Raw genomic sequence first — 72,089 nt, 5'->3', positions numbered from 1 at the left:
GAAGACGTGAGTAGCTGCATTGTCTCTGACAGCTAAGAGTCGCCAGCCATGAGGAGAGCCAAAAAGCAAGTAAATGGGAGTGAAAAAACTCTTCCCTCATGCTCACCCCCCCCCACACACACTAAGGCTGTGTCTCCCAGGGGAGAGGAACACTGAAGGACACTGAAAGCCAGAGGAGACCCCTGGCTTGTCACCTCTTCACAAGGATAGAAATACTTCAATAAATAAAATAATTTCCAAAGTGTGACTTTGCAGCACACTTGTGTGCGAGATGATTGGTAGCATGCTGTGGTAAGTTATTTTATTCGTTTATTTATTAAATTTTCCAGATTTTATTTTTAACTTGCTCGCTGTGAGTCTAACTTAATTCACTGCAGTGGCCTTCTCTCCTAATCAGGTTCTCTAAAGGTGGGTGATTCACATATGAGTGGCGTGAGGAATGGTCATTAAATCCTACTCCATCGTATTTCACAATCTAATCAGGGTCCATCCACTCCTCTGGACTCTAAGACATGATAAAAGTATATCATATTGGAGAGTCAACTATCTGTGACTCCAATATATCAAAACGATATCGAATTAGAGAATCACCAGTTTCACATTAGAGTTTCAGTAAATCCCTTGAGTATTTTAGAAACGTCTGAATCATAGAAAAACATTTTTTAAAAGTAGAACAACTACAGAGTTTGATAGTAGATAAGAGCAAGAGTTCAGTAGCACCTATAAGACTAACAAAATTTTTGGTAGGGTAGGAGCTTTTGTGAGCCGCAGTTCACTTCTTCAGATACCATCAGAGTTCGATAGACTCATCTTCCACTGACTGTTTCTCTCTGACTTTCCGCTTGGCGATGGGAGATGACTTTGGTTGTTCTAGTGGACAATATTCATGTACAAATGGATAAAAGGAATCCTTCTTTTCTGTTTTCTTTGATTTCTTAGTAGCTTTGACACAATTGACTGTAAGATATTGTTGAGCACTTGGAAAAGTGAGTGAGGATTAGAGAGATGGCATTTAAGTGGGTGCAGAAGGTCATCACAGAAGATTCTGCTGCTTTGGATGTGCCCTGTGGAATCTACTACAGAGGATGTGTGGCTCCATAGGGTGCTGTATTATCATCCATGCTATTCAATATTTATATGAGCCCACCTAAGCATTTCATCACCCCCAGGAACAGCATGATGGAGTTGGAAGTCTGCCATGAGAGGGAGAATTTGGTAGAAATGCCCCTTCTTCTATGTGGACATGATTAGAGAGATCCAAACCTTGGAGCTGCATTTCATCAACAGAGAATGCACATGTACAGGCAGCTGTTGATTTCGCCCAAGCGTGGACTTGCAGGAGACAGTAAGTTATTGCCCATGTGGCACCTGCAGGAGACAGTAAGTTACCCAACACCAACCCTGTAAAGACATGTACATATGAGCATCCACACATGTGGAAGACTTGAACCCAGATCCCCAAGGATCTTTTAATACTATTGCATACACATCTCCAGGCTCTGTCTTTGGTACTCCTCCAGAGAAGAATAAAGGGGAAAGAGATAGATGCCTGAACAGAGAATAAATGTATTGTCCTGACCAAGATACACACTATCAAACACAAGTAAAACAACCATATAAGACAAGAAAACTGTTCCTTTATAAAATATTAAAAGTAGCAATTTACTAGTGGCAAAACAATAAACCATTTACTTTGCAAAATGCTTGTGTCTAATGGTAGTTACTTTAAACTAGTGTCTGATCAGTTATTTTAACCCAAAATGTGCTGTTCTCTTGTGTCTGTTTCAAAGAAACAACTCTCTCAAGGAGAAAAGTGGCTGTTTCTTCATTGCCTTATTTTCGCGCTTGTATCGCACTATTTCAGATGCTGCTTTTTAGCGACCGTGTTCACATACGGGTCCACCATCATGAACCACCTGCTTCTGTTGCGCTTTCCTCTGTTTTTATGCTGCTCAAAAGAACGCCATTTTCTCTGAAGAGTTAACTGACACCAGCACTAACGAAATTGAAGTGATACCCCTTTTTTGTTTTCTAAAAGGTAGAAGAGAAGAGAAGAGAAGAGAGAAGAGAAGAGAAGAGAAGAGAAGAGAAGAGAAGAGAAGAGAAGAGAAGAGAAGAGAAGAGAAGAGAAGAGAAGAGAAGAGAAGAGAAGAGAAGAGAAGAGAAGAGAAGAGAAGAGAAGAGAAGAGAAGAGAAGAGAAGAGAAGAGAATATCGATCTTTCAATAAACTCAAATTACTTCTGCCCCTGGAAATCGTATGATAGGCTGACACTGTGCCTGCCACTTTTCTACAACAACCATCGGTTCATTTCTGTGTTGGCCAGTTTTGAACTGCTTAAAAGGTTTTTTGAACTTGGAAGAGCCTTTGTCTTTGGAGATCCACAGCTCCTAAGACTCTCAACTATGGCTCCACATGCGGCAAAATTGCAAGTGGTTGCCTGTTTGGTTCTACACATAATCCAGAGCTCGCTGAACATATAGCTAGAGATGGGCACGAACAGCAATACGAACAAAAAAAAAAAGCCACAAACAGCCCAATCTGCTGTTCGATAACAAGCTGTTCGTGAGGCCCCATTCTAAACAAACAGGTGGTCGTTGCAAGCCTCGTTCATTGCTGTTCGTCAAGCCAGACAGTCCAGCACCTACAATCAATTCTCTTGGCAATTTAGGAAGGGATTGTCTGAACTCTGTCTGAACTCCTGCTGTTGCCCTGGAAACCCCAATCTAAGCCCAATTTACCTTGATAGGCAGGTCTTCCATTCAAGTGTGGAGATCCAAATTTGTTACAAGGGAACAAAGACCAGGGGGGAGGGGGGTTTCCAGCTCTGGCTTAGTTTGCAGACAGTGGAGAGAGACAGTTGCTGTTGGTATTTTGATAGAGAGTGCATTGGAGCTTGAATTTTCTTTGTGTGTGATGCGGTAGGGATCTACCCCTTCAAGTTCCAGGGCTGCTGCCAGGCTGTGGGCCAAGCTATTATTTATTATTGGTACTGTTCCTGGTGCCTGCTCAGGTCAGGTTTCTGGGAGTGGTGCAGTAGGGATCTTGACCAAACTTGGATGATGGCTGGAGGAGAGCCTGCTGGCCCCCAAGAACAGCCAACCACGAACATTTTCGTGAACAGGGCCATGTTCATGGTTGTTCGTGAGTCCCTGTTCGTGGATGACAATGAACAATGAACATCATGTTCAGGTTTTTTTTTCTGTTCGTGCCCATCTCTATATTTCTGACATATCACCTGAAAGCACAGTACGTATGTCCAATTCCAAGTTGCCCAGCACTGTCAGCAGAAGTTGAGAGATAGGCGTGGAACAGCCAGGAGACTAAGGCTTAGAACAAGATGGTATGCCCTGGTGGAGCTACATGAACCCAGCTACATTCACTCACTGAATGTGGTGGGTAGAGCAAAGACTTGGTAACAGTGGGGCAGAGGATGGGTTAATGGCCCTGATCATACATTTGATTAGGTTTCCAGAGAATTCTGCATTGTCCTAAGTGGTCTGGGAGGGTAGCTAAGTGCCCTGCAAACATGGGTCATTGTTTGCTACCTGAGCAAGGGGCTTTTTGTAGAGTCACAGAAAAAAACCTTGTCCTGGATAGCCCAGGAGAGCCTGATCTCATCAGATCTCAGAAGCTAAGCAGAGTTGGCCTTTGTTGGCAATTGGATGGGAGACCTCCAAGGAAGACCAGGTTTGCAAAGGCAGGCAATGGCAAATCCCCTCTGTTAGTCTCTTGCCATGAAAAGCCCACCTGGAGTCACCATAAGTCAGTTCTCATGGTGTGGCAGAGTTCTCATGGCAGCCAGACTGGCAAGTAGCTAAGACAGTTCATACCATGACTGAGGGTCCATCTACATATAACAAAGTCCTTGTGGGGAACAACATGAGGGCTTTGTATCAGATGTGCATTGGGAGTTTTGTGCCTCCACACACATATCAGGTATTTACTAGGGTATACTCTGGATCGTACTCAAGTCTATTCAATGGTGCTTACTCCAAGAAAAGTGTTATCAGGTTTGCTCTGTTGGAGTCCTTATGAGGAGAAAAGCAGGACAACCATGTTTTGAAAGAAATAATTGCATGTGTCAGTTAAAAATTTGATTTTGTTTGGTACAGCATTTAATTATCCGCGGGGATGCTATTTAGAGAAGGGACAGAGGTGTTTCCCCCTTCTGTAGTTTTTAACCACGTAAGGTTTCTCCTCAGAAATTTCTGTATTTCGGGTTAAATCACTGGTTCTACTTGCTGCGTATTGATACAATGAATGATGTAGGGGGGTGTATCTGGAGAATTTTGAGCTGCACTGATAACATTACTAAAGTTATGATGAGAGAAATTCCCACAAAGGATCAGTGTTCCAAAGTGGCCCCTGGAATCTTTTCTCCTCCCAACTCCCACAAAACTGTGCTGACTCTGCGCCTTTCAAAATGTCAACAACAACATTCAATTTATTAAGTTGGCCCTTCAGGATAACTTAATGCCCACTCAGAGCGGTTTACAGAGTATGTTATTATTATCCCCACAACAAAACACCCTGTGAGGTGGGTAGGGCTGAGAGAGCTCCAGAGAGCCGTGACTAGCCCAAGGTCACCCAGCTGGCTTCAAGGGGAGGAGTGGGGAATCAAACCCGGTTCTCCAGATTAGACTCCCACACTCTTAACCACTACACCAAACTGTCTCTCTGTCAAGGGGTGAGTGCTGCCATCAACATAGCTTTGTACTTGCCTAAGCACATTGCCTTTTGGCCTCCATGAAATACAACTCATGCCAACAGATTTTTTTTTGGTCCCTTTTCTTTTTCCTTGTCAATTCAATGAATATTAGCTGGAGAGGGGCCTAATTTTCTCTGTCATAAAGCATTAAATAGACATAGCTCTGGATGTGTTGTATGCCCAGATAGGAAAGGCCTCCCCCCACTCCCCCCCTCAAATCCATAAATTATAAAACATTTAGGGGCACTGAGAGATGAGAGGATGATGAAATATTCATCGACATCTGTGTCATATTATTGACACAGTGTGTCCAAGAAAATCTAGAACGCACGCCGCAGTGCTGTCTCTTTTAATTTGAGCCATACGCCGGGAGACAGTGCAGTGGCCGATAAGGCCCCAGATTCTGTGCCTCTCTTCGCCTGCCTGAGCCCACCGACTTATCATTCCAAAAGCAAGGCTGACTCATTAAGAGAGGTTACCCATGTTAATATCCATTTCATAACAACTTGTTTGTCATGGTTAACATGAATTTTGCATGAGCCTGATATTTTTAGAGCTGCCAGAAGATGTTTTTTGCTTCTCAAATGAGCTATGGCCAGGATTCTCAGTTTTTTCCTCTTCTATTTCACCCTGTCTAAAGAAAATTCACCATACAGAAGTCCAGACAGAAGAAGTTCCTTTTTTTAAAAGCTTGTCTTCCAAATGAAGAGAAAACTTCTTGAAAACTCAGTACTTGATGGTATGTGACACTTCATAGTCTTAATGTATTTATAATAAGCAATGACAGCTGTTGGAAGTGTGGAATTCCACACACTGATTTTATTTTTACTTATATTTTTGAATAGTGTTACATTTTTAAAAATCTCAAGTTCGATACTGTGAAATATGTAGAAGAAATGACAATTACTCAGAACCTAGTACCTCCATTAACTGAAGAAACTACTGGAACTCAGATTAACTTTTTGGTTTCAGCCAGCTATATCTTTGGAAGAAGGAAGTTGTATTATAGTGGTAGTATCAAATATGGAACTTGGCATTGATGACTAAGTGGTTTCCTACATGTTATATGTTGAGCTGTCACATGTTTTGCATCCAACATAATAACAACAACAAAATTCGATTTATATACTGCCCTTCAGGACAACTTAACAGCCACTCAGAACAGTTTACAAAGTATGTTATTATTATCCCCACAACAATCACCCTGTGAGGTGGGTGGGGCTGAGACAGCTCTGAGAATGCTGGGACTGACCCAAGGTCACCCAGCTGGCTTCAAGTGGAGGAGGGGGGAATCAAACTCGGTTCTCCAAACTGGAGTCCTGCCACTCTTAACCAATACACCAAACTGGTGTATAATACGTGACTAATGTATCTGTCTAGTTAAACATTGTGAGGACAGAGGGAAGTAGATCTTAATCAGACTGTGTGGGAACGTACATGCACAAAAGGGGGATTGCACAGTCTGTGCTAGGAGAAGTTTCAGAAATAACTTGTTGATATCCCTCAACTGTTTTATGTTTTGTTATTTTTTTCTCTATACCATCCTGTTTTCTTTGTTATAAACCAATAAAGGCTGATCGAATCAATTGCACAGTAGTGCAATGTAAGGAAGGAATACAGTGAAGTACCTTGCCGAACTGTCACAAACTGGTCAACGAACAGATGAATAGTTCATCGAAAAATTGGGCCCTAGTTCACCCTTGGTGAAGAGGAATCCAGATTTTTTTAAATGGATTGTTCGTGCGTCATGAATTGAACTGGGGGGTGTTTAAATATCCCTACTTTTGTGCAAATTTAAGTAATGGAAAGCAGCTTGGGAAGTGGATTTTATGATGAGAAATAGCAAGGAGAGAGACTGCTCGTTGCTTTCTCTACCTGTCATTCCTCTAGTCCACATCCTCTCCTCCAAAGGCTTTTCCCCATTCAGGGTTCCAAATGCAGGTAACCTCATAGGAAGCAAAGTTGCCCCAGAAGTTATTTGGACTGGAGAGGTGGTGGTTGGAGAGTGGTTTATGTGTCCTCTTCATTTCTCCATGCAAAATTCTCTCCCGATTGTGTTTCTCCTTAAAAATGACATTGCAGCTGTATTACTGTATTATATTTGGTTGTGTGCAATATGTATTTGGCTTAGGGGTTCAGCTACTATTTAGCCAAAAGGGTTATTCAGATCAAAACAATTACAAGCCTAAAGTAAGTTCCATGACACACAAGCTTCTTTTTTCGCCTCTGCTAACCAACTGTTACACTCTAGACCAGGGTAAGTAATCAAAACCAAACATCTATTGATAACTGAACTCTGTAGAGCTCTTTGCAGAGAATTAATGGACTGAAATAGAATCTTCCCTCTGCTTCTGCGTCTTCTTTTCTCTGCTGCTTCTTGCATAAAGGTGCAATTGCATCTCAGCATCAGACACCGATGCACACAGCTGGTCAAGCAGGAGAGACGGCTCTCAAGGCAAGCCAGGAGACAGGTACCCAGAAAGCTGGAGCTCAGCAACAGGTCTGCAGGACCAGGGACAGCACAAGGGTTTGTGGTGCTCGTGGCCAGTCGGCTGGGCATCCCCCTCGTGCGCACAAGCGTGCACGCACCGGCTTGTGTGACGATGTCACACGTGATGTCATCATGGGAGTGCGTGCGCTGCTGCCGGCCCAATCACTGCAGTGGGTGGCCTCCGAGCTCTCCTGCTCGGTTGCCTGCGCCGCTGCAGATGCCTGCCTGTGGTGGCTGTGCCCAGCCAGGGGCTTGTGCTGGCAGCTACGGCGGCACGGGCTGGGAGGGATAGGCGGCTGCTGCTTTGTGGCTCGCGCTCCTGCCCCCTGCGCCTCCTCCGGCACTCCCTCCGGCACCCTGCACCTGAGGCCACTGTCTACCTGGCCTCAATGGGCGGTCCCCCCCCTAAAATGGCAGCAAAAAAGCTGAGTCCCACTTTGGGCAAGTCAATTTCGGCTGCCCTGCAGGGGAAAGGAGAGTTGCTCGAGGAATTGGTGAAGAGGTCAGTTATCGAAGCCATAAAACCCTTTGTTGACAAGCTGAATGAAACAGATCAAAGGGTGAGCTTAATTGAGAGCAAAGTGAAAACCATTAAGGAAGTAGCGGGGGGGGGCAGAGAAGTCTGCTCGGGAAAATGCGTCACTCATGAGGGCAACGAATAAAGAGTTAAAGCTGGTGGAGAACCAGCTGATCGGGCTACAAGTGCAACGAACACAGACAATTTTGCGCCTCCAGAACGTGAAAGAGGAGGAAAATGAGGATTTATGGGGTCTGGTCTCGGAACTATTGGCGACACCCGCGAAGGCAACTAAAGAAGAGGTAAAAAGCGCCATTTTGGAAGTCCGTTGGGCTTCTTCAAAATATGCAATGAAGCGTCAGCTGCCTCGCGAGATCATCATCGATCTTTCATCTAAAAGGATCCGAGACACTATCCTATACAACTCATATAATGCGGATCTGGACTTTTTGGGCAATAAAGTCAAGATACTGAAAGACATCCCATTTTTAGTTCGGAAAAGAAGATTTAAGTATAAAAAGCTCGCAGCTCTTTTGAGGGAACGTGGAATAAAGTACAAATGGCTATTTCCGGAAGGTATCTGGTTCAGTTACAAAGATCAAGCTTACAAGATAATATCAGAAGATCAACTAAGGGATTTTGAGGGAAAAAATCCGGAATTTCAGCAAGACACCAAGCAAGAAGGAAAGGCGAAGTCTGAAGGGGGGGGGGAGGAAACGAGCACTGCGGCTGCAGTTGCTCAGAGAGAATTGCGTCCGGGGCCCAGGAGGGGGAGGAAGACTTAATTTGAATTGTAATTTGTATTTCGCAAGGTCAACCACTCCATCAATATCATACAAAGCTTTAATTTTTTTAATAATGGCAGTATGAAGGGAAAGCATTATGTGTAGTGTAGTGTTGTTATATGTTGCTGTTTTTTTTTCTTTCCTTTCCCTGCCCCCTTCTTTTCCTCTGTATCATTAGTCAATGTAGTTAATAAAGAAAATAAAATATCTTAAAAAAAAAACTACCTGGCCTCAATGGGCGTGCCAGCCCTGTGCAGGACTCAAGGTCAGATCAGATCAGATGTCAGGACCTGCAACGGGCATCACATCCCAAGGCTTGGTAGAAGAAGAGCTAAGGTCAAGCAGGAGATCTGAATGCGCAAGGCAGTCCAGAGCAGAGGAGAGCTCGAGAGCTAGGATTAAGAAAGTTAGCATAGTCTTCATACTATGGACGAGTAGCAAGCACGCATGGTGTAATGGGATCCTATCAAACATACTGAATTAAGACTGTAATGTGTTTAAGTGCTTTGTGAGATCACAGATAATACCCTCACTCTCATGTAGGATCAAGCCTCTCTAATTCAATTTCCTGTCTATAAAATGGGGACAAAGCAACCTCTAACAGCTTTACAAAAGCATAGAGAAGATAGATATATTAGCTACTTGTCATGTTACACTATCCTGAAAATTACTGAAAGTAAGGAAAGTCCCTTCTCTCTGTGTGCTTTGGGAGCAAGAACGAGTTAATTTGGTATACATACAATTAAGGACGTAATTAGAGTTCTTAGGTTGCCTCTAGGATTGCCAGGCCTGGCCTGGCAACCAACTGGAAATTGAGGGGGACAGGGGGATTGTGTGGGGTGGCCTTCAGCAATCGCTATAGACTTAATAGAATTTCTCATTTCATTTCAGTTATAGGACATTTAGCCAACCCTCCTCGCAAGCAGGCTCAGGATGGGTCACAACTAGATATGGGCATGAATTGAAATATGAATCAAATTTCATGACGAACCAGGCCGATTCATGTATTGCGAATACGCATTTTGTGGGGCTGTGTTTTTTGTGACATCCATGACTTTTTGGGCTGATTCGTTCAATTCATGAATGCTTCATGATGCCAGACAGGCTGGTGCCGATCCATTGATTCCCTAGGCAACACAGGCCCAGAATATCTACAGACCTTTTTTTGCCACGAAAACCCCAATCTTAGCCCACCTAACCGTGACAGGCAGCTCTCCCTGACAACCTGAGAGCTGAGCAATGCGGGTTTGCACAAGTTTACCTGGGAACTGTAGTCCCCCTCTCTGTTTCCCTTCTCTGTTTTTATGAACAGGATGGTAGAGTAGCAGTGGTGGTGGCAGCATCAGCAGTTCCGTCTGCCACTGCTCACTGCTTGCCAGCTTCAGGAACCCTTCCCTGACACTCTACCTCTCATCCTCCTGCTGCTCTGACATGCTTTCCCCCCACCCAAGCTCCCCGGAGCGAATCCTGGGCAGATCAACTCCAATTGGTTTTTCTTTTGAGAACTTGGAGGTGAGGGGAAGGGCATATCAGAGCAGCAGGAGGATGGGAAGGAAAAGTCAGCAAAGAGAACCTGAAGAGAGGAAAACCCAAGCAGATCCTCTTTGCTTGACTTTTCTTCCAGCAGTGGCAGAAAGCAGGCCAAGAGGATGGGAGGGAAAAGTCAGCAAAGAGAGCCTGAAGAGAGCTACTTGGTGGCTGGGGGAGAGCCTGCTGAAGTCTCCCTGAGAGTCTGACATCTCTGGGTATGAAAGGGGCCTTTATAGCACCCAGTGATCTGATGAATCATGAACCTACCGAATCATTTCACGAAATGGGACAATTTCATGAAAGTTCATGGTTCGTGTTCCGTGGAATGTGACGAACCATGAAACTCAGGGTTCGTTTTTTCCCCATTTCATGCCCATCACTAGTCACAACAGGGTATAAATATATTTAAAACATAATAAGACTAGATCATCATAAAATACAGTCAAAAATATGATAAAATTCCCAAGATAGCAGTCCCTACAAACCACCCCTGCCAATAGTACATAGAGGAGGGAACTCCTAAAGGGAGGGGAAGGAAGGAGGAAGCAGCCATTCTGGTTCTGTTATGACTCCAGTGAGGGGGCGAGGACTGTACACCCCCTCCTCTGACAGGAGACTGGTAGGAAGGCTCTCTAGATAGATACAAGACCAGTCTCAACCATATGCCTGGTGGAGCATCTCTGTCTTATAGGCCTGCCGAAGGGATAAAAGATCCCGGTGGGTCTGAGTATCTACAGACAGAGAGTTCCACCAAGTTGGAGCCAGGACCGAATTTCTGGCAATTACTAGACAGGACTGATGTCACTTTTGGGTTTTCCCTGGAAGTGATGTTAAGCTGATGGTCCCTGTTTAAAAAATTTCTACCACCACTGCTCTGAGTGGCAGCTGTGGGGCTGGCAAGCCTTTGTTGCAACCCAGAGATTTATATTCATTCTTCCCATTTCTCAAAGAAGCCGATGTGGCTAGCTTTTCCTTCTTTATCTCTGTCGCCAGCCTTGTACCTCCAGAGTCACCAGCTTTCAACCAGCCCTTGTACCAATGCCTTTAGTAGCAGTCTGCTCTGCTGGAATGAACAAGTCATACGGCTTGGCTCCATGCCAGGAGGAGCTTCATCTGATGATTGGGAGTCAGCATGGTACATTGGTTTGAGTGCTGGACTAGGATCTAGGAGAACTAGATTTGAACCCCTGCTTAGCTATGCAAGTTCACGGGGTGACCGTGGGCCCATCACAGTGTCTCATCCTACCGTACCATACAGGTTTTGTTGATGTGCGGATAACGTGGAGGAGAGGAATGATGCTGTAAGCTGCTTTGGATAGAAGTGGGGATTGGGGAATGAATAAATAAACATTCTCAACTTGAAACCTAATTGCTAGTCTTACTGAACCCTTCAGTCTGCTGATTCTGGCCATTCTCATTGGATCCCTCCCGGTAAAATGTGCTCCCTTTGCTGGCCATCTTGAGAGGGAAGGGTGCTGTGGTTCAGAGGGGATTAGGCCAGCAGCTTTCCCTTACAGTTGCCAATTCTGGGTTGGGAAATTCCTGGAGATTTGTGGGTGAAGCCTGGGATGGATAGGGCTTGGGGAGGGCAAGGACCTCTGCAGGTTTTAATACCATAAGGTTCTCCCCCCCAGAGCAGACATTTTCTTCAAATGAACCGATGTCTGTGGTCTGGAGATTAGTTGTAGTTCCAGGAGATCTCCAGCCCCCACCTGGAGGATGGCAAGCCTACTTTCCCAGGATGCAGGAGGCTTAGGTAGCACACAGAGGAAGGCAGTAGCTCCTGGCTCAGGTTCTTGGTCTAAGTCCCTATGATTCCAAACATCCAGTATGAATTGCAAAATAATGCCCATTCTCAAAATGCAGAAAAAACTCCAAATAGTAGTCTTACAAATGGTGGCATAAATATTAAGAGCTTGTCGCAGGGACTGTTTCTCTAGAATCCATACTATGTCTCCTTTTTTAAAAAGGTAAAGGTAGTCCCTTGTGCAAACACTGAGTCATTACTGACCCATGGGGGGGACATCGCATTACAACATTTTCTTGGCAGACTCGTTATGGGGTGGTTTGCCATTGACTTCCCCAGTCATCTACACTTTACCCCCAGGAAACTGGGTACTCATTTTACGGCAGCTTTTAAGCATGTCTTCCTGCCATCTTTGCCTATGCCTCTTCTTAGAAGAAACAATGTAGTGGTAGTAAGTGCTGTCAAGTCATAGCTGACTTACGAAAATCCTTGTTGAGGTTTTCAAGGCAAGAGACTAACAAAGGTGGTTCTCTTGCCTGCTTCTGCAACCCTGGTCTTCAATGGAGGTTTCTCATCCAATTACTAACCAAGGTTAACCCTACTTAGCTTCTGAGATCTGACGAGATCAGGCTTGCCTGAGCTATCTAGGTCACAGCAGAAGAAACTATGGTGAGATACAAATATATTTATGCAAAGGTGCATCTTGATATATATGAAGGACTTCTCCCTCACCCCCCCAAGCAACTGCAGCCTGTCCCCATACAATTAAAAGGCCTTTTATCCACTATTGTCATATGTGTACATTTAAAAACATGCAGTACAATTGCGACAAACATGAATGTGCAACATTGTACATCATAAAGAGGCACTTATCAGAGCTGGGCTTGGCTATGGCCCAAGTTTTGTCCTGTGAAATGGCTCTTGGAATTAAAAATCAAACCATAGAGCTGAATTCCACTTAGGCCTGAGCCTTGGTGCCTCCCTTTTTAGACACTGCTATTAATATTGCTACTGTTCATTGATATAATCATCATTGTTACATATTGTTGGTTATTCTCATTACTGTTAACCAGGGATGAGACCGAACTTCAAAATGTAGCTGATTTGATCAGAATATTTCTTTTTTACTTAGGGTTCCCAGTCCCTCGATTGGGGACCTGCAGAGGTCCTTGCCCTCCACTTCCAGCCACCGCCCCCCACTGCCTTTTACCTGCATGCTTTGGAACCTTTGTTGTTGAGCTGGGAATGAAGTCCTTCCTGGTGTGACAAAGAAGGGAAGGTCCCCATGTGGGGATAGTTTTGCTTAAAATCAGCCAACTTTGAACAAAAATACTCCCACGTGGGGGCCTTTCTTTCCTAGTCACACCAGGAATGATGTCATTCCTGGTGCAACAATGAAGGCTCCAGAGCATGCACACAAAAAAGCATGGTAAGTTTCTCCTGTGCCCCCCATACCCTGGTTTGGGCCCCGGGGGGACCTACTATTCCTTTGCTTTGTTGACTCAGATTTGGAAACAATAACCATCAGTAAGTGGTCGAAAAGGAATTTCCTCCAGGGCCATGTCACATGAAGGAAAGAACTTCAGAAGAGGAGACGAACTCAGTTAATACTTTAACTCTCCCCCACCTTCCTTCCATGCATAGGCAAAACAAATGGTCTGGGGTCTCCTGCCGGAAGTCCTAACTTTAAAAAATACTCTCCTCACATAATAATAAAGATATGTCTATCATTTTTATCAGAGAATAATTAGTCCCTCATTTTTTTTTATCCTTCAAGCATTTTCTCAAGTGCAAGCCATCAACTAAAGGACCCACATTTTTAAGAAAGTAACTATACAGCATAGAAAAATGGGGCCACAGCTTACGGTATCCCTATCCTGTATCAGTTATGATTCTAATGACTCCTTTTTTAATAACCTCCTAAAGATGTTGGACCAGACCTTTGCATCATATTGTTGGATCTGAATTATTACTTGGTGCTTTGGGACTCTAAAACCAGATGAGGGCTGTCCCTCAAACATGTATTTTCTGACACCAAATAGGCTCTTCCCCGATATGCTTTTGTTTCTCCCCTGAGTACACGTTATCTCAGACTCTGACAAGCTGTCTACATTGCATGGTTCTCCTGGGCACCATTTTCTTTTCCACTGACCTTTTTTGCTTCAAAACCCAGAGCTGCCTGTGGCTCTGCCATATGTTGTTTTCTCCTGAGCATCTCTCCTTTGTATGTAATATTTATATATAACTCTCTTCATGTTTTCACCCTAAAAAGACTGTTGCTCTTCTTATTTCCAGCTATCAAATTCTTATGACATTACCTACATTTTAATGTTTTTTAACTAAACGTGCCATTGGCCAATTTGGACGTTTCTGCTTTGAATTCAGTTCTGGCTAGGTTTACCACCAAATCTGAGGTAAATTTTCAGGTATTTGCTTGGGGCAAACATCCAGTGAGTTTCAAGAGAAATGTTTTAATATTTCTAACAACATTTCTAAGCGCGTCTCCAGCAACATAAAGAGAATATGAGAGCTGCCGTGGGGGATCAAATCAGTAATCCATCTCATCCAACATCCTGTTTAACAAGTAACCAATGAGATGTTCCAGGAGGCCCAAAGCAGATCACAAAGGCCAAAGCCTCTCCATATTGCTGCCTCTAGCAGCAGTATTCAGGGGGTTACAGCTAGACATGGGCACAAACGGGGGGGGGGGACCGAACACCCTGTTCGTCATTCATTGTCAACCATGAACAACGGACAACGAACATGGACGAACATGAACTGTTCCCGAACATGTTCGTTGTTTGTTGTTCATGGGGGCCAGAACCACCCCCAACCCCCCTCCCACTTAGCCCCCCTCCCCTCAAACCCACTTACCTGGCCCTTTAAAGATCCCTTTAGGCAGGCAGCAGGGGGGATTCCGTTTCAGAGAGATTTCACCCCAGGAAAGGCATGATCCAGGGGTCTCCCCATTGGCTGTCATTTTTTCTTCACAGTGGCAGAAACGGGACTCTCTGCTGGAAGCACTTTGAAGGGTTAAAGCCAGAAGGAAAGCCAGAAGGAGTTCAGACAGAGTTCAGTCCCTCCCAGCTTCCGGTTGCCAAGGGGATTGATTGCAGCAGGTGCCAGACTGTCTGGCTTGCTGAATGGCTGCTGAAGGCAACGAAGGAGGCTTGCAATGACCACCTGTTCATTTAGGATGGGGCCTCACGAACAGTTTGTTCAAGAACAGCAGATTGGGCTGTTCATGGTTTTTTTTCCTGTTTGTAATGCTGTTCGTGCCCATGTCTAGTTACAGCTTCTGAATATGATTAATTAGCAACTAATAGATCCATCTTCATGAATTTGTTTAATCCCTTTTATAAGGCCAGCTAAAATAATGGACATTTTTACATCCTATGGCAGTAAATTCTGCAAGTGAATTATTCTTTGAGGGAAGAAGTTATTATTTTTGTCTGTCCTGCATCTACTGCCCATCAACTTCTCTGGTTTCCTCAGAGTTCTGGTATTAGGATAGAAAGGGAAATATTTTCAGCTTCACCTTCTCCACTTATTCTGTCCCATGGTATAGTGGTTAAAGAGCGGCAGGACTCTAATCTACAGAACCAGGTTTGATTCCCCACTCATCCACTTGAAGAGAGCTGGGTGATCTTGGGTCAGTCAAAGCTCTCTCAGGGCTTTCTCAACCCCACAGGGCAATTGTTGTGGGAATAATCAGGGCCGGTGCCAGAGGTTCTGGCGCCCGAGGACTCACGTGATGACATCATCGCAGATGTCATCACGCGCCGTGGGGGGGCTGGGCAGCTTGCGGAGCCCCGAGCACAGAAGCTTTAAGCTGCTGCTGGGGTGGTGCACAGAGGCTGCTCCGTGCGCCGCCCCAGCAACAGCTCATGGCTTCTGCGCCTGGCTGGGGCAGAGGAGCGCGCAGCGGAGCTGGCGCAGCGGAGCCAGCCAGCCCCGTGCCGCCGCCACATGCCCCAGGTGAGCGCAGAAGCTGCGAGCCACTGCTGGGGCAGTGCGTGGAGGCTGCTCCGTGCGCCATCCCAGCAACAGCTCACGGCTTCTGCGACCGGCTGGGGTGGAGGAGCATGCAGCAGAGCTGGCGCGGCTGGCTGCAGCTGCTGCTGCAGCCAGCCAGCCAGCTCCGTGCCACCACCACCACGCACCCCAGCTGGGCACACAAGCCGCGAGCCGCTGCTGAGGCAGCACCCAGAGGCTGCGCCCGGCTGGGGTGTGTGGCAGCAGCGGCGGCAGCGCGGAGCTGGCTGGCTGGCTGCAGCAGTAACTGCAGCCCAGTCGTGCCAGCTTCGCTGCACGCGCCTCCGCCCCCGACACCCCCTCCGGCGCCCCTCCAATGCCCGCGCGCCCGAGGCCACCGCCTACCTGGCCTCCATGGGCGCGCCGGCCCTGGGGATAATAATAACATACTTTGTAAACTGCTCTGAGTGGACATTAAGTTGTCTTGAAGAGCAGTATATAAATTGAATGTTGTTATTATTATTAAATTTGTATCATGTTCCTCCTTGCTTAGTCTTTCCCCCTTAAACCCTCAGATCTCCTTACTCTGTTCATGTAGAGAAGTTGCTCTAATCCCTTTCTGCACTTTTTCAACAGCTATAATTCTTTTCTTTAGATACTTTGACCAAAATGGTACATAGAATTCCATATGCAACAGCGCCATAAATATATACAAGGATGTTTACAATACCTACTGACTGTTCTGTTTTCAATCCCTTTCCTAATAATCTTTAGGGAAGATTTTGTCATCTCAAATCGCTTGTGAGGTGGTGTCAACTTGTTACAGTTAATTTCGGAATGATTTATTGTAAAATCCCAGGGATCAAGAGAATTTCAACAAAATAACCTGAGACAAAGATTATAGCAGCACAAAATAACAAGGAAAAGGACGTATCTCAAAAGGATTTGAAGACTTTGTTACTGAACAGGACACTGCAGGGAGTGTGAGTCAAAACTATATTAATTTGAAAGTTAAGGTGTCCTCACCACACTTTTACCAAACTTAAGGAGGTTTACAGACAACTGCAATGTTTTCAATGAGGTGAGTACTGTTGTTTTTGATCTAGACAAACTCAGACTGTTTGCAAGGCACTAGAGCTGCAGTCGATGGATTTAAAACAAAACTCAGATTCTTTTGAAAGGTTCTAAAGAGGCATAATTGAGAGTGACAAAAATAGCTGCAATGAAGCAAGCATTTTATCCTCTTGAAGCACTGAAAATGACTTTCAGTAAACTGCATGGATGGTGTGCCGTTGCTGTCACAATGCCTCCATCAAGTGCTAGCTGTGAATGAACATTTTTGTTTCTGTAGCAAATTAAGACCTATTTGAAGAGCAACCATGCCATACTAGCAATAAAATGTAAATTTCCCAAATCCCCAACCATGTTCAGTCTGTGGACCTTGGAATTTTGAGAAAGGCTAGCGGCTAATGCAACAACCTGGCTCTTCTAGGGGCATGGTCCTTGGTGGGTCGAGCCAGTAACAATACAGAATATTAGTAAGTTCCAAGCCCTGCATCATCCTATGCCATTGTTCTATGACAAATGCATGCTTCCTGATGACACAAAGACATCCTGGGCTATTTTGGAGCACTTCTTGCTTCAAGGTAGCAGAGAAAAGCTGGGATTGACTCTTTGCTTTTGGGTAGAAATTTGCTATCAGTTCCAAAGAAAGGCAAAGTTTTGTATGATTTTTGCACTTTGATTAGTCAGTCAGTAGGTTGGGGGAAACCTTAACCTCCATTTTTTTTCTACTGCATTTTTTCTGTTTTTTTCTTTTTTCTCCTGTTGCATTCAAGAATGTTTGGATTTTATTCCCAAGGATTAAAAAGTAAGCAGGTGCCAGGAAACACATTGATGAGCATCACAGTAGGGACTGCTGAGATATAGACCACTAGCAACAAAGCCCGTTGTGGGAAAAATACAATGGGATCTAGAAAGGGGACGGTGGGCAGGTGGGCATTTCCTCCTCCTCTGTCACTGATCCAGGCTGGATGAAGGCGGGATGTGGGCGTGGCCACCTCCTCTGCACCTGATCCCAGCTGGGTCAGTGTAGTGGGCGGGCATTGCTACCTGCTCTGCTCCTGATCCCAACTGGGTGAAGGCGGGGAATGGGCATTTCCACCTGCTTGGTCCTGATCCCAGCTGGGTGAAGAGGCATTGTCACCTGCTCCACTCCTGATCCCAGCTGAATGAAGGCGAGGGGCAGGCATTGCCACCTTCTCCGCTCTTGATCTCCGCTGGGTGAAGGTGGAGGGTGGGCACTGTCAACTGCTCTGCTCCTTATCCCAGCTGGGTAAAGGCAGGGGATGGGCATTTCCACCTGCTTGGTCCTGATCCCAGCTGGGTGAAGAGGCATTGCCACCTGCTCCACTCCTGATCCCAGCTGAGTGAAGGCGAGGGGCAGGCATTGCCACCTTCTCCGCTCTTGATCTCAGCTGGGTGAAGGTGGAGGGTGGGCATTGCCAACTGCTCTGCTCCTTATCCCAGCTGGGTAAAGGCAGGGGATGGGCATTTCCACCTGCTTGGTCCTGATCCCAGCTGGGTGAAGAGGCATTGCCACCTGCTCCACTCCTGATCCCAGCTGAGTGAAGGCGAGGGGCAGGCATTGCCACCTTCTCCGCTCTTGATCTCAGCTGGGTGAAGGTGGAGGGTGGGCATTGCCAACTGCTCTGCTCCTTATCCCAGCTGGGTAAAGGCAGGGGATGGGCATTTCCACCTGCTTTGCTCCTGATCCCAGCTGGGTGAAGGGGGCCCGAGCATTGCCACCTGCTCCACTCCTGATCCCAGCTGAGTGAAGCTGGAGAGTGGGCATTGCCACCTGCTCCACGCCTGATCCTGGTCTGGGCTTCCCACTGTGGAGCACTCTGGAGGTTTGGCTACCTCATCTGAGCTTCCCTCCATAGCAGCACCCTCTGGTGGTAGGAAGTGGGTTGTCTTGAATATGCTTAGCCTTTTATATAGTAGGATTAGTCCGATCCAGAAAGGCAATGCTTCCAGGAAACACATCTGTGGGCATCTTGGTCCCCGTGTACATCACAATGGGGATCCCTGACTTAGAGCTTGAGGCTGTCAAGGACCATTTCGCATCACTGAATGAGAAGCAGTTGATTTCCTTTCTATATGTCATTGGCACTTATGCTTTGTCATAGAAAAAACATGTATTTATTTTATTGAATTTATAGTCTGCTCTCCCTGCAAGTCAGCTCAGAGCGGAAAACGACATGTATAAAAATCTAAAACCACATTAATAAGGTAAAATACATTCATATCTCAGTTCCAGTAAGTAACACCGTCAATGCGGCAATTCATACTGTCCAACCCATACAAGCACATTCCTGTGGGGTGGGAAATGGCAAGCTATTTAAAGACGTTTTGGGTAGTGCAATAATATGAATTTTGATGTTAATTGTCTTTCAGAAATGTAACGTGCAGGACAAAGGCCCATTCCACATGATCAGTTCGTGGCGATTTAGATTTCATGCTGCGTTTCTCAATTAGAGTTCCACATGAGAAAAGGAGGCAAGAGATGCAGAACTGATCTTTCCCCAGCTCTTCCCTGATTTTTTTTCCCTGCACACACAGAGCAACTTTTTTTGAAGCTGCTGTTGAGTTGCCACTGATGCATCTTACATGTGTGCAGAATTCTTAGTTCTGTGCTGCTTCTCTCCCCCACCCTTTCCTTTCCCTGGATGCTGATTGGTTAGTAACCCCGTGGAATCTACACCCTCCCTCCCTAGCTCTCCATGCACACACCTTCTTTCTTTTTTTTTAAATGAGAGAAGGGTTGTAACGCCGCTACGTCATTTCTCGTACGGCTGCATTGTGAAATCAAAACTGCACATTCATAATCTTGCAAACTGTTCCTGCAAATTACATTTTTATCATCTGACCAACTCTTTGACATTAGGAGAAGCTTGACAACAAACCCCAAGCAGCAGAGCAGCCAACCCTTCCCCCCTTTTTAAAGCAGGGGAGAGTCACAACGCTGTGACGTTCGTGCATTCTACCCCTTTAAGCACAACGTCCGTCCCATTCCCTGACGGCAATCCACATTCCCCACTGATCCCTTCTTGGGTTTACCTTGTTATTTCCTTTGTTTACAACTGGGGCTCATGTTCATAGTGATTTGGAAATGGGGGTGGGGAACTCATCTCGAGAATCTGCCTTCCCCATCCCAGAGCATGGTGACATGATGTGAGGAACCAATGAGAACACTGTTTTGTTTGGGCGGCAGCAATTTAACATTTTGCTCTGGCAGAGAGGTGCGGTTTTGTGCCAAGCAGGCAATTCAAACCACACCAGGGCCATTTTCTTGTCTTTAAAATAGTGCAAGACTCACCGAATGCTTGCAGCTTTGTAGCACAATTTCTGATGTCACCTGGATGCAGGCAGTTATGAGGACACCACGAAAACAGCATCCTGACAGGGTGATGTCAGAAATTGTGCGACGAAGCCGCCAGCATCCGGTGACTCCTGTGCTATTTTAAAGACGTGTGAAAACAGCCCAGAGCAATCTGCTAGTAGCTGGTGGAACAAGTACATCTGACGAAGAGAGCTGTGGTTCTCAAAAGCTTATGCTACAATAAAGTTGGTTAGTCTTAAAGGTGCTACTAGAGTCTTTACTATTTTGGAACAAGTACAAAAAATACTTGATCTGTTTCCCCCCAGAACTCTGTTGCCAATTGCATCTCAGAATTTTTTTTAAAAAATGGTGGGCACAGGACTGCCCAATCAGCAAATACAGGGACAAGGAGAAGGAGGGGGATGGTGGAAACACTGGATTCCAACATTGCAACATTACAACACATGCACTGATTTTTTTTTTAAAGAAGTGACATCGGCTCCATCCCCCACAAAAGGAAGCTTCAAGCGTCTGGAATAAGAAAGCAGACACCAAATCGTCTCATAATCATGCAGTACAGAATGCCAGGAACCCAAGCCAATTCAATAGAAATCAGCGTGAATACTCAAGCACCAGCTTAAAGTGTGCCATATGGAATAGGCCAAGGCTCCAATGTCATTAGTACCACTAAGAGCCAAGCTACAAGTGACGAATTACACTTGCCTGGCAAGCTAACAGACTCACGTGTATTCCTCCCTGTTCACTTGCCCTCCACTTGCGCTCCACTTGATCACTTGCCAGGCAAGTGTAATTCGTCACTCGTAGCTTGGCTCTGAGTTATTCTCTCTGGATCTGAGCACCTTCCCAAGGAAGTCCTCTTCAATACTCTCTGCAGGCAAACCCTCAGCGTGCAAAAGGGAATGGATCGGCTACTTTCCTGTTTTGAAAGAGTCACCAGATAAAAAATTCTGTTTTAATCAATTACACTGAAGTGCAAGAAGGTACATTAGAAGCCACAATACACAACGACAAAGAACCAAGCTAAAAACACATGCAAAACCACACAGCAGATATGGGTGATTAAGAACAATGCAGGTTCTTAATCATGCATCCGAAAAGATAATCACCTCCCAGATTTGTCTGGCCAAGGAATTCTATTAACAGGGCACCACTTCCAGCCGCTGGAACAGTTGTCTTTCTGCTTGCCAGCTGCTAAATTCAGATGGTGGAAACATTCAGAGATGAGTTGCTGATGCAGACCTGCAATGTCTTGTAGTTGTAAGAGTATATGGGAGTGTCTGGAGCACAGACGTGCAGCTCCACTCCCCAGCTACACATCTAGTATAAGACCTAGTGAAAGATTTCATACAAATATATTTCAAGGAAGGATCATTTAAAAGGAGCAGAGAAAGAGGGCGTGCCTTGTTCTCTTTCTTCTGTAACCTAAAAAGCAAAGTCAGCGGTTTTTAACCCATATTGAGATCTATGAGATCTATGTCATCTAAAAAAAGAGTTATAGAGAAAAGAGTAGAATTTCAGAATTCCCCTTACAAACACATGAAATTGCCTCATACTGATCTAGACCATTAATCCATCAAGGACAATGGAGCTGCAGGGACCTGGGTACATCACATCAGCTACAACCTGATCCTTTTAACTACAAATGCTGGGAATGGAACCTGGGCACTTCTGTATGCAAAGCAGATGCTTAACCAGGCCATTTCCACATGCCCTTAAGAGAGCAGCCCACTCACTGAGCACTGGTGGCTTTCCCACAGGAATCCAGACATCTCCATTTGCAAAATGCCTTCCTTTGCATCAAGTCCCCATTGGAGGGAGGAAGAAACAAAAGAGTGGGGCTGAATTTGTTATTTAACAGGATTTCTTCTCCAGCAAGAAAAAGAGCGTCAGCTACTGTAAATTGCAACTGCTGCCAGGATTGTGCAAATATGTCATCTCACCTGCTCTGGAGGCAACAAAGCTAATGTATTATAATTAGAGGAGATAAAAAGTGTCTGTGTGTGTGTGTGTGTGTGTGTGTTTGTGCCATCCCAAAAACATCTGATGACTTTAGGTTGAGAGTTTATACCCAGCTATTTGCAAATCTCGCTGCATTCAAAATAGCCTGTTTTTTAAAATTAAAAAAATCCAACTAAAAAATTTCATATTGCTCAGCCTTTCCTCCATGCTGGCCAGGTGTGTGGTGGCAAGGAGCAGAGGGTTGGAGCAGGGTACCCCCTGCTCCTACCAGGGGACCTGGGATCCCTAGTATGCAGGTTGATGGAGAACATCAAAATCAAATTTAAATTATTTTGATCTTCACTCAGTCGAACTTTTCCCACTTTAGTAACTCACTAATATTTGCAAAATCCAAGCTTTTAAATGAACTGTTTACTAAATTGGATATTAAAATAAAATATATCAAGCATAGCTGCAAACTTTGGCTTTTATTCAGCTAAGGAGATCAATGCATGCAAGCAGGTTTCTGTGCAACATCAAAATCTGCAGGTGTAGAAATCTAATACGTATCCAAACGCTCATCAGAACGTGCATTGAAATCCAGATGTTATCTGCCTGCATTGCATTGCTTTCAGAGGGATACACACTTTGTCACATACAATAAATAAGCATGACTAGATTGCGGCAAGTGACACAGAAGTCTGGTTTTATTCTCCCCCCATCTCCATTTTTCTTCACTTGTAATTACTGCATAGCATAGTGCGTGCATGATTGCATTAAGCTGTAAGAATGCATCATAACTCTTAGGGGAAAAGAAAACAGAGAGAATAATGCAAGCCAGATGGTAGCGACATTGTTTAAAGCACTTTCAGAAGATCTGTGATAGATACAATAGACACAAAGGCAAAAAATACCTTTTGCCTCTTGCTAATGCAACGCTCAGTACACAGAAGTACTATTATGCTTGGTAGGGCGGCGGGGGAGGGGGGAGGGGGGGAAACTGGTGTTGCAGCAATGCCAGGACATCATTTCTGGGGTGAACCCAGAAGCGACATTGGCATATCACTTAAGGAAGTGACATCATCACAGCTGGTGGGAGTGCACCCAATGTGTGCTGGCCCAGGAGGTTTTTTGCTTCCTGGGCCCGTTCCCCCTATCGGCCAGGTGAGTGATGGTGGCTTGGAGTGGGAGATCCCCCACCTCCACCAGAGGAACTGGCAGCCCTAGGTGCAAAACTGAAACAGCTTTCAAGGACATTTGTCCCTCCCCCCACGTCCCCACCCACTTTCAGTCTCCTGCCAGTTGCCAGATGCTGGCAGGCAAACTCTATACCACAGCTAAAGCCACTGACTTCAGTGCACTTACACGGTAGTGGTAACTCTGCATAGTATTGTACTGTTACAGTGCCATCCTAAATAGAGTTATACCCTTATAAGCTCCTTTACTTCAATGGATTATACTGTTACAGAACAATCCTAAGCAAGAAAACTGCAAAAGCAACAAAATAAACATAGAAGTATGTGGAGAAGCACAAAACAACAAGAGACTATTTAAGTTAGGCTATATTCACTAGAAGTCCCTGAACTTGTTCCAGATGTTATGTTCAAGAATTTTCAGATTCCAAAAGGGAGCTTTAGCTCTTAAGTCCAGAGGTCCCAAAGGCAAAAGGACAAAGGTTGTTAGCGCAGGAATCCACCAATGGCATAGCATTCAAAAACAGGACCGGTCCCCTTCTCTTCCCTCTTCACAAAAGATCAGGGAAACAACTCCTTTCAAGAGCATCCACCTGCAGGTGGCCTAAACTCTTAGCCAATCAGAACAGCCCAAACCTCTGATGACAGGCCTGGACATGACTTGTCGTCACAGGTAAGGAAGGGGGTGGGGACTCATCATCCCACCTCCATACCACAAACCAGGAGGCAGATACCAGCCTCCATCAAGCTTTGACCTTGAAAGCTGTTTCAGGGTTGCACCTGTGGCTCAAAGCCTCTTATCTGGTCAGGACAGTGTTGAGTCCATCCCCAAGCTCCTAAAAGGAAGGATGACAGTGCAATCCTAAACAGAGTTACTCCAGTCTAAGCCCATTTGATTTTAATGGGCTTAGACTGGAGTAACTCTGCTTAGGATTGCACTGTAAGTCTCAAAAACCTAAGCCAAGATATTTTAACTTACAAAGAAATAAATTGAATACGTGAATTTCAATACAAAGATGAGATTTAAATAATTAAATAAAATAAATTTTCTGGACAATTTCACGGAAAGGATTAAAATACAGAATGAACGTATAACTATCTGATAATAAAACAGCATACATTCCAAAGACTGACAAAAGTATTTTCTTCGTGTCTACAATATCCGGCCAGTAAGAATAGAACTGGTCTATTTTAACACCAATAAATTCAGCTAGTCCCATATAACTCTGAAGTTTAGTCTTAAACAAATGTAATGGGCTCAGATGTAGCAGTCGCACCATTGGCCAATCTAGTATAGCACTGTATACTCTGACTGGCAATGGATGAAGAGAAGGGGGAAGAAAAACCAGGCTGAGTAGATAGGTTTGTGAGCTCAGGTTTGAGAACTTCCTGAAGATTTAGGAGGTGGAGCTTGGAGAGCATGGGGTTTGGGAAGGGAGGGGCCTCAGCAGGGTATAATACCATATAGTAAGGGCTGCCAGGTCCCTGATCATGGTGGGAGATTCCCTACTCCCAGCCTCTGCCCCCTACCACTGAACACCTGGCCAGTGGGGGGGGGCAGGCTGAAGCAGGCTCTGCAGGCCTGATGACGAGGGGTGCCAGCCCCCCTTGCTTCAAGAGCAGAGGACAGAGGGCCATGCTGCAGGTGTGGGGGCCTGATCCATTGTTCTTGCACTTGCAGAAAGCATGGATGCTCCAGAGGCTCCAATGGCATCACTTCTGGTTGAAAAATGGAAGTGATGGGGTCTCAGTGGGGGCAAAATTGGCCCCAAATATAGTGTCCCTATTCTTACTTCCCCAAGGGAATGAGGTAGTAGGAGCAGGGATCCCAGGTCCCCCAGTGGGGGTGGGGGTTCCCCTGTTCCCACCCTCCATCACCCACCGCCACTCACTTGTCCGGCAGGGGGGAAAGGCAAGGGAACAGACCTCCCGGTCTCGTTCCCAGGACAGTGTGACAATGTCACTCCCAGAAGTGGCATCATCACACCAAACCAGGAGCACACCCGATGAGGTCCATTCCTGTGCCTTTTCCCCTGCCAGCCATGTGAGTGGTGATGAGAGTCAGAGGCTGGGAGCGGGGGATCCCTCACCCCTGCTGGGGGACAAACAACCCTAAGTAGCAGCCATTTTGGGCAGCCATTTTGTGGCTGAGTCCACCACACTGTCTCTGAATTTCAAATGTGCTTGTAAGTTGAAAAAGGTTGGAGAGCTCTGCTCTATGGTATACCATAGAGTCTGCTCTTTGAAGCTACCATTTCTTCCATGGGAACTGTAGTCTGGAAATCAGTTTTAATTCAGGGAGAACTCCAGCACCACCTTGAAATTGGCCATCCTGACTGTAATACTGTTGACTCACTGGTGCAAGCTTCGTGCTGCCTCCAGTCCTCCTGAAGGCACCACTCTGTGCAACATGCATGCTACATATTTCAAACATCCTGTGGATGGCAACAGTGGGATTTTCTTGTTGCCAAAGCTATACTAACTGCATAATAGCTCTATGTTGCACTAATGGCCTTCGGTGATGTTTCTTTCCCCCATCGGCGGAAGCAGGCCCCCTGCCTTGGAAGCGTTTTGCAGTACAAATCATAGTACCGAAGCCCTGAGATTTGCTTTAATTAAGGATTACAGATAGCGAGTCTTCCTAACTCCTCTGTTTCAAATCGGCAGAAGAGTGCAATGGCCTTAGGGGGTTACTACAATAAGCAGATATTAATTCCATCTAACTGACAATGCAGTATTGGATTTGCATAATTCACATGAATATTAAAAGACCGCATCATGATGATGTTGGTACATGATGCCCAGGGAATTAATGAAGCGGAGCCCTTCCCGGGTGCCCTCCACCTTCAAAGCCTATTCTCAACACTGGTAGATTATTTAATTCCCAGGGGTCCTGGGAGGAAACAAAGCCTCCATTCCCCACTCCCTGTTTTACAGATGGGGAATCAAAGACACTTGGGACTACTTGTTATGCCTTCCTGCATATCAGCACTGAGAGACTGTTTTCAGCTTTGGCCTTTTCGCGACGATCCTCCGCAGTACTCAGGAGTGTGTTAGGCTCGGATCAAACTTGATTAAATGTTCGATTTTACACATTCTGCCTGCATCTTGTACATTATTTCTTCAATTGGGAAATGTTTATAGTTAAGCGTCGTGCAAAAAATGTTATTACTCATGTCTGAGAGGTAGGGGGAGATCGCAGGAGACTTAGCAGCACCGGCAATGAAATGATGTCACTTGCAGAACTGCTCTGGCTTCATTGCTGACATGATGGCATCGCTGTCCAGAGTGCACAGAAGCAGAGGAGTACACTGGGTTTCCCCTATTGCCACTCACTGACCAGGTGTGCAGTGGTGGAGGGCAGTGGTTAGGTGTAGGGCTCACCCCCAGCAACAGGCTGGCAACTCTACTTGTATCAGAGCAGGTGCCCGTGTTAGTCTGCAGAAGCAAAATAAGACTAGTGGCTCCTCAAAGTCTAGTAAAATTTAATCCAGCATGAGCTTTCAGGAGTCAGAGCTCATATGCAAGTTAACAGATTTTACTTCACATGGTTAAGCAAGGAAAGTGCCTTCCGGAATGAAGGATATTTGTTATGGGCATTCACATTACTCTGTAGCAGCCAAATAAAACAGGAGTCCAGCGGCATCTGATGATTCCTTCTGCTGGAATACATTTTGTTAGTCTTTAAAGTTCCAACGTTTTATTTTTAGTCTTATCAGAACTCCTGGCTTCCATTAAAATTCCTCTGACATTCTTTCTGAAAAAGAGTCAGAAAATTCACTTTTAATTTCATGTAGAGTTACCAAGCCAAGCCTGGCAACTGGCATGAGGATGCTGGGAGGGGGGGGGGAGTATGGATAGGCATGATGACTGCATCCCTACAAGAAGGCATAGGTGTGCCTGCCCCAAGCAGCCAGCTCAGTAGAGAAAGCTTGTCAGCCAGCCAAGGAGGAACAGGTGTGACTGCCCAGGGCAGCCTGCAGAGCAAACCCAGGTACAGCTGCCTGAGTCAGCCAAGGCTGTGTCTAGAGTGCAGGAGGGGGGCATGGCTGACAGGTGGAGCAGGGAATTCATAAAGGGATAAAAGGGAAGTCCACCCACAGGGTGTGGTGGGTTGTGTAGGAGTTTAGGAGAGAGAGGGAGAGCATGAGAGAGCAGCGGAGAAGGAAAGACGAGGAAGAGGAAGAGGAAGAGGAAGGCCAGAGGAGGGAAGGGGCCAGCTGTCATGGAAGGCAGCCGGGACTCTGTCAGGTTGAGAGGGCCTGCAAGAGGATTGAGAGAGTATGAGGGTGAGGTATACTCCACTTCTTCCACAGAGTGGGAGCCTGCATAATCCCTGATGGTACCCCTGGTCCAAAGTCAGGCATGCTGGCGCCTCACCAGGCAATGCCCATGGCAGAACCTGACACCAAGCATGCCTTGCATGGGTGGCAGCCCAGTTTAAATGAGAAACCATTGCAAAGTGAGTTCTTTTGCCTCGCTGCATCTCATTGAAATCAAGCCTGAGAGCTGTGGATGCAAATGAGGTAATTTGATTCCATAAGGAAGTAATTGGGCTGATATTTAGTCATTACTATTTATCCGGTGTGTTTATGTTTTAGACTCCTGTTGTGTACATGGATATTAAGGATCTGTGTCGCTCTCCGATTCCGCTCCTGCTGCAGGTACAGAAGCCTGACATGACAGTTTCCTGCTGCAAATGCAGCAGCTGTGCAGAATTTGGCACTATGTTGATGTGAATTAAGTTTACAAAGATGCACCGTTAATGGATAAAATGGGATGCATAATATTTTGAATTAGATCATTGTATTCTGATATATTGTTTTCATATAGTATATTCCAATATAATAGTAGAAGGCCAGAAAATTGGGGAGAAAGTATGGCTCACTGACAGAGCATCTGTTTTGCATGCAGAAGGTCCCAGGTTCGATTCTCAGCATGGCCATTTCCACACAGCTGGCCATTCCTACCTTTTCCTGCTTAAAAAGAAAATACCACGGAAAGTGCGGTCCTAGAAAAAAAAAACGGCTAAAAATGGAAGGAAAACAGTCTGCAAATGTTTAGCAAACTGACATGTGTGGAACCCTGGGGAAAACTCGCCAGAGTTCCAAAGGTGGGCCGTGCCTATAAGGTCTCTTGGAAACGGCCCATCTCAAATTCAAAAGGAACAGGGTGCAGGTGATATGAAAGATCTCTACCTGTGATCCTGGAGAGCTGCGTCCTATCACTGATTTCAACAAACGAATCATCTGACACGGCAGAAGCAGCTTCATATGTTTGTGTGAAATCAATCGTGTGGGGAACATTTAGCCCATTTATGAGGTACTCGGCCTTTTGGAGACATAGCAAGTGTTTATTTACTCCATTTGGAGTGGCGTGCAAGTGAGAAATTAGAACGGCAGAAAATTAAGCCGAGAAATGTAATTATCCAGATCTGGAGTCAAGCCAGGACAGCGGGTTTCAGTCATGCACACATGTTCCCCTCCATCAGTACATTAATATACATATATGGTAAATTCTACGACGGCACTTGCCAAGCAATTAAAAAAAGTCTCGCCCCAAGCAGTTGCGAAAATGGTTCCTAATGCTGTTAAAATATCCAAGTGCCTTTTCAAGCGGCCTGGGTTGTGATGTTTTTAATTTTTACTTCAGTTTAGTTCTGCTGTTTATGCTCGAAGGAAGAAGTGGAACGGTGAAATCCATTTCTCTTTGTTCTGCAGGCTAATTGGTTAATAAATGCAACAATCTGCAAGAATACAGAATTTGCTCTCAAGTGATATTATTCCAAGCAGTGATGAAAACAAAACGGTTGGGGGCATGGGGCACTTGTCAGATAAGCCCCAGCAAATCTGCCATGTATTAAGTGTTTCTTGCTAGAGTAATGTGCCTCTGAGTACAGGCAGAGTTAAACCTGTTTTCTGGCATGTTGCTGCTAACTGCTTATCTCACTAGCAAGGTGTTTTGCTTAGGAGTTCCTGGCAAGCCTGGGAACTTGACCTTGAAGTCAACGCAGAGACTGCATCAAACTAGACAGAGACTGAACTGAGCTCATCTCTCCCCTCCTCCCTGGCTCTGCGTGCCAAAAATCCTAACGGACTTTCTTTCCCACTGGGGGTGGGGACATCCACCTATAATTAACCTTGCTGTACTACCTTTAGGCATTTCAGCCAATTCCACTGTAGTAGTATCTTGAAACTGGTATCTTTCTTTAATAAAAACAACTTTCACTCATACACCTAAGTGATGCAGTGAAGTGGTTGGGGAAGTACCTGGCAAGACCTGACAACACTCCACAATGGCTGGAGGTAACAAATAGACTTTTGCTTCATGTGCTAAGCATGAAATCCAATGCACACTTTTCTTTAGCAGCATGGATGTTACTGCTCAGCAGTTTCTTCCCACAAAACAATATAGAATGATGAACTGAATACCAGTCAATCGTTCAGATAAGGCTGCCATGATATGAGTCAGGAGTAGACATGGGCATGAACAGCATTACAAACAGAAAAAAAACCACGAACAGCCTAATCTGCTGTTCTCGAACAAGCTGTTTGTGAGGCCCCATCCTAAATGAACAGGTGGTCGTTGCAAGCCTTGTTCGTTGTCGTTTGGCAAGCCAGACAGTCTGGCACCTGCAATCAATCCCCTTGGCAACTGGGAGGGACTGAACTCTATCTGAACTCCTTCTGGCTTTCCTTCTGGCTTTAACCCTTCAAAGTGCTTCCAGCAGAGAGTCCCGTTTCTGCCACTGTGAAGAGAAAATGACAGCCAATGGGGAGACCCATGGATCATGCCTTTCCCAGGCTGCAATCTCTCTGAAACTTGGGGGGTCTTCAGAGGACAGTGAAGACTATGTCCCCTGCAAATTTGGTGGGTATTGGACATTAGGAAGGTCAGTTTGTGGGGTGTTTAAAGGGCCCTGCCTCTTGTACATGCAGGACAGGGACCTTTAAACTATCAGCGGGCAGGCAGCAGGGGGGAATCTGCTCCTGCCCTGCCAGTTGATAGTTTAAAGGGATCTTTTAAGGGACAGGTAAGTGGGTTTGAAGGGAGGGGGGCTAAGTGGGGGGGAGTTGGGGGTGGTCCTGGCCCCCACGAACAACGAACATGTCCGGGAACAGTTCATGTTCGTCCATGTTCATTGTTCGTTGTTCATGGATAGCAACAAATGACAAACAGGGTGTTCAGGTTTTTTTCCCCGTTCGTGCCCATGTCTAGTCAGGAGTAGTCATCGAAGTAGTAACTCTCAGCTCAAAAACCTTTTAATTATGTACCTTTTAATAATTGGAGGCCTTGGTAGCGAGTGGGTGCAGCTGCAAAAAAAAATGTAACTGTGTGGTAGAGCAGTCTAAACAAATAAATGGAAAATCAAAGTTCATTTGGATACATCCAAACAGGTTGACAATATTCACCTCTGTGATCGCGACTGGCAAGCATGGCAAGTGATTGAGCATCCTTGATCAAGAGTCTCCAGCATCAGAATAACGAATCCCTGGATCTGTGCTCTGCATGTTCTCCTTTCTGCTGAGCCACCCACTGCAGGGCTGTGGATAATCAATTCTAAGGCTTATAGTCAGGGCTCATTTTGAGGAGGGATGCGCAGGAACGCAGTTCTGGCAGTTCCCCAAAGAGGTCACATGTCAGGTGGCTCCACCCACCTCTCAGTCATTTTGGCCCTGAAGGGCCAGGAGTGGGGCTGAAACGGACCGGATCAGGCCTCTGACGGGTGGTGGATCACTCTCCTGTTCAATAGCGGCCCGATCCTGACCATTTTGGGCCCCTTTTCAGCCATTTTCAGCCCCTTTTTGCCATTTTGGGCCCAATTTCGGCCCTGAATGACCAGGATTGGGTCCAAAACAGTCAGGATAGGTGATGTCAGGGGGTGTGGCATATGCAAATCAGTTATGCCAATGACACACTTCTGGTGATGCCAGGGGGTGTGGCATATGCTAATGAGTTATGCTAATGAGTTCCTGCAGCTCTTTTTCTACGAAATGACCCCTGCTTATAGTGAATGCCCAGGCTCTAGAATGACTCCAGCTCACCTACCCCAGAATGCATTGGATTTCCTCTATGCGCACACTCCCTTGCCCCAACGTGATGATGTCACTTCTGGAACTGACATTGTCACGCTGGCCTCAGGAAGGTTGACCTATAGGCAATGGCAGATAATAAAATCCTGGAGTGCATTGAAGAAGAAGCTCAATTTTGCACACTCCAAGGACGAGAAAGGAATCGATTTTAACTCCAGGAAGTGGCTATGAGCACATAGTGCTGAGATCATTGGGAAGGGGGGAGCCCCTAGATACTGAATCCAAGATCATTAATGATTTCTAAATAAGAATTAGAGAATGGTGTTTGACCAGCTTTTCTTTTATCCTTGCTAAACTTACTGGGTTTGCAGGTGCAGTGTGTGGTTTTTATTTTCTTTTAAAACTTCATTCTATTTTTAATGTGGTCAGTCTGATCTCTGTGACCTGCATTCAGCCCCTTTTCATTCCACACATACTAGGATAGGGTTGCCCTCTGGATGGGAGGGAGGAGACCTGGCACTTACCTTATTGTTGTCCTTGCTTGTGCACAAAGTGCTCCTGACCTGCATGGGAAGTGAAATGGCGCAGGTCACACTCTGCCCCTGGGAGTGCTCCCAAATCAGGCCACTGTGGAGCACGGGAGCACTGCCAGGGCCACGTGATGGGCCTCGGAGTCTTCCTGCACTCTGCAGCAGCCCAAGTCAGGCCGGAGTCGGGCCTCTGCAGTGGCCCAGTTCAGCCTGGATTCAGCCCGATTTGGCCCACATCCAGCCTGATTCAACACTGCTGCCGCCACGTGCAGGAGTGTGCCCTGGGAGGCACGTTCCCCCGCCTTTTCCCCCACTGGCCAGCTAAGTGGGGGCGAGGGGTGGAGGGTGGGAGTGGGGGATCTCCCACTCCCGGCGGGGGACTGGCAACCCTATAATAGGAGCAGAAAGGTGAGGGGCAGCCGTTAAACCTTACTCCCCCCAGAGTGTTCAACTAAGAACGTTGGTCCCCTCAGGGCCAAGCTACAAGTGATGAATGACACTTGAACAGCAAGTGTATTTCTCCCTGCTCACTTGCCCTCCACTCAATCCACTTGCCATTCAAGTGTCATTTGTCACTTGTAGCTTGGCCCTTAGTAGCGAGTATGAAAGGAAAAAGAGATGCCAACACAGCGTCAGGCCTTTAAGTGGCAAAGCAGCAGAAGACCTGAGCTCAAACCCTGAGATGGAGTAAACCCTAAAAAATTGGATTGGTAACAGTGTCCCAGAGTGGTAGACAGAGGAAGTGCAGCCTGGCTTGGCTGGAGACCTGAAATGGATGGATAACTTCCTCACTCTCACGCCAGGCATAAACCAGAAATGCTTATGAGCCTTATTTCTCCACAGGCCAAAGCCACGTTTTTTGTAGTTCCAAGCCAAACATCCTCCTGTGATGGAGGCAGCAGTTTCTGAATGGGTGCTCCCTGCAGACACAACTTCACTGTTTCCTGGGTTCTTCTAAAGCAGCTCTTGCAGCCCCAGCGACATTGGGGAAAGGCATGTGGTGCACAGTGGTGACACTCCAGGTGCTCTTGGAGAAAGGGTGTGCAAAGAGTGCAAGCGGCTGAGCATGAGCAGGGCTTTTTTTTTCAGCGGGAACGCGGTGGAACAGAGTTCCGGAACCTCTTAAAAATGGTCACATGGTTGGTGGCACCGCCCCCTGATCTCCAGGGGGCGGGAGATCAGGGGGCGGGGCCACCAGCCATGTGACCATTTTCGCCGAGGGCGATTTAAACTTTAAAAAACTCCCCCCTTGTTCCAGCTGACTCAAAGTGACATCATTGTGCGGTCCTGAGTTCCACCACTGAGTTCCACCACCTCTTTTCCCAGAAAAAAAGTCATGAGCATTAGAGGGGTTTATAAGTAAGAGGAGGCCCAAACAGGTGGGGGTAGAAAGGTTTGACAGGGGCCTAGAGGTGAGTAAATGGGGGGCCCTGGACATTGTCTGCCCAGGGCATCTCAAAACCTGCAACTTGCCCTGGATTCCACTTTCACCTTGTTGATCTAGACTTCTCCTCTCACTGGACAAAATTCCCTAGCGCATGGCAACTAGAAAGATAGAGAACTCAAACAAGAATCCACACAAACACTTGCAAAATTAAAAGAATGTGGAGTTAAAAATTTTTTTTTGCAAGCTTTTCATAGTTTAACAGGGAGCCAGAAAAGAGTTACTTATTTTTATTTATTTTTATTGTATTTATATTCCGCCCTCCCCGCAAGCAGGCTCAGGGCAGATATATATTTTCTGCCTCTGCTATCCATTTTATCCTGTCATTTTCTGCAAGCTGTCCATTTGCTTTCTTTCTTCTACATTTCCTCCTTCGATGGATAAATTATTTCCAAGGGGAAAACAGAACGTTTATTAAGCATCTAAATCTCCAGTGATGATTCAGTGTGTTTCTTGGATTATCTTTCTTATTGATTTCCTGTATAGCAAGCGTTTTAATTTTGTCACCTCTAGACAGTGTCGTAAGCAGGGGGAGGAAGAGGAAAAACTAAATTGGATAATTATGCTTGTAGTAATTGTTTCATTGTCACTGTTTGGTCTGGGAATAGTTTGAAATAACAGATTTACAGCTCTGTTCTCAACACACTTACACCCATCCAAATTTATTGAAGTCATTTGGCTCAGAAGAAAATAGCCTTGCTTAGGAGAACACTGTGAGTACAATAGAAGGTATTGGTATATCTTAGTGATAGCCACTCTGCTCAGTCACTCTGTTAAGTCACGTTCAACATATGAGCATGATAGTGTTATTCTGGTATGTGTTGTGATGGTGGTGGTGGTGGTGGTGGTGGTGGTGGTGTTGGTGGTGGTGTTGGTGTTGGTGTTGTGAATTGGGATCCCACAAGACATAACTCTTGGGGAAATCTAGCTACCTAGTTATACATTTTTATAACAGTCTCAAGGAAAAGGGCATTCCATAGATGAGGTACCACTACTGAAAAATCCATACCATCTCAGATGACCTGTTATGGGTCTCAGCCAAAAACCTCCCACTTTAGGAGTGGATCTATAAGTCAGATGCAGTGATGGATCGGCTATCAATAACAAAATCTAAGGCAGTTCCTTGGTATAAACTAATCAAATTTGACCATTCAAGATCTCCCTACCTAGCCAGTATTTCTCATCACAACCTCAGAGTGTCTTTCACTGCTCTGCGCTTCCAGATGATGCAGACAGCTCTTTTGGCAGGGCGTTATTCTCAGACCCCTATGGAACATCGCACCTGCATTTGTGGATTACCTACAGTGGAGAACCTGTCCCACTACCTACTTTATTGTCCATTATATAGTGTACCCAGAGCTACATTTTTGGCTAGAATCCTATCAGTGTCAAACACATACTCTGAAATTGAGAAGATTGTGTTTTATCTGACACTGATAATCATGTGTCCTATAGAGTCTCTCAGTTTGCAATCGCAGCCAAAAAGATAAGATCTAAGGTGGTATTGAATGAGGCTGTTTCGTGACTCCTGGGATAGTTTGGCATACTGTATTGTTTTAAATTAATTTTAGTAACCTATACACACTGTGATAAGGGATTTAATTGTTTATTACTCAATGTTTGGTGAATTGTGACAGCCTACAGCTATAGACAATAAACTCTTTTGGTTTGATTACTTACTGAAAAATCCCTGTCTTGAGTGGGCACCCACTTCACCTTGATGTTGGAGACACAGGGTAGAAATAAATTCTACTATGTACCTAGGGATGCTCAAGTGAGCATCATTTCCTTTGTTCCCCCTCCAACTTCCCATGCACTCTCTTGGGCAGCCACACTTCAGTTTGCTCTGCATGAGTACATTCACATGTTCAATATCATTGACAAGGAAATTCTGTTTACAACTGCCCAATTCCCAGTTTCCCCCACCTCCTAGGAACATCCATTCATTGGAATGCAGATCTTGACACTTTCTCACACCTTAAAGAAATGCAAACTGGCAGGTCCAAGGATCCATCCATCTCCAAGAGTTCTCTCTGTGAAAACATAGCTGAAATGGCGCTCTGCCCTCCGTACTCTTTTGCAAATGCAATCACACGAAGGGAGCTCCCATGAAAGCGGCATGCACGTGTGCCGAGCAAGAGGCAGCCTGCATGTGAAATGAAGACCACATATACAATCCTGCGCTTGAGCATGCCCAGGTACAGTGTATATCCACTCACCGAGAGCAGGGCTTGTCCAGCCTGCCAGCTAAAAACTTTCACAACATTGGAAGAGGTGGTCCTACAGCTACCCTGACCCAACTCATTTAGGGCTTCAAAGATAAGACCCAGCACTTTGAATTGTGCCTGTAAACAAATGTGCAACCACTGTAGATCTTTCGGCACTGAGGTGGTATGATCCCTGTACCCCATGCCAGACAATTGCCTGGCTGCTGCTGCTTTGTGGATGAACTGAAATTTGCAAATCACTTTCAAAGGCAGCCCCACATAAAAGGCATTAAAGTAATCGAAGCCAGATTGATTCAGAGCGTGGATCACTGTGGCCTGATAACTGCGGGTGGGGTTTTGTTCTGATTTACAGAGTGACATTTTTTTCCATGTCCTTGGAAAGTCCCCTGATCACCATGTTTCTTTTTCTACCTTCTTGATAGGTACTCAGAACGGTTAAAGTGTCATTTTAAGGACTGATGACCATTTAACCGACCTAAAGAGTTCCAAAATCCAGAACACTTTGTGACACCATAAGAAAACAATATGTTAAATCTGTCAGTGCATTAAGAGCACTTTATCAGAATACACCGTACTTGCCTAGAATTAAGTTACATATTTTTGCATTTGCCAGTTTGGTGTAGTGGTTAAGAGCGGCAGGACTCTAATCTGGAGAGCCAGGTTTAATTCCCCACTCCTCCACTTGAAGCCAGCTGGGTAACCTTGGGTCAGTCACAGCTTCTTGGAGCTCTCTCAGCCCCACCCACCTCACAGAGTGATTGCCAGGAGGATAATAATAACACACTTTGTAAACCGCTGTGGGGCATTAAGTTGTTCTGAAGGGTGGTATATAAATCAAATGTTGTTGTTGTTGTTGTTGTGGTGGTGGTGGTGGTATGTCTCTTCTTTTCCATGGCTATTTCTATTAATACTACATCAGTTCCTTGAAATAAGCAACAGACAATGAGCCTAAACCCTCTTCTCCACCAAGAAGTTCACAGCCGACTATGTTGGTTTATGAACCTTCTTTCCCCTCTCGTTATAATCTTGTGGGAAAACTCTGAGAGAACTTGCTGGTTCAATGGCCATTCCAAGTTAGTCTCCCTCAGTCCAAGTCTCATCTTCATCTTACTGTATCTTAATACATATTTTCCCCTATGACATGGTGTCCAGGGTCTGAGGCTCAGCCCCCAGACTTGTCAAGAGGAACAGGCGGGGGACAGCTGGGAGGCAGCTACTCTGCCATCCCAACAGACCATGTCCCAAACTTGCCAGCAACAGAGGGAGGTAAAGAAGCACCCACGCCTCAGAGGGCTAGATGGGGCAGGTGGAAGCCAGCTAGCCCCACCCTTTGCTGGGAGGCTGGGAACCCGGGCAGGGTGAGCAAGGACAACCAGGAAAGAAAGCGAGGTGAAAACCATTAAGGCAGCAGCGGGGGGGGGGCAGAAAAGTCTGCTCTGGAAAGTGCGTCACTTGTGAAGGCTACAAAAAAGGAGCTGAAGTTGGTGGAGAACCAGCTGATCGGGCTACAGGTGGAACGAATGCAGACAATTTTGCGTCTCCAAAACGTGAAAGAGGAGGAAAATGAGGATCTGTGGGATTTGGTCTCGGAACTACTGGCGACACCCGCGAGGACGACTAAAGAAGAGGTTAAAAGCGCCATTTTGGAGGTCCGCCGGGCTTCTTCAAAATATGCAACAAAGCGACAGTTGCCTCGTGAGATCATTATTGACTTTTCATCTAAAAAGATTCGGGACACCATCCTATATAACTCATACAATGCGGATTTGGACTTTATGGGTTTGAAAGTCAAGATTTTGAAGGACGTTCCATTTCTAGTCCGGAAACGGCGTTTTAAATATAAAAAGTTTGCAGCTCTTCTGAGGGACCATGGAATAAAGTACAAATGGTTATTCCCGGAAGGAATATGGTTCAGATATAAAGATCAGGCCTATAAGATATTATCAGAAGATCAACTAAAGGATTTTGAGAATAAAAACCCAGAACTCTGCTGCACCAAGAACGAAGAAAAGGAGGAGCCGGAGGGGGGGGAGGAGGAGGAGAGCATCGCAACAGCAGTTGCACAGAGAGAATTGCGTCCGGGACCTAGAAGGGGGAGGAAAGTTTAATCAGAATTTGAAATGTTTATTCTCTGTATGATTAACCACTCCATCATTATTCTATGGAGCTATTTTTGTATTATGACAGTATGAAGGGAAACATTGAAGTGTAGTGTTTAGTGTTTGTAGTTCATTCCCCCCCCTTTTCTTTTTCCACCTCCCTTTGTCCCTTCCCTCTCCCCTTTCCTTGTGATAGTCTGGTGTAGTGTTTTGTAGTTATGAAAAATAAAAAAATTTATAAAAAAAAAAAAAGGACAACCAGGAAAGGATCAGACAAGAGAGAGAAAGCCCAGGAAGCAGGGACAGCTAGCCAGCAGCAAGACAGCAGCCTTACCTGCAGTAGAGGAAGGACAGCACAAGGCCACACCCCAGCCTGCAGGCAGGCTAGAAGGAATCAGCCAGAGCCAGGTGGGGCTGAGAGCAAAGCAGCCACAGGTGAGGCTGCCTGAGGCCCTTAGCAGAGAAAGCCAAGGCAGCCAGCAAAGCAACTACAGATGTGGCTGCCTAGGACAGCCAAGGGCATGGCTAGGGTGCTGGGGGCGTGGCTGGCAGGTGGAGCCAGGAATGGGTGAAGGGATATAAGGGAAGTCCACCCACAGGGCAGGGTGGGTTGTGTAGGAGGGCGGCGGCGGCGGCGGCGGCAAGGAGGGTGGAAGCTGTGCAAGGCTGGAAGTAGGAGGATGCCACTGGGACCCTGACAGGTTGAGCAGGTGCACGAGTGGTAGAGAGGGAGCAAGGGTGATGTAAATGTCCCCTCCTTCCATAGAGAAGAGACCTGGGCATTCCCAGTCCACAGCCAAGGACTGCAGTTCAGGCACACCGACACCCTGTGCAGCTAATCCCTGGCCAAAACCTGACACATGGTTATATTAGAATTTTTATTACTGCCCTGCAGTACTGGATAGCTGTGTAGTACCATAGAGGCTGGAATTTAGGCCTGTTTCTATGTCATAGCCAGACCACAGAACCTCTCTCTTACCCAAATGTGCCTGTCCTTCTCATGGTTGTTCACCCACGATGTAGCTGATGATGTATTAATATTTAGCATAGAACACAACACATGTGAGACAGTAGCTACAGTTGGTCTCTCGAATCACTCAGAAAATGGTTACTGAACCTGTCTAATGCAGTAGCACTTGTTTGCTTGGAGAAGGGGTTGCAATGTAAAAAAACTGCTGTTACTGGGAGTATAATTTTTGTGACATCCACTGAGAATGTAATGATTATAGACTTAGAAGGGATTCTGATTTTAGAAGAAACAATTTTGAAGAAATTGGGTGAGAAAGTGTTTTAGAAATGACGGCCAAGAACAATTTAAGACATCTGCTGGGGTTGCACTCAACACAGTGATAACATTATTATGGAACAGCGGAGCGCAAGGCAGGAGAGAAAACAATCCAAGGTTAACTTAATTGGAGACTCTTTCCTCTCCACTTTCACCTAGTCCAACCACCTGTCTGTCCATCAAATCTGGTATGTTTTTTTTGGGGGGGGGGCAGTCATGTAATACATGACTGGCAGTCCTATGCAACTTTCTACGCAACTTTCTAATTTTCAGAGTTAATCACTATTGGTTCCACTTTTGATAGGCATAGCCTTGTTTGATGTGTACCTTCTGCTAAGTTTCTTTGAAGAAATGCATTCTTTAAAAAAAAATTCTCATCTGTAGGCTGTTTACTGAGGTATCAGTTGGATTGATTTGGGGTATCCAAAATGGGGCCTGAAAACCTCAGGCCACCATACCTTTTGTCAGAAATCCAGCAGTAGATAAACATACCAGTGGTCTTAAGTCTATAGAACAGGCCCCTCAGGTTGTCATATAGCATCACCTGCTGAAATGTAAATTCCTAAATACATACATATGTGTCACAACCAACTAATGGTGATTCCCGCAAGATGCTTTTGAGGCGAGTGAGAAGCAGAGGTGGTTTGCCATCACCTTTCTCTCCAGAATCTTCCCTTGGTCATCTCCCATCCAAGTATCGACCCTGCTTAGCTTCCAGGGTCTGAAAAGACCAGGCTATACCATGCCACCTTCCCTCCCAAATTGCTACATAGCTGCCATTTTTTTCTGCTTTCTGGAATGATCTGCTGCTGGTACACATGCATAGAGAAAAAAGATGCCAAGTCTCCTGACTCTCTTTGCACATACCTTGAGAGGAGCTGCAAGATGGTGACACAAGGACCCTCAGTGGTGGATTCTTTAGTCCAGGCAGATTCAGGGCCACCCCTGCCCCCGCCTTTTCTGTCCCAGCATAGTCTGGACCAAAGCTGCCAGTTCGTGGTTGAAGACTATAACACTACTGTGCACAAGGAGATATCTTCCTTATGTGTATCTGAAGAAGCGACTCACAGAAGTGAGCTGTGACTCACAGAAGTTAAGTAGGTAAGTGTACGATATCTGAAGAAGTGAGCTGTGACTCATGAAAGCTCATACCCTACCACACATTTTGTTAGTCTTATAGGTGCTGCTGGACTCTTGCTCTTTTCTACTGCGAGGCAATATCCTGATTCAGTTGAAGCTTAATACTGAGACTCGAGCAATATTTTGACTCAAGACTTGGTCCTGTACAGATACACTTGCCTGAGGTTGCACTCATAGCTTACAGTGGGTGCAGGATAAAATCTGAAGGGTAAGCCAAATGTTAATAGGCAGATGCAAGCATCCTCCATTTCATCATCAGATGATCCAGTACTCCGTTGTTACATCGAGATTTCTGCACAATCCAGCTCCTCCATATACAATATTTATTTATTTATTTCATTTTATTTATTTCAGATTTGTATTCCGCCCTCCCTGCGAGCGGGCTCAGGGTGGATAACAACATATTAAAAATACAATTTAAAAATTCATATACATTAAAAACAGCACATTTAAAACAGGATGATGGACAGCCTTCACAGGGAGGGTTAAGATTTATACACCCCTTTTTCCAGGCCAGCGGAGGCCCAGCCTCAGCCATATGCCTGGCGGAACAACTCTGCCTTGCAGGCCCGGTGAAAAGATAGTAGGTCCTGCTGGGTCCTGATTTCAGCAGACAGAGTGTTCCACCAGGTGGGAGCCAGGGCCGAAAAGGCCCTGGCTCTAGTTGAGGCTAGGTGGGCCTCCTTGGGGCCAGGGACCACCAACAGCTGTTTGTTCCCTAATCGGAGTGTCCTCTGGGGAATATATGGGGGAGATGGTTCCGTAGATATGCTGGTCCCAGTCTGCACAGGGCCTTATAGGTCAATACCAGAACCTTGAATCTGATCCAGTACTCCACTCCGGTATATATTACCTGATGTACAAAGACGTGTCTACTGGGCTAGTGACACAGCAAACAATGAACCCCTCAGCTAGGGCTGCTTTAAAGCAACAGAAATTGACGGAGAATATTGTGCAGCAGTTGGCTTCATCCTAAGAAGGGACTTTTTTTGGAAGCCAAAAAACCAGGTCTTTTTGATGTTGCAATACAGAATTACTGGCGAGTTTTTCTATCCATTCATCCATTTCCCCCGTAGCTAAAATTGGACTGATAATTCATTTTTACCCTAATGGGGATAGAGTGTCTCAATTCTGGGGTTCCTTCCTACTGCCAAGAGAAAAAATGTGTGGCTTGGCTTCCCCTCCTAGGCCAGAGGGCTGTATTCTTATTTGAGACAAGAGACCCATTTGTTCAATTCCCCCCAAGCACTTGAAGAATGTAAATTGCTAGAGCTGAATTTATAATTTTGATGCAACCAATTTATCTCTTCAAGAAAATTGTGAGAACCTCCTGATGAGAATTGAATAAATCTCTTATCTTTTGATTCTGGATTATAGCAACAATTTACCTCAGAGCACCTTTGGGAAAGTGCATATTATCTATGTGGATCACAGAGGAGGCGTTGGTGCTCTCTCCCTATGAATTCTATATGAAATTGCATTTCTCAGAACAAAACTATAAAGTCTTCATACACAAACACTTTTGTACAGCTGTATTTGTGGTAGAGGAAAGAAAATATTTCCTGTTCTGTTCCTAGGAGGATACCTCAGCTCACCTTCTTCTGATATGTTAGTTTTCCACATTCGAGGCTTTACCAATGCGGGGTGTCCCTATCCTATGAGATTAGGGAGGGGGAAACCTGCGATTGGGCCTTCTCAGTTGTGGCACCCAAACTCTACAATCTGTCTCATTCTATCACCATCTTCCACCAGCAGGTAAAGACTTGTTTTTGATGTTCTCTCAGTGGTTCCTCCTTCATGTTTTAATTATTTTACATGTTTTAATTGTTGTTTTTGCATGGTTTTTTTAGCTCTGGTTTTAATTATTTTAACGATGTGTTGCTGTTGTTGTGTTTGGTTGGTTTTAATGGTTTTAAAATGTGATTTTAACAACAACAACAACATTCAATTTATATACTGCCCTTCAGGACAGCTTAACACCCACTCAGTTTTTTACAAAGTATGTTGTTATTATCACCACAACAACAATCACCCTGTAAGGTGAGTGGAACCTGGAGATGGTAGGGCTTGGAGAAGAGCCTCTGCAGGGTAAAATGCCATAAAATCTACCCTTCAAAGCAGTTATTTTCTGCAGGGGAACTGATCTCTCTCATTTGGAGATCAGTAGTAATGCCGAGATCTCCAGCCACCATCTGGCAACCCTACAATCTCACATGGCTCTTGGATTTTTCTCCCTTGGGAATAGAGGTGCCAGGTCCCCTTATGCTCTGGATGGGAGGAAGGAGACCTGGCACTCCCCTTTTGGTGGTCTTCACACGTGCACAAAGCACGCATGCACTCCCGGGCTGCATGATGACTTCTGGGAAATGATGTCATTGCGCAGGCCTCATGCCATTCCTGTGCTCTGCAGTGGGCTGATTCCAGCCTATTTGGGGCCAAAATCAGCCCACTACGGAGCATGAGAGCACTGCTGGGGCAGGGTGATGGGCCCTGGAGTGCTCTTGTACTCTGCAGCAGGCTGATTTTGATCCATTTGGGCATGAATTAGGCCTGTTTGGGGCCATAATCGGCCCATTGCAGGGTGCAGGAGGGCTGCTGGGGTGGTGTGATGGGCCCTGGAGTGCTCCTACGCTTCACTGGAGGCTGATTTTGGCCCCAAATGGTCCTGATTCAGCCTGCTGTGGAGCATGGGACTGCTGCTGGAAGGGCCCTGGCAAGCTCCCGTGCTTCACAGGAGGGGCAATTTAGGTCCCAAATGGGCCCAATTCGGCCCATTTGGAAACCCACTGTGGTGCATTCTCCACTGCGGAGCATGCCGTGCCACCCAGGAACACACCCCAGGAAGTATGTTCCCCTGCCATTCCCTTCATTGGCCAGGTAAGGAGGGGTGGAGGTGGAGGGTAGGAGCGGGGATCCCCCACCCCTAGCGGGGGACAGGCAACCCTACAACTTGGAAATCATCACAGCCATTCTCTTAGGAAAATGGCCACAATATTAACCTCCCCTACTTCTTTTGCCACTGACAGGGCTAGTTATGGTATCCCCTCCTGACCCCTAGTCACCATGTAGTCATTTGGGGGGGGGTGGCTCTTGGATTTAAAGAGTGTAGGAGACTCCACACCCACAATGATACAGAAGCTATAATTACCAATCTTCTTCTGCCTGCACAACAAAATGGAGAGGAGAACTGGTGTGTTACGGGTTGGTGAGACCCAGTGGTGAGACCCAACAGAGTATGGGACAAAAATGTGCAGTCTAGATTATACTACAAACCCCTGAGTTGTGGATAGAGATTACCTAACAGATTGAACACTGCGGAAAGTGTTCTCTGACAATGAACAACAGAAAGCTGGGGAGAGGAGTATTACCATCTAGCTTTCTAGAAAACATAGGTGTCAATAATTTCTGAAAAACAGAATACAGAGATGGCTAAACTTATGTTTCCGGTTAGGGAAAAGACACTGGGCAATTATATTGTTACTGGAAGCACCTTATTGACTTTTTGCAGGAAACAGAGAGAAATGAATTGATATTTGTGTATTTGAAGACTAAGAGTTGAAGAAATATGCTGTAAAGGGAAAGGAGAGGTTGTCACTTAGGGTTAACTTGGGGTTAAGCTATATTATTGAATATGTATACATCTTTTCACAGAGATAATTGGTACCCATTCCTAATTTTATAGGTTTTTTTCCCCTCTGTATTTTTCTTTTCTTTCTCTTGGATGCCTTCTATTAATCTGAAAAGCTTTCCAATAAAATTCTTTAAAATAATTTCTGAAAAACAGGATTATGTTCTGAGTTAGAAAATAATGCCACTATGTATGCCATTTCAAGATGGCTCCATTCTGAACTGCCGCCATTCCAAACGGACAGATATGAAATTCAGAGCAGAACCACAAGTGACAAAAGGCACAGATTGGACACTTGTCTGCTTCCCTCAAGTTTTGATGGGAAATGTAGGCATCCTGGTCTCGCAACTTTGCTCTCTGACTGCTGTCCAATGGACTTTTCAACTGTCATTTGTCCAACATTCCGCCAAGCTGCCTACATTTCCCATCAAAACTTGAGGGAAGCAGACAAGTGTCCAATCTGTGCCTTTTGTCACTTGTGGTTCTGCTCTTAGAAAGGGTAGAATGAAGCTCAACCTCTTCTTCATTGAGGCTGCTCTTCACCATGAGGGAAATTCCATAACATTTTTTAGCTGGCTTCTCTTCAGGTGACAGAGCAAAAATAAAGAATGACTGCCATGTATTGTCGAAGGCTTTCACGGCCGGAGAACGATGGTTGTTGGGGGTTTTCCGGGCTGTATTGCCGTGGTCTTGGCATTGTAGTTCCTGACGTTTCGCCAGCAGCTGTGGCTGGCATCTTCAGAGGTGTAGCACCAAAAGACAGAGATCTCTCAGAGATCTCTGTCTTTTGGTGCTACACCTCTGAAGATGCCAGCCACAGCTGCTGGCGAAACGTCAGGAACTACAATGCCAAGACCACGGCAATACAGCCCGGAAAACCCCCAACAACCAATGACTGCCATGTTAGTTTTAAGAGCTCCTGTCAGTTCTGTCAGGTGACATTTCGACCCACAAAACTGGCTTCTGATTAACAAATGAGATGTTGCCATTGACAGTCCAACCCTGCCATGAACAGAAAATGAGACATGTACAAATACACGAACATGAGTTCTCCATTATACTGTTTGCCAGAAGAAAAGGTTTTTTTTTAAACTATTGCAGATGCCAGTCTGTAGTCATTTATCTGCATATATGTCCCACTGGAATTAATAAGCCTTGCTCATGTGTAACTGAATTCAGGACAGAAGTGTCAACTGAGGGCCAAGCTACAAGTGACGAATGACACTTGAACGGCAAGTGGATTGAGTGGAGGGCAGGTGAACAGGGAGAAATACACTTGCCGTTCAAGTGTCATTCGTCACTTGTAGCTTGGCCCTGAGACAGGAAAGCCAAACTTTCTAGGGCTACACCTCCTCAGAACACGTGTTGGGGCTCCTTATTCTACTTAACAAAACAAAATTTATATCCTGCTTTTCTGCCCTTCGAAAGGACACCAAAGGTAGCTAACCAGTTTGGTGTAGTGGTTAAGAGCGCAGGATTCTAATCTGGAGAACCGGGTTTGATTCCTCACTCCTCCACTTGAAGCCAGCTGGGTGACCACAAGTGACAAATGACACTTGAATGGCAAGTGAACAGACTCACGTGTATTCTGTTCATGTGAGGAATACACGTGAAGTCTGTTCACTTGCCGTTCAAGTGTCATTCGTCACTTGTAGCTTGGCTCTCAGTCACAGCTTCTAGGAGCTTTCTCAGCCCCTCTCACCTCACAGGGTGATTGTTGTTGTGGTGATAATAATAACATACTTTGTAAACAACTCTGAGTGGGTGTTAAGTTGTCCTGAAAGGCAGTATATAAATTGAATGTTGTTGTTGTTGTTAAAATCACATTTTAAAACCATTAAAACTGCTTTGGAGGGTAGATTCTATGGCATTATACCTTGCTGAGGCTCTTCCCCAAGCCCCACCCTCTCCAGGTTCCACACCTAAAAATCTCCAGGAATTTCCCAGCCTGGAGCTGGGAACCCTATATTGTCTGCCTCGTGTCCAGCATCACTTGTAGCTTGGCTCTCTGTGTGGTCTGGTTGTATGGAGATCCCATAGAGCTACAAGATTAGCCCTTGATGATGGGATGTGACAATTTCTTACAGTGATCTGATTGTCTCATCATGAGCTGGAATTGGATTATACAATTGCTTTCATGACTCTTTGGCTTGATGGAAGATAGTCATAGACCCTAGGAGTATATGGGGTGCCGGTGGTAGCACTATGAATGGGGCAGATACTTAGAGTACATGCTTTTATGAAACTTTTTGTACAGACAGACAATGCTTTAACTGGAGATATGCAGCTTCTTCATATGGGCCAAGCAATTATCACTTTTGTAGGCTGCTTGGCAAATATTACTGATGCTTTGCAAGTTCTGTTTACAATTATGTTCAGAAAGAAATGTCAGAGTTTACGTCTGCAAAGCTTATTCCTCAGATTCTTGGGTATTTAGATGTTAACTACTTACTTTTTTTGGAAAGAGTTCAGAGAAGCCTATTCCAGTCCATCATAAATCTAAGCCAAGTGTTGATGATTATGTCTGCAAAATATGTATATAGAGTTTTTTTTTAAAATGCATTTGAAGCTCCAGTTCCTACGGAGGTCATGTATTCCTTAGAGTAATGCTGACTGTTCAAAAAGAGAACATTTAGTCATTTTGTCAAATGATATATTTTTTAAAAATTGATCATTTTTATAGCAAAGGCATTATAACAGTAAAGGAAGAAAATCACACGGACAAACATTATCCTGGGTTTTATCAATTGTAAACACTGCATTTTAAAACCAGTTTGTAGTTCAGGAAAAGTTTTGGCAAATTATTAACCTTGGGCAATCTTAAGCAGATCCACTCAGAAGTAACTAACAGGTTATTCAGTGGGACTTAATCTCCAGAAACTGTCTTTTGGATTACAGCTATAAACATCCAAATCCTTACATTTGAACATTCAACAGAACACAAAAGTTCACTTGACTGTATGTGGAATAGCTAGAAAATGTAGAGAAGACTAACAATTTCATGACCTTTTTTTAGCCACCTACGATAAACCTCCCTTCACAGGTCAGGGGACTTCACACCACCACCTACCATAAACCTCCCTTCACAGGTCTGGGGACTTCACACCACCACCTACCATAAACCTCCCTTCACAGGTCTGGGGACTTCACACCACCACCTACCATAAACCTCCCTTCACAGGTCTGGGGACTTCACACCACCACCTACCATAAACCTCCCTTCACAGGTCTGGGGACTTCACACCACCACCTACCATAAACCTCCCTTCACAGGTCTGGGGACTTCACACCACCACCTACCATAAACCTCCCTTCACAGGTCTGGGGACTTCACACCACCACCTACCATAAACCTCCCTTCACAGGTCTGGGGACTTCACACCACCACCTACCATAAACCTCCCTTCACAGGTCTGGGGACTTCACACCACAACCTACCATAAACCTTCCTTCACAGGTCTGGGGACTTCACACCACCACCTACCATAAACCTCCCTTCACAGGTCTGGGGACTTCACACCACCACCTACCATAAACCTCCCTTCACAGGTCTGCAGACTTCACTGGAAGTAAAACCGTGCGGTGATCAGGGCAATCACTTCACACCACCCATCTAACTTCTAATTTTTATGCCCAAATACACACAAGGCCCCCTCTCTCCTCTCTCAGAAGCTCCATCAGAAAAGCAGCCCATTTCCTCTATTTATTTCTCTATTGGGGAGAGGGAACTTTTGAGTCTCTCAAGACATCTTACACAAATAGGATCAAATGAAAGATCTTACATTTGTTCTCCCATTGTGGATACACATGCACTTCTAGGGAGACAGAGTACCCTTGAATATAAGACCACAAAGAAAGTAAGTCACTTGAGCATCCCCATGTAAGATGTCTTATGTAGAGAGACTATTAGAGTTTACTTTCCCTGTATCGGGTGGTGGAGAGTGCCCTCAAGTCATAGCTGACTTATAGCAACCCCTGCTGGGATTTTCAAGGCAAGACACTAAGAGAAGTGGTTTGCCATTGCCTGCCTCTGCAACCCTGGTCATTGTTGGAGGTCTCCCATCCAATTACTAATCAAGGCCAACCCTGCTTAGCTTCTGAGGTCTGACAAGATCGGGCTCAACTGGGCCATCCAGGTCAGGGCTTCCCTATATCAGCTGCCACTATTTTCTTAAACTTGGCCCATTTAATGTTATCAGAGTGCTTGAGGTCTCTGTGTGTGATATTTTCCTTCAGCCAACAACTTCAAGCCAGCTGGGGTTAAAACAAAACAAAAATAAACTTTATTTGCAAGATGGAACCTAGGAGTGAATGGTTTTAAACTTATAAATATACTGGGAATAAACGGAATGCTTCAATGAAACAGAACAGTTTTGTAATCAGTCAGCAATATCTCTGCTGCCTTCTCTCAGCTGCCCCCAAAGCCTACTCTCCTACTTTCACTCTCTTCCAATGGATACCAACTGTCGCAGTCCCAGCATTCCGCTCACTCTCATTGGTTGTTTCTCAGGAGGCAGAACTGGGACCAGTCCTGTCCATCACACTAACACAATTGCCTTACACGACTTAAAAGACATGGACCAGATGTGCTGTCAGTAGCAGTATTGTTACTACTTTCCAGTATCTGTTATCTCAACAGAAAAAGAAATATTTTTGTGTCTAAAGTTTTAACGCTGCATTGTGCTGCAAATGTTCTAGCGCATTTTTAAAAGAATTTGAAGAGGGTTTACTTTTTACGGGGACCTCAACACTACCCTACTCGGAGTGAATTTTAATCTGAACTCTTGTCAAAGTGGTTTTATCCTGAATGCAAGTTAAATTATGCTGTAGCGTAGTTGGTAAGTGTTTGGGATGTGACTCGGCACTTTGCTGGTTTGATTTCCGTGGCTGCCATAAGCTCAGCAAGTGGATTCGGGTAAGCAACTCCTCTCAGATCCAGCTCCCCAGTTGTATTGTGGAGATAATAAAAACACTGACTTTGTTCACAGCTGAGTGGGGCACTCATCTATCTAGAAGAGTGGTATATAAGCACAGTTTTTGTTGATGATGAGATGCCATCTATATTTGTAATAAATATATAAATAAGCACTCCTTATTAAGAAGATACTATCTTCTATAAATAAAAGTGCAACAACATGTCTTGACTAAATGCAGATCAGCGCACTGTTCCTTTCTCTGACCTACCTGTTCGAGTATACATTGCAGGTATACACACCTGGAGTATACACACTTGAGTATACACACCAGGAAAGCATCATACTCCCCTCCCCCATTGTATCCCCACAACAGCCCTATGAGGCAGGTTAGGTTGTGAGTGTAGGACTAGCCCAACGTTACTCAGTGAGCTTCATGGCAAAACAAAAGTTTGAACCTGGATTTCCTAGTCCAGCTCTCTATCCGTTACATCACGTTGGCTCTCTGTGAAAGAGTGCCTCAGGAACTGACTTACTATTCAGCGTGTGTGTGTGTGTGTGTGTGTATGTTAAACCAGCAACTTAACCGTGATGACTCCAGCCAACAAGAATCTGCATACGGCCTGTCCTTGGAGTCCATTTGTTAGTCACGAACAGTGTGACAGAATGTGGAAAACTGGCTTTTATATAAACAGAGACGAATAATATTTGGGCTGTGAAAGGAGAAGCAAAAGGGAAACAGATGTGTATGCTGGGCTATTATGTATGTTAATGAGAGTAGCAATCTTTTATAATGGCTTTAGTTTGCTAATGATAGTGTTATTGATTTCTTTGCCTTCCCCTACAATGAATCACAGCATGTCTCCTAGTGGGCTACAGCAAGTCCAAAAAGCGGCCTTCACATTCCTCACTACAGCTGAGAAGGCCCAGAATGCATTTCTTTTCCCCATCTAAACAAAGCAGATCTTCTCTGCCACTTTTGTAGCAATCTCCACAAAATGGTGCATGGTGGGAAAAGCCTTGTCGCATTTCTTCACATTCCAAAATAGTGCTGGGACCGTTGAAGTCAACCGGCATTATTCAATGTCAGACACGCTTATGCTCATATGAATTAGTAACTCCTTTGGTTGGCTTTTCTTCTTGGTCTCCATGGCAACTGTTTCCACTGCCATTAGCATCTCTGGGGCCCAACCTTGGCTCACATATTTTTTCCCTTCGAACAAAGCAATTGCCAATTAATAGCTGCAGTGTAACCATATGTAGACATTTGGGTGACCTTTTGTTTTATTTATCGCTTTGAATTGCGTGCCTTTGCATTCCCATATGTTTTGATAGTGTTTGTTAGCATTTGAGGCAGAGGGTAGCTCTGCTGGGGGAGACAGAGTGAATTTTCAAAGTACTTTGGGGCCAAAATGCTTTGAAGGGACTAGATGTGCAATCCTTTGCAGAGTTACTCTGGTCTAAGCCAACTGAAATCAGTGGGCTTAGAGTGAAATCTATTGAGGATTGCACAATTGCTTGTGTTAATGATAGTCTGCAGGTTACAAAGAATGTTCTCTCTGTCTCTGACATGCAAGTGCGAATCATTTCAAGTATACAAGAAACTGCTATGCCAAATAGAGTCTCTGTACACGAGACTTCCTAGACGCGGATGCTCAAGAGTAGGGAGATGCAATCTTAGCTGGGAAGCGTCATTCAAAAAGTTTCATCTCTCTACACTAGGGTCGTTTTAAAAGATGGAGCCAGCTGACATGGCTCCTCAGAGGTGAAGATGAAATTACCAAACTCTCTGAGAGCCAAGCTACAAGTGATGCCTGACACAGGTTGGACACTTGTCAGCTTCCCTCAAGTTTTGATGGGAAATGTAGGCAGCTTGGCGGAATGTTGGACAAGTGACAGTTGAAAAGTCCATTGGACAGCAGTCGGAGAGTCAAGCTGCAAGACCAGGATGCCTACATTTCCCATCAAAACTTGAGAGAAGCTGACTAGTGTCCAACCTGTGTCAGGTGTTACTTGTAGCTTGGCTCTGAGGGGGCATCTCTGTTGGCTCTGTCCAAAAGATGCCCTTGGCTGGATGCATTTCACCTCCTCCCCAGTGCAGCAGATGTAGGCGGGCGCCATAACAAGCAGCGCTTTTCTCCCCCTTCTCCTCCTCCTTCTCCCCTTCCTGACCCCTCCCCCCCTCTTTTGCACCCAGAAAGGCTCTCTCTCTCTCTCTCTCTTTCTCTCCCTCCAGTTCCCCTTTCTTTTGAAGTTACAAATTGAGGTTTCTGATGCCCTGTGAAGTGCTCTACCTTTGGTGGGTGTTGGCAGAGGAAGGGAAGAAGGGAAAGGGTGGGGGAGAGAGAGAATAGAGGGGAGAGAAAGAGAGAGGGTTTGTTAATTTCATCTTCACCTCCCAGGAGCCACCTCTGCCTGCTTTGTCATTTAAAACCACCCTAGTCTAGAGAGGTGAAATTGAGAGAGCCTTCGGCTCTGTTGTTTTGAACTACACTTCCCAGCTAACATTGCATCTCCCTACACTTGAACGTCCTCATGTAAGAAGTCTTGTGTTGAGAGACTCATATCCTCTAGTATTGGCTTTGAAAATAGTATTGTCGAACTTTCACTGTGTTTTGATGCTGTTCAGCTGTTTACCATTCCCTTGGCATTGGTGGAAAATGGCACCATGTTCCTTTGATATCTTTGTCTTCGCAGTCCTTGGACTCATTTGTCTCCCACTGCTATTTGGGTGTGGTGATGACTGACACCAGAACTCACATGGAACAGTATCACTGATAGGATTGAATGGCATATGAACATTAAGAGGTTCTCTACTGGATCAAACCAGTGGTCCATCTAGTAAAGAGCCCTGTTTCACACAGTGGTCAACTACTGACCCTGAAGGGCAACAAACAGGGCATAGAGGTGCATGCTAATACTGATATCCAGAGGTTTACTGCCTCTGCATATGGAAATTCCTTTCACTCACCATGTCTAGTAACCATCGGTAGAACCAATCATCCACAAATTTGTCTAATCCCCTCTTAAAGCTACCTAGGCTGTGTCCAGTGGCAGCAAACACCACAATTTACTTACCCATAAAATGCAGAAGCGTTTCTTTTTTGTTAGATCCTGGATCTATTGTCCATCAACTTTGGGGTGGCACCTAGTATTATGGGAAAGTCCCCTTCTCCACTCCATCTTTTTTCTAAACTGAAACTGAAAAGCTCTGGAAAGACGATCTGAATGATATGAGTAATAGTGATGAAAGCAAATGAGTCTGTAGACTGTAGAAGACAAGAAAGGGGAAAGCAGACAGCATAAACATGTTCTCAGCAAGTGAGCTTCAAAAATAAGAGTGCAAAGGGCACAAAAACAGTATAAGCAGCGGTTTTAATTCCACTCATTAGGATTTAGTTTAGCATTCCAATCAGAAAGTTTTCGGTATTGCTTTAATTGTTAGATCAAAAACTAGTGTGGGGAAACTTTTTAAAAAGGATAATAGGGTCCAACTGACCCCAACAAGTGTGCAGGGCTTTTTTTCTGGGAAAAGAGGCGGTGGAACTCAGTGGTGGAACTCAGGACCACACAATGACGTCCCTTTGGGTCAGCTGGAACAAAGGGGGAGTTTTTTAAAGTTTAAATTGCTCTAGGCGAAAATGGTCACATGGCCAGTGGCCCCACCCCCTGATCTCCCAACAGAGGGGAGTTGAGATTGCCCTCCGTGCTGTGGCACAGAGGGCAATCTAAACTCCTCTCTGTCGGGAGATCAGGGGGTGGGGCCACCGGCCATGTGACCATTTTCAAGAGGTGCTGGAACTCCGTTCCACCACGTTCCTGCTGAAAAAAAGCCCTGCAAGTGTGTATGGCATGTGAGTGAAAAAACTTGGTTTTCAATTTGTTACAGTTTCATATTCCATAAGGTCAATTGTCCTGTTCTTTTTCATCACTAACATTTTTAAAATTGCATTATATACTCTTAATGGTTTGGGGAGTAATTTTTACTCTCAGTATCATTGAATGAGAAAACGAAATGACCGCATAGAGTGAAACTGACCAAATTATCTTTTAAAATGTTTTGTCTCCGGTGCCATTGCTACTGAGAAACTGGCAAAGGAATCATGTTATACATAAAATAAGATAGCAGATGGCCTCTTTATGCTGTTGATTATCTTTAACAAGTCCTGTTCTCAGTTCAGCGGATGAACTACTCCTAGAATGGCAAGAAACAAGGCAAAAGATCTCTTTGCCAATAGCAGCATGTGTGCAGGAGGTTCAACATGCACAGGGATGTGGGGCAATCCACCTTGCTTCCTTCCCCCACCAAGGGATGGGACCATGGCTTAGAAGAAGAACATCTGTTTTTCCTGCAGATGTCCCAGGTTCAACCTCCCAGCACCTCCAGTTAAAAGGATCAGATGCAAAGTGATGTGATCTAAGACCAGGTGAAGTCAACCTGTGACTTAACTACAGTGATCCAAGCAACGGTCATCTCTAGGCTAGATTAGTGTAACTCACTCTACGCGGGGCTGCCCTTGAGCCTGACCCAGAGATTACAGCTGGTACAAAATGCAGCGGTGCGTGTTATTACGAGAGTGCCAAATAAGGCGCATATAACACTGTTCTTACGCAAGCTGCATTGGTTGCCAGTGAAATACCGGATCAGATTCAAGGTTCTGGTATTGACCTATAAGGCCCTGTGCGGACTGGGACCAGCGTATCTATGGGACCACCTCTCCTCATATATTCCCCAGAGGACACTCTGATCAGGGGACAAACAGCTGTTGGTGGTCCCTGGCCCCAAGGAGGCCCGCCTTGCCTTGACTAGAGCTGGGGCCTTTTCGGTCCTGGCTCCCATCTGGTGGAATGCTCTGTCTGCTGAAATCAGGGCCCGGCAGGATGTATTATCTTTTCACCGGGTCTGCAAGACAGAGTTGTTCCGCCAGGCATATGGCTGAGGCTGGGCCTCCGCCGGCCTGGAAAAAAGGGGTGTATAAAATCCTCCCTGTGAAGGCTGTCCACCATCCTGTTTTAAATGTGTTGTTTTTAATTAATATGGATTTTAATTGTATTTTAATTGTATTTTTAATATGTTGTTATCTGCCCCGAGCCCACTCACAGGGAAGGCAGAATACAAATTTTAAATAAATAAATAAATAAATAAAAAGTAGGCAATATGGACTTGATAGAATAAGTATAAGGGAACTTCAGGTGTGTTTAGTACTTTCACATTATTTGTAGTTCACCTTTCTCTCTGAGGGCCAAGCTACAAGTGACAAATGACACTTGAACGGCAAGTGGATTGAGTGGAGCGCAAGTGGAGGGCAAGTGAACAAGGAGAAATACACTTGCCGTTCAAGTGTCATTTGTCACTTGTAGCTTGGCCCTGAGACTCCAAGTGGATTGCCCAGTGTAACTCAATATGATGAACAGCTGGAATATTCAATAATACAACAGCTGGAATATTCAATAATACAACAGGGTACGGATCCCAGAAACTTGGATACAAGCAGAAATCTGTTTAAGTGTTTAGAAGAAAACGAAATGAGGTATGAAATCCATTGTGGGAGTTACTGGCTGGTTGCAGTTACTGAATTGGAGGCGACTTTCTCGGGATTAAGAAGTGCATGGTTTGACAGGACAGCTGAAAGGGAAATCGCTTTGAACTTCAGGATCCAAGGAAAAGCAAAAGGGAGAACATTATTGCCCCTATAATTAGGGTCACCAAGAACTTGGCCAAAGAAAAACCCCTTTGCCTTTAACAGAAGCTGAATGTATGAAAACGGGTGGCTGAATCTTTTCATGGCACGGAGGTAAATAACATCACCTGGTAAATAGCATCCTATTAAGCTTCTGTTAAAGAGGCAAAACAATTTTTTCCCTCCAGGTTATTGGCAGCTTTATTTATAATGCACCAATGTACATGTCACTATACAAAGCAACACTAACTAAGAAAAAAAAGTCCTTCCCAGAGGAGTATAAGATCTAAAAAATTTGACAGTGGCTGAAATGAGAGAGCAAACAGAAGAGTAACACAGAGAAGACAGAGGAACAGGAGAAACAAAGATGACAGGGGATATCTACGTGTTTTGGCAAAGGCATCAAAAGTCCAGCTTGGGTGATAGTAAAGACAGTACTCTGTCTTTAAGATTAGGGTCACTTCTTTGAAATTAATGGAATTGTAATGGAAGCTACTAAGCGTGTAACTGAGGTCTTCATAAACAGTTCATCAACTGCCAATCTCCCAAAGGTCAATAGGTTGCTTATGGAGCTTTCTATAAAATCTTGGGCTGATGTTTGCTGGTCCCTGTTACGGCTATTGATTGTTCTCTGTCCTTATAATCATATCTTGCATGCGCGAGGCCTATAAAAACAGATGGTCCTTCAGACTAGAAAGCAAGGCCAACCCAAACATGATTTACAGAATATGTTTTGTGGAGGTTGCCCTAATGACCATTGTGCTCCTTTCTTGGTTTCACTTGAGTTTTTTCTACATGTTCCGGCGATTTCTGATGTCATCGTGCCACAATGGCGCAATAACATCAGAAATCGCGCCAGGAAGACGCCCTCATTGCATTTGTTTAATGCTATGCTGGGACGTGTGGAAACGCCCTTGGTTTATCTCTGCCTTTTTATCTATTTACTTTTTACTTCATTTATCTCCCACCTTTCTCTCCAGTGGGGATCTAAAGCAGTTTACCTAATTCTCCTCTCCTCCATTTTATCCTCACAACAACCCTGTAAGTTAGGCTAAGAAAGTGTGACTAGCCTTAGATCATCCAGTGAGCTTCCATGGCCGAATGGGGATTTGAACCTAGGTCTCCCACATCCCCATCGGACACTCTAACCCCAATGGCTCTCTTACAAGCAGTAGCTGAAGATTGGGGAAAACTAGCAACCTCCAAATTAATAATTTGCAGTCCTGACTAGAGATGGGCACTATCCGCATTACGAACGTAAAAAACCCACGAAAATGGCGATCGCACGATTGTGACCTGGCAGATCGTGATCGTCCACGGCCAATGATCCAGCTGTCGGGAGAGTCCTGGATTGTGGCGTTCGGGCTCAGTTTGGGAATCCAGACACTCAGGCGCCAGCAATCTATTCCCCTGGCAACGGAGCCAGGGGAATGCCTGAGCTCTGTTTGCCCTCCTTCTGTCGCCCTGGAAACCCGAATGGAAGCCCAGCTTTTCTTGATCAGCAGGGCTTCCTTCCAACCACGGAGCAGCAAAGCAGTCACCAGTTGTGAGAAGACACCCAGGGGAGGGAGGGGGAAGGGGGTGTTCTGTAGCCATGGGCACTCCAATCTCATCCCTGCAAACCCTGATAGGCAGCTCTGACAGCCAAACACAGATGGCCAAACACAAACACAGATGCTGCCAGCATCACCCACCATTCCTGTATCGCTGGGAACAGCGGGGCACCCCTCCATTGTGGCCTCCACGATCCATGATCCACGGTTCGGGTTCGGGAATGGGAGGTGTTCGTTGCTGTTCGGGAATTCAGGATCGTGGTCTTCACCGAACCACGATCCTCTGGTTCGGTATTTTTTTTTGGTTCGTGCCCATGTCTAGTCCTGACTACAGCAGATGGGGGAAGACAGTCACATCAGGACAAAGGCCCTAACTTGAGAGAGCAAGAAAATTTCCTGGGGGATTAAGGTCATGGCATTGAAATAGGAAAGGAGTTGACGCTAAATTCTACAAAGACCTGTCAGAATCTGAATTCAAGTCTCTTTTTTGCCCTATACTGATGTATCTTAGAATAAAAGGCATGTAGGATTACTGTATACACCACATTTGATCCTGTGTGTATGGCAGCGGAGTGACCACATTAGCATGCGCCAGCTACTATTATATACAATAAAATATGATCTGTCCAGTGTGGTCCATGCATGTATATGAACTTATATATGTTTGATTGCCATTCTCTGCCCACCCTAGGAAAAGGGAGAATTAAGTAATTTGTACATATGCATTTATGCATATGCATTTATATGTGTCCCATTCATGTTGTATGTTTATTTTTATTTAGTGCATTTCTCTCCACCCTTCCCCCAAGGAGCTTTGGGTGACATACTTGGTCTCCCCTTCTTCCCCCCCCCCCCCAATCCTGTGAGTAGTTTAGGTTGAAAGGAAGTGCCTGGCCCAAGGTCACATAGTGAACTTCCATGGCAGGGAGGGAATTCAAACCTGGAGTTCACAGATCCTAGTTCAACACTCTAACCACTATACAAAGCTGGTATATCAAGTCAAGTCAAAAGAGTTTATTGTCTATAGCCATAGGCCATCACAATTCACCAAACATTGGCTGAATCCACACACCCGCAGAGCGTCCTGGCGTTGTGCTAAATGTTCGCTAAACACCCGGAAGTGTAGCGTCTTTCTAGCGTGATTCAGAAATCGCGCTAGAAAGACGCTACACTTCCAGGTGTTTAGCAAACATTTAGCACAACGCCAGGACGCTCCGCTGGTGTGTGAATTCAGCCATTGACTAATAAACAATTAAATCCCTTATCACGGTTTGTATAGGTTACTAAAATTAATTAAAACAATACAGTATGCCAAACTATCCCAGAAGTCACGAAACAGCCTCATTCAGTACCACCTTAGATCTTATCCTTTTGGCTGTGAGCGCAAACTGAGAGACTCTATAGGACACACAATTATCAGTGTCAGATAACAAAAACACAGTCTTCTGGATTTCAGAGTATGTGTTTGTCACTGATAGGATTCTAGCCAAACATTTAGCTCTGGGTACACTATATAATGGACAATAAAGTAGGTAGTGGGAAAGGTTCTCCACTGTAGGTAATCCACAAATGCAGGTGCGATGTTCCATAGGGGTGTGAGAATAACGCCCTGCCAAAAGAACTGTCTGCATCATTAAGCTGGTATATGTATAGTGGGACAAATATACATCTTACCTGTTGGGTGCCTTTATAAGCTTGCCCTCTCTGAGCTCTTGGGAGACCACATTGGTTAGAAACCTAAAAATATTATGAAATTCCAAAACATTAATATCAATTTCTTATTTGAATCCTCAAGGTAGCTCGCCTGTTTTGGAGGGGCTTTCACTGTCTGACGGACTAGCCTGGGAATTTAGGGCAATTTAAGTCACAGTAGACCAGGCAAAGCAGTTGTGACAGATGCTGCTTGAACTGGCCCACTGGTGGCTGATCAAATGGGCTCTTGAGCGGGAAAATGAATATGCAGCTCAAAATATGTAGACAGAGGCTGTTAAATCCAGTTGCCTCTTCCTACAGCCCTGTGAGTTTGTTTCTAGAGATCATGAAGAATGAAAGGGAAAGGGGCAAGAAGAAAGGGATTTAGAATGGTAATATAACGTAACATCTTGGTAGGTTGCTTCTGTAGAGGGTATCATTTAGTCTACTGGACTGTTGTGCAGATACCCTTTGAAACCCCTTTCTTCATTGTGGTATATCATGCCTTAGACCAGTTTTTGTTTGCGTGTTTTTTCCAGTTCTGTAATCCTAGCCTTTCCGCATTGTTGGCTGCACATCTTTGTTCTTTTTCCTTATACAGGTGATTGTGAGCATGATCAGTTTTTATAGCAACAATCTGATTACCAGTAGCCACATTGAAAATTATTATTAAGTTATTATAGGGATGCTGATGAAGTTATCCTGCTCCATTTTTTCCTGGTATTTTGGAGTCCTGAAATCATTGGTGTTGTTTCCAAAGCAGAATAAACATTTTAGGGATTCCTCCTGGTTCTGTTTATTATTATTATTTATTATTATTATTATTTATTATTTATATCATATTTGTATTCCGCACTCCCCACAAGCAGGCTGAGGGCAGATAACAACCTTAAAATCATTTTAAAATGTTCTATATTAAAACATCATATAAAAATAGCAGCACTCTTTTGCCTGGCAGCAGCAATACAACTAATGACCAACGATACAGCAGTACAACTGGATATAGCAGCACAGTAACAGCAGCTGAAAAACAAACAGTAGGGGGCAGCTTTCACAGGGAGGGAGGTAGATGTTGCATCCTCCGGCCAGTGGAGGCCCAACCTCAACCATGAGCCTGGCGGAACAACTCTGTCTTACAGGCCCAGCGGAAAGATAGTAAATCCTGCTGGGCCCTGGTCTCAGTAGACAGAGCGTTCCACCAGGTAGGAGCCAGGACTGAAAAAGCCTTTGCTCTAGTCAGGGCGAGGTGGGCCTCCTTGGGGCCAGGGACCAATAACAGTTGTTTTTCTCCCTATCGGAGGGTCCTCCGGGGAATATACAGGGAGAGACAGTCCTTCAAGTACACTGGCCCCAGTCCGCACAAGGCCTTATAGGTCAATACCAGAACCTTGAACCTGATCCGCTACTCCACTGGCAACCAACGCAGCTCGCACAGTATTGGTGTAATATGCACCCTATTTGGCTCTTTCACAATGACGCACGCCACTGCATTTTGCACCAGCTGCAATCTCCAGGTCAGGCTCAAGGGTAGACCCACGTAGAGTGAGTTACAGTGGTCTAACCGAGAGATGACCTAGAGATTTCCTGCTTTCTCCATGAATCGTTTGCTGAGGCTTTCAGCTCAGTTCATTTGCATTTTTATTTCCTCCCCGTTACCAATGTGTACATCTGCGATGGACGGATGCCCTTTTCATCTGTGGTTTCAGTTCTCTGCTTTGTGCTGTTCATTTGATATATTTGTTTGTACTGTGTATGCATGTTGCATGTTTTTTATATCAGGAGAAAACAACTGCTGCTACGTAAGCAAAACAATGGCATGGCAGAACAATATTCCTCGGCATGCAGGGCCAGTTCTCTGCTGAGACAACTGAGGTGAGCCCTTGAGGTCATAGCAGGACTGTTTATTTTATTTTATTTACAAAATTTGTATGTCACTTTTCTGCCCAATCAGGACCACCAAGACAGCTAACAGTTAAAACATTATTTTAAAAAACGTAATGAAAACAACACAGGAAAACAATTAAAACCAAAACTAAAATTAATATAAGAAGCACATAAAACAATAATTAAAAGATAGGGCAGGAAGGAGGGATCATTGAGGGAATGCCAGAGAAAACAGAAAATGTCTGGTGGAAAATGGTGACAGAAAGAGACAGACGAATATCCCTAAGGATCAATTTATAGTTTTGGTGCGATGGCATAGAAGGCCCTCTCTCAAGTTCATGTCTAAGCCAAAGAAATCCACACATTATTGCTGGGCTCAGCTCACGGCCAGTACGGCTGACCAATTGCAGCAAATATAACTTCCCCTCTTGTTGCCAAGTAGGCCCCCTCTCCTGCTTTAAGGCCTGCCATGAACTGTGTTAAAGTTTCCTGCGTTACTGTTTCACTGCTACACAAAGATTGCCCTGCACGTGTGTGTTCTGGTACACCTGTCAGTTTCCTGTCTGCTTGTCAATTGCCTTGCTGCTGCAATAGACTGTGTAGTTCCCTGACTCCATGTTTGGATAACTGCACAAAGGACTCTCTTTCTGGGCAGCCCTGCCCTGCCCTGTATCTGGACTTCCCAGTGTGTGTTTGGACTGTGTTACAAGTGTGCCCCGTGCCTGCATTGCCATCTGCCACGGACTGCGCCTGTTCCCTGCTTTGGACTGTGTTTTAAGTGTTGTTCCCCCTGCCTCCATGGAAGCCTGCCTCATATGGGCCCAAGCCGCTGCTAGCAGCCGGGCGCCAGCCGGGGAAACCTCCAGCGAGCCTGGCTAGACGCTCCCTGGTCAGTTCCCACCTGGAGCCTCCCGCAGGCCGGTCCCCGAGCTTGCCCTCGCTACCGGGCAGCCTGCTAACCCAGCCATGCCCAGCCGGCATCCATGTTCTCAGGCAACCAGAAGACCCAGAGGAAAAGACTGCTTTGGGAAGCCATTTCGGCGAAGCGGGCACACCACGTCCGCAGCAAGAGTACCTCGCCCCGCTCTGCATATCTTAGGAGCCGCCCCGGAGAAGGAACTAAGTGCCGACCATCCCAAGCACTTAGAGAATGCATCTCAAAGAAACCTCCGCATTCCAGAGCTGATGACATCAGGACAAGCCCTGTCCGCTGGAACATCCTTTCAGCCCACTTGGATTTCCCCCTCCCTCTTTTGTCCCCTCTTCCTGAGGTGTCACTTATCCCAATCTGATTACCAAAGTGGCCCATCCAAGCCATTCAGTAACCCATTAGAACCTTTGTTTTAATCTGTGAGAACCACCAAGTACAGCACCAGCCCCAGGGTACATTTTGGGGTATTTAAGCTGGTCTCCCAGACCACTCGGTGCTCAGGCCATTCCCTATCCAGACCTCCTTGCTGTCCGTCTGTGGTTCCAGTGCTGGCATTGGGCCACCTCGCTGCTGTGTCTCTGCTTCGCTACAGGATTGTGAGTATTCCCCACCATCGTTGGGAACCAGCTAATGCGAAAGTCTCTGTATTTCCTACTCTGTATTTCTTAGATCTTGTGTGTTCTCTTGTATGCTTGTGCAAGTTTAGGCTTACGCCACACTATTAGAAAAAACACGTGTTTGGAACCTATTTGTAGTCTGCCTCTTTTTCACTAGGGTGTCTGGAATCGGGACCTCCGTAGACATAGGTTAAGATCCGCGCTAATTTTAAGTTACAGACTGCTAAGCTAATTTCCCCCTATAATAAAAAGCAGTTCTGGTAACACTCTAGAAACTCTTCAGAGATTGGTGTTGTGGGTTTTTTTTAGCACTTGACCCAAGAATGTTGCCTCTCTCCGCTTTGTATGGTATGCATATATACATACAAACCTATCATACTGATTTATTGATGTATTGTTGGAAAATGCATTTTATTTTAGAGGGGAAATTGAGTATAAGGAAATAAGAAATCTGAAAAGTCGAAAGAGGGATTTTCCGGTCAAAGCTAGAGAAATAAGACCTCCAAAATAATCCCTAATATGCCATTTAATAAATGGTTATTAAAAAGCAACCTTGATATAGTTGTACATGTCAAGTTTCTTTTTGTGTGGTGTTTTGCCAACTTACAGAAGTGCTTGTGCACATCTGTAAAGTTCTGCACAAAAGAGCTTGAAGCATTTATGCATACAGTTAAATCAAGGGGTTCTGTCTGTCTGTCTGTGTGTTGGTCGGTCTTATCAAGGTTCATAAGTGCATCAGTAACAGGGACAGAGGGAGAGATGTAAATGTACAGTAAACTGAGGGCCAAGCTACACATGACGAATGACACTTGAACGGCAAGTGGACTGAGTGGAGGGCAAGTGAACAGGGAGAAATACACTTGCCATTCAAGTGTCATTCGTCATGTGTAGCTTGGCCCTCAGTCAAACCGTGTATGATACCATTCTAGAAACGTTACTATTTAAAAAGGAATTAAGGAGAAGAGATACTCTAGAAATACTGAGAGGGAAGACATTTGCTCACCCCTATCCAGGGAAGGTAGCCTGTCACATCTTAATTGCTCAATAAGCAGCTTGGGTTGTACCTTAGACATAATTCAGCTTTCAATTTTGTTTGTTTCATTTGTTTTCTTCTTCTCAAGTTTACCATCTGCACCAAACGGTATGCATTTAACGAGGAATGCTTTCTTTCATTTCGAAATGACTGTTTTTGTATGGTCTGCCTTCCCCATCCATCCTCCCAAACTCTCTTTCAGTTCTCAAATTATTGTGGTTTATAAACCACAATCAATTTACAGCAGCGGGGGCATAATTAAAAATAATAGCCATAGCAGCTGTATTGAAAAATCACTCACTCTTTACAACCTCTAATGACAGATCTTGCGCTAATCTGAATGCCAGACATGCTCTGGTATAGGCCTTTTCCAATATGTGGTAAAATGCAAAGCCATTTGTAACTATTTTCCACTGCAAGGTTTTGAAAAATGGGAGGAGGTCTCCCCCCATCCTGTCTTTTTAGAAATTGCTTCCCTGGTGTCTGGGACTCTATAAAATATGGATGATTTATATCTGAGACAATGTTTATGCCCTGAGACAAAGGAGTCGAAATGTTGATAGGAAGATCTCCAGGGAATATGGCACAGTTGTCTAGTAGTGTGACAAATCTAGATTTTTTTAAAAGAGATTTACTGCACACCATCTCTCAAGTTCTGGTTAAATTCTGGGCTGCAAGATAAAAGAGAACCTAAAGAATAAGCAGTTTCTCTATTGGGCAAAAACTGCGGATTGAAAAGAAAAGATCTCGCAAAATATATTCACATTGTCTAAGGAAATGTGAATTTACTTTGCTAATTCCATTGTAAACTCAAGAGTGTCTTACAAAATTCCAAGCAGTTCCTGGGGTAAAAGGACAAATGGAAAATAGGAACACACAACACAACTACATCAGCAAGACCGGGTTTTGCCCATCAGGAGCAAAAAGAGGGTTGTTGCGACTTGTGAATGTTGTCCAAGTAACCATTTGTTTTCCTTTCACGATACTGAGAACTAACAAGGCAAGGGGAAAGCTACAGCACATCTATCCTTCCAACTAGAAAATCATTCCAGTTGAATAGTTTGTTGTTCTTTGTAATCCTGTTGAACTTTTCTAATGAAATCTGCCTTTGGCTGATGATGACATTTTGGAGATTTCAGGGTACTGGAGCACAATGCAATATAAAGCACAATGCTTGAGGATTTATCTGCCACCTGAAATACATTAGATGCGGCCATCGGCTAAGGGTGGGCGGCGCCTCTGCCAGACCTTAATGGTCCTGTGTGCAGTAAGAGAACTGCAGGAATCAGAGAAATCCCTGGCCTTGCTGAAGAAGGTGATGGCAGCAAGGTGGCCACATATAGTTTTGGATGCCTGGCCCCACTCCCAAAGGGAAGCCGGATACCTGAGAAACATGGATTCAGAAGTAGGGAGAGTCCCTGTTCCTCATAGCCCAGGAAGCCTGCCAGAGTCTGGTGTTAGGCCCGAAGGGTAGAAAGAGTGACCAGAGCAAAGACTCCCTATGCTGCCAAGTTCCCACAAGTCCTTCAGAAAGGGATCCAGAACCCAGTTGCCGGCCAGGGCAAGAATGAAGAATCTCTCCATCTGGAAGTGAGACAAAGTATCTGAGATGCTATTATCAATACCTGCTACATGATGAGCTGAAAACGATATGTTAGCAGGCAGACAAGCCACCACCAGCCTGCACACTAGGCGCACAACTCACTCATAGCATGAGGACTGTCTCTTCAGAATGTGGACCAACACTGTTGTCATACCAGAAATGGACTTGTTTGTCCCTGAGATGCCCCTGCCGGATTATGACCATGACTAGGATGGGAAAGGACTCAAGGAAGGTAAGGTTCTGGAGAAGGTCAGACTTGACCCACGCTGGGTTGCATCGCGACCGCTAGGCACACCGCTTCCAGCCAACACTGGGCACACCACCACCGCTGGAAATAAACACCAAAGCCCACACTGATGAATGTGTTGGAGCACACCTGGAGCTCAGCCCCAGGCTCCCAGACCTCCTGCCAAAGCAAAACCCCATTGTACCCATCCAGGAATGCAAGCCACCTGCTGGTCAGCCTGGAAACCCTTGGAAATGTAGTGATGGGGGGCAAATGTCCTAGCTGCGGACCTGGTAAGGCAGATGCAAAAGTCCTGCCATAGGTCCACCACCAGATGAGCAAACTTGAGGTGCCCAATGGATCCCCCTATGAGTAGCCTTAAGGCAAGACAGGGCTGGTGGGGGGGTGGCCCATGCCTGCCACAGAAGCAGTCACCCAGGGAGCCATGCTCAACACAGCTGTTTTTTGGGGGGGGGGAAGGAATTCCAGCAGCCCATGTCAAGACTCAATTCAAACCTTCTTGGCCAGATGCCCCTCTCAAGTGGAGGAGAGAGCACGGTTGCGGGTCAGAGTGACTGGGTGCTTGCTCTCATGACTCCCTATGATGGTGGGTGTACAACCCCATGACTCACAGGGTCAGAGCTCCAAGCAGCCAAGCAGCAGCAAAACATCCAGTTGTAGAAGGAGAGCATTTTCTTGCCAGAGGGGCATCTGTCATCTGGTTACCGGCAGCAACTGTAGCGATGGAGCCGCTGCCACCCCTGGCCATGGACGCTTTTCCAGGATGTGGCAAACCTGGCTGTGGCTTGCCTGAGGCCAGGCCTTTCACTACACATGTCTACATTTCCCTTTCAGGCAAGCTGTGACCCATCAGGGGCTGAGGAACATGGAAGTTCCAGCCCCCAGTAATCCTTCTTGGCTGCTGTTCAAGGCAACCCCAGGGGCGGTTCTCCAGACAGCCCACAAGTCAACCCCATTCCTAAGAAAGCAACACAAAATTGATTGATTGGCTTTCTAGCTCTCCCACCCTGCAAGCAGGCTCAGGGCGGGTCACAATCATAGATAAATTACAACAAGTAAAACCAGTAATACAACTCAGTATCAATATGGATTTCAACATTCCAGGTAGTGCACCCTTCCCCCTTTCCCTGCCCACCCCCTTTCCCTTCCCCACCCCCTTTCCCGGCCCACAAGGAATGGCTCTCCTGGCCCTGACTGCTGCACTAACAGGCACAGGCACAGGGTGAGGGAAGTTGGCAAAACGCATCCAGGCATTTGGGCAGTTTAATAAATTCTGTGTCAAACAACAACTCCCTCCCTGTCTGTTGTCTTGCCTATGCGTGACAGTAGCCTCCTTCCTCTTCCCTGTAGGACTGCCCTTTCACACATTGCCGCAAGGGGTCTCTGGCTCTGAGCTGGCACAGATGGTTTGGCCCCAAAGAGTCTTCAGGTACTTTTTGTGGCTCTGCTATCAAAAGGAGCAGGTATCCAGTGGCACCTTGGAGGTTCCAGCCCTGCCCAGCTTCCCTCCCCTCCCTTCTCCACTGCAGGCAGTGAGATGAGATTGGAAGTGTTGCCTGAGTGCCTGGGGGGGGGGGACCATGGACAACCCCCTTTCTACGACAGTGCCTCTGGTGTCTGATAAGCCAGGCAGAAAACCGCTGCATGCAAAGGGTGAGGTTTGTTCCAGGATGGGGGAGGGTGTAGAGTGACGTCCTGGGATCTCTGTAGCTCCTCCCCCACAAGGCCAGACCACTCTTCCTTTTGCTATTTGTGGAGGCAGGAACGGAATTCAAGAATCTTGCGCTGGGAATGATGCCCCCTGGAGCAGTTTCTCTAGTACTGGAGGCCGTCATTTCACTCTGGGGGGGCCATCATCCTGGCACCAGAGCATCTTTTCTATGCAGTGATGTATTTCAATGGAGCCACTGCAAGTTGAGGGGCATTCATGGCTCCTATCATATCCAATGAGCCTGCCAGCCTTTCCCGTTGTTTCCAATGGGCGTTCTCGTCATTCATTTCAGAACCTGCCTTCTGCTTGTCTTTCAGGAGCTGCCTCTCTGAGACTTGGGGGGCTGATCCTGAGTGCTGTGGGCTGTGGGTGTGACCCTCGCCTGGCCCTGCTGCCTTTCTCATCTTACTTTTCAAGGAAGGGGTGCATGTTTCTCAGAGTGGCAGACACAGGGGTGGGGAGAGGAGTTTGCAAGTGAGCAGGGCTTCAACTGCCAGCCTGGCCCTTGTTAGAAATGGGGTTGGGTAAGAGGCTGGGCAGGCACCCTGTCTGCACCTTCAATGTAACTTCCCCCCCCCCATGGGGCAAGGCTCCTCTCAAGGCAGGCACCTCTGTTGGGGTGCAGCAAGCCCAATTGTGGGGTCTTTCAGCCTTCTGCACCTGCTCTCAGCAGGGCAGGTGGGGAAATAGCATTGGCTGCTGGTGACGGCAAACGTGGTCTGGCCCATAGACTGGCTACTCCTTTCCCTGCCACTCACAGCACTGTCAACTGCAGATGCCCTGCAATTGGTGGATTCTTCCAGCGTTGCCAGGACAACAATGGAGCATTCTCTCCTGGCCGCCAGCATGGCTCTCCCGCAGAAGTCCTTAGGGAGGGGACAAGCAGTGCCGTGGGTGCATGGGCATGCAGGCGTCTATGGCGTGGTGGGCCACAGGATAATGCTCCCAGCACCTCAAATAGTTGATGCTTTATAAATTGATTCATGTATACTGTGACTGCAGAATGACAATTTTTTGTTTTCATGTTCACCGCACCATAACAAAGCATTGTCAGGGCATAAAGTTTTAAAGCTGCCATAAAGGTGTTGGTTCTGTCGTTTCAATCTCTCCGTTGCTTGGGACGAGCTATCTCCCATACCTTCTTGCCTGGAAGATCACAGGAAGAAGCCTTACTGACTGTCCCATCAACCAAAGAAGACTGATTGGGGGTAAATGAGAGAGGACCTTTTCGGTGGCAGCCCCACAATTATGGAACAGTCTCCCCAGAGAAATGTGCCTGGTCTCCTCACTCTCTAACTTCAAAAAGTACCTTAAAGACTAACCAACTTCATTGTAGCATAAGCTTTTGAGAATCACAGTTCTCTTCATCAGCATCTGACGAAGAGAACTGTGATTCTCAAAAGCTTACGCTACAATAAAGTTGGTTAGTCTTTAAGGTGCTACTGGACTCTTTACTATTTTGCTACTACAGACTAATGTGGCTAACTCCCTGGATCTATCTTCAAAAAGCAGTTGAAGACTTTTAATTTAGGATGGCTTTTGCTCAGCCGCTTTTGTATTTTTATGTTTGTTTCATATTTATAAGGCATTTTGAGATCCTCTAAGGTAGAAAGGCAGATAATAAATATTTAAAATAAAATAAAATAAAGCATAATGTAAAACCCTATCTGAGGCTACTAGATCCTAATAAAGAACCTTGCAATATGAAACAAAATTGAACAGGGCATTACACAAGATTTTTTTGTAGGGATTGGAGGAAGAAACGCTCTCCTTCTGGACAAACCAGTAAAACTCTTTCTCTATGTCTTCTTTCAGCCACATATGTAAGAGATGAAAAAGAGGGCAATTATACTTTCACTATTTCATTTATCTTTTTGGTAAAATCAAAGCAGCAAAATGCATAGCACTAAAACAGGATCACTATATTGCAAAAACCTGTACCAGCACTCAGTGACAAAGCAGAATCTTTTGTATACACAAAGCCAGTGCCTAGGAGGTAATAAGGTCTGATTCATGTGGTACAAAATCCCCATGGTCATCATAAGAATTTTATATCAGACGTGGAATAATTCTGGGCTGATTACAGAAATGGATCTCTGCTATAAAGTGTTGGAAGAGGAGGATCCAGCGCTGTCCCTCTTCTCAGGTTTCAGAGGGGGACAAACCAAAGAGTTAGAAAAAGATAGAGAAGTCAGGGCACTCTGTTTACTGTTTACTGTTGTTTACTGCTCTGACTGTCCTTTAATATGCAGATTGATATTCTCAGGATTTCCTCCTCCTGACTTCCTCCCTCTCTCTCCTTCTCTTCCTGTCTTTGTTCCAGGCAACACCTTTCTCCTGCTCCTCCCTCCATCTTGGCAGCATGGATGCAGGCCTTGCCCTACCATCCATGTCCATCCTTAGACTAGATAGGTAGTTAGGATTTCTCTCTCCTCCTTTCCTATCAGAATATGGAGTTCCTACAATAAAGAACTCACATTTCTTTTCTAAATATAAACCAACTGTATGCGTTTATTATTTTCATTCCTGCACACACACTAACCAACAGAATGAGCTCACAACCACCTATAATCACTCTTCCTATGCCACACAATACTCTGCTAACGGCCCAAACATGGAATACTTTAATTAGGTTTCTGGGGCCTATATACCAATTTATTTATCACAAAGTGTTCCTGATTAGGCATCCTTGAGTAAAAATTTCAGCTAGAAAAAGAAAGAAAAAAATAAGCATGGTGTTTATCCTCAGCCCCTTTGTTGTGTTCCATCAAAGTCAACAGCATTTTAAATAGAAGAGTTTAAGATTGGGGTATAAGTTACACATTTTGAAACAGATGTCTACACTCCAAGTGGAGACATCTTTAAATGCAGCTGTGGACTCCTTATGTACTCCTCAGGTAATTGCTAATTATACACTTGGACAGTTTACCAGATGGTCTGAACCAGTCTGGAGTCCCATTGGCTCGTGGTGAATTTCTGATGTTAAAACTACTGAACAGTCAAGGCAGTGTCCTTTAACCCTTCTCTTTCTTTTATTTGGGGATATGAAGGTATACCAAACTGAGAGCCAGTTTGGCGTAGTGGTTAAGAGCAGCAGGACGCTAATCTGGAGAGCCAGGTTTGATTCCCCAATCCCCATTCCTCCACTTGAAGCCAGCTGGGTGACCTTGGAGCAGTTGCAGCTCTTTCAGAGCCCTCTCGGCCCCACCCACCTCACAGGGTGATTGTCATGAGAATAATAATAACACTTTGTAAACTCTTCTGAGTAGTTGTTAAGTTGTCCTAAAGGATAGTATATAAATCGAATGTGATTATTATGTGGTTATTATCTATTTATTAACCTCACCCCTGAAGAGATCCTCAGCAGATCTGGAATCTTGTATTTTAACATGGAGAAAGAAACAAAAGAGAGTTATTGATCTCAGTAGCATATTGCTTAGTGAGTTAAAAAACAAAACCCATCCAATGCATTTCATTAGGGCCGATCAAAATGACACAAAACATGGTGCGTCACATGGTGCGTCACCCCCTCCCACCCTGTCTCTGTCTCAAAGATGGCAAGTGGCTGCGTTAGTTTCTTGGTGTGTGTGTGATGAATCCCCACTACTTTTGAGAAACCCATTCCTCCTCAGACCTCATCTTTGATTTTGAGGGTTCCCTTTTATCCAGTAGCTGCCAGTACTCAAGGTACCCACAAATTCTCTGCTCCCCTCTGTTAAGAACGAGGAATAGCTGCCTTCAAGAAAGCACACCAAAATGTGTGAAGTCAATTATGAACCCCCTTCGATGCACTTAGGAAAGAAACCTATACTTTAACTGTAACTGAGAAAACAGACACTATTGGATTCCAGCGTTAAGAGGAATGGATGGAATATCTCCAGCTGCCGGCCACAAAGATCAGTGGGGCAAAACATTATAGGATTGGGTAACAGAGCTTTGGCGGGCTTCTAGAGACTCAGCCCCAGAGATGGGAGATGTATATGTGGGTGTGCAAGCAAGCAGGCACATGTGCTAGAGTTCTTTCTCCCTGCGGTCAGAACCACTTTACAAGAGAAGGTTCTTATTCGCCAGCATCCGGCCTATGGAGAAGCCAACACAAATAAATGGGAAGATAATAAGGACTTAGAGAGTGTTATTGCAGAGCACTAGAAATAAACCAAAAAGGAAATAATTACCTAACCTATACTGAACACTCAGGGCCAAGCTACAAGTGACGAATGACACTTGCCTGGCAAGTGAACAGACTCACCTGTATTCCTCGCTGTTCACTTGCCATTCACTTGCTCTCCACTTGATCAAGTGGAGCTGAGTTACCTTGTCATTCCTCTTCCGAAGAATGGACTCAGAAGAGGCAGGATTGTAAAGTGGTGGACATGCTGTTTCTATCTAACAGCGTGCAAATGGCACAATTTTTGTAGGCAGTCATATTACTGTCAACAGTTTTTTTTAAAAAATGGCTTATCTGTCAAGATGAAGACACCTTTTCTTAACAGATGAGAAAACAGATTGCTTTTAGAGGTGTTTCTTATACACATACATTCACACATCTTTGTATTCCAAGCACCAAAACAGCCACCCAGAAAGAACACGTATATGACTGCAGTGGAAATAATCCTCATTAACTGAATGCATTTGTTAATTTGACTCTAGTGGGTATTAACAAGGGGAGAAATTGTGGATTTAGACATCTCTCACTGTAATGGCAGAATGGAAAAGAAATCTTTAGACCCACAGCGTGATCATATTCCTTTTAACAGGGTTGATTGCTTCTAATGTGGAATACAGGGCACAAAATGTAGAGCATTGCTAAATAGCTTTCTACCAATTTTTCATTTTAACCTAGATGTTACTGTGATCTAGCTGCTTTGTTAAGGACAGCTTCTTAGGATACATTAGGTGCATTCACATGCCACAGTAAAGTATAATTAAACAGCAATTAGCTTCAAGCACAATTTATTGACAGATTGCATATAGAGATGGGCACGAACCAAAATATGAACCAAAATTAAGCATGAACCAGGCCGGTTCTTGGTGAACTGCAGTTCGTCAGATCTCATTTCTAATGAACCGCTATGAACTTAGGTTGGTTCGTTAGGTTCGTTTTTTGGTTCGTGAGTCGGTACCAATCAATCAGTTTCCTAGGCAACAGGGGATGGACTTCCTGCAGACCTTCTGCTGGCCCGGAAGTGATTATTTTCTGACCTGGATGTGACGTTTTCATGAACCAAATGAACCAGTTTATGAACCAGGGCAGGTTCGTGAAAGTTCGTGGTTCATAAAATTTGATGAACCACGAACCGCATGGTTCAGTTTTTTTTCAGTTCGTGCCCATCTCTAATTGCATACTTCCCTTGCAAACTTTTAATCTACTCCCTAAGAAATCTTGTCATCAGTAGCTAAATTTTCTTTTATGTAACAGCCAGTGTGGTGCAGTAGTTGCTGTGCTGGAATCATAGAGTCATAGAGCTGGAAGGAGCCTTACAGACCATCTATTCCAATCCACTGCCCAATGCAGGAACAACATAAAGCTTCCCAGACAAGTATTCATCCAGCAGCTCCTTGAAAACTGCCAATGAAGGGGAACCCATCACATCATTAGGCAGCTGATTCGACTGCTGAATTACTCTTAACATGAAGCTGGACTGAAGCTAATGTGGATCGAAGCTAGAAAGATCTGGGTTCAAATCTGCACTCAGATATGGAATTTACTGGATGACCTTGGTTTCTCATGGCCTAATCTAAAATGTGAAAAGTATAATTAATTATTAAACTAAGACCTTTACTTCCACATCTCTGAATTCTGGCAGGCATAACCTCATGTATTATTATTATTATTTATTATATTTCTAATCCACTCTCCCTGCAAATGGGCTCAAGTTGAATACAACATATATAAAATGCATAAACATATTACTTTAAAACCAGATAAAACATCAATAAATATAGAATAAAATCTCTCAAAGACAGCAACACACATATTGCACAACCCAAACAGCAATTGTGAGGCCGGGTGGCCAACTATTAGATGTTAGCAGAATAGGAGGTAAACTCCCCCATGGCAAGAGGCCAGTTTCACGGCCTCAACCACCATATGCCTGGCAGAACATCTCTGTCTTACAGGCCCAGTGGAAAGATAACAATTCCTGCTAAGCCCGGGTCTCCACAAACAGAGAGTTCCACGAGGTGGGAGCCAGGGCTGAGAAGGCCCTGATCCTGGTTGAGGCAAGATGGATCTCTTTGGGGCTGGGGACAACCAAGAGATGTTTGTCCACTGATCTAAGTGTCCTCTGGGTAACATAAGGTGAGAGGCAGTCCCATAGATATGCTGGTCCCAGTCTGCTGAGAGCTTTAAAGGTTAAGAACAAGACCTTGAACCTGATCTGGAATTCCACTGGGATCCAGTGCAGCCGGCGCAATACTGTTATTATACGTGACCGGAATGGAGTTCTGGTCAAAACACATGCCACTGTATTTTGGACCAGCTATAACTTCTGCAGCAGGCCCAGGGTAGCCCAGCATAGAGCGAGGTACATCAGTCCAACTTAG

The sequence above is a fragment of the Eublepharis macularius genome, chromosome 8 (genome assembly GCF_028583425.1).
Source record: "Eublepharis macularius isolate TG4126 chromosome 8, MPM_Emac_v1.0, whole genome shotgun sequence".
Taxonomy (NCBI): domain Eukaryota; kingdom Metazoa; phylum Chordata; class Lepidosauria; order Squamata; family Eublepharidae; genus Eublepharis; species Eublepharis macularius.
Note: the sequence above shows the minus strand (reverse complement) of the source record.